General features: G+C 46.3%; 2 protein-coding genes across 5 annotated transcripts; one reads left to right on the forward strand and one right to left on the reverse strand.

The window, feature by feature from the left end:
- Window positions 1-13,476: 13,476 nt before the first annotated feature.
- On the reverse strand, window positions 13,477-24,888 carry Cklf (chemokine like factor). Its single transcript, XM_021170604.2, has 4 exons — window positions 24,706-24,888; window positions 19,388-19,546; window positions 15,307-15,402; window positions 13,477-13,651 (listed from the first exon to the last, which is right to left on the reverse strand). The coding sequence occupies exons 1-4, from the start codon at window positions 24,781-24,783 to the stop codon at window positions 13,526-13,528; spliced, it is 459 nt and encodes a 152-aa protein (XP_021026263.1). The 5' UTR covers window positions 24,784-24,888; the 3' UTR covers window positions 13,477-13,525.
- A 2,309-nt stretch (window positions 24,889-27,197) lies between these two features.
- Window positions 27,198-51,459, forward strand: Tk2 (thymidine kinase 2). 4 transcript variants are annotated; one of them, XM_085843671.1, is made up of 10 exons: window positions 27,198-27,344; window positions 28,058-28,095; window positions 34,326-34,400; window positions 36,373-36,426; window positions 38,653-38,742; window positions 39,374-39,447; window positions 46,535-46,623; window positions 47,145-47,224; window positions 48,870-48,970; window positions 49,826-51,459. In XM_085843671.1, the coding sequence occupies exons 1-10, from the start codon at window positions 27,212-27,214 to the stop codon at window positions 49,827-49,829; spliced, it is 738 nt and encodes a 245-aa protein (XP_085699797.1). In that variant the 5' UTR covers window positions 27,198-27,211; the 3' UTR covers window positions 49,830-51,459. The 4 variants fall into 4 exon arrangements, with proteins under 4 accessions (XP_085699797.1, XP_021025309.1, XP_021025311.1 ...); XM_021169650.2 differs by having other exon boundaries at window positions 48,890-48,970; XM_021169652.3 differs by lacking the exon at window positions 28,058-28,095 and having other exon boundaries at window positions 48,890-48,970.
- Window positions 51,460-52,181: the final 722 nt, after the last annotated feature.

Here is a 52,181-nt window from a genome sequence, read left to right on the forward strand (position 1 = left end):
CTATCTACCAGTAGGTATGGCTGACTTTTCTCTTAACTATAAATGTTATGAAATATAATCTGGTGGCCAGCCGGGGTACCTGGAGGACCCATGCCAAGGTGTGCAACTGAGAAATAAACACCATGAAACAGACCTGGTATAAAGGAGGATTATTTGTGGGAATGGAGGGGAAGGAAGACCTGAAGAAAGGGCAGCGGCTGGCAGAAGGGAGCAGAGAAGTGGGGACAGAAACAGAAGAAGAGAGACTGACCAGGAACACATGGGAAGAGAGAGACATGGGACGAAAGAGAAGGAGGGAGGGAGGCAGGGAGGGAGGGAGGGAGAGAGAGAGAGAGAGAGAGAGAGAGAGAGAGAGAGAGAGAGAGAGAGAGAGAGAGAGAGAGAGGAAGAAGCAGGAGGAGGAGGATAAGGAGAGAGGAAGAAGGAGGAGGAGAGAGAGAGCAAGGGAAGAAGGCAGAGGAGGAGGAAAGAGGAAGAAGGAGGAGAGAGGAAGGAGTAGGAGGAGACAGAGAGGAGGAAGAAGAAGGAGGAGGAGAAGGAGGAGAGGGCAGAGGAGAGAGGAAGGAGGAGGAGAGAGAAGAGGAGGAGGAGAAGAGAGAAAAGGAGGAGGAGAGAGGAAAAAGGAGGAGGATGAGGAAGGAGGAGGAGAGGAAGAAGGAAGAGGAGGAGGAGGAGAGAGAAAGGAGGAGGAGAGAGGAAGGAGGAGGGGAGAGAAAAGGAGGAAGATGAGGAAGGAGGAGAGAGGAAGAAGGAAGACTAGGAGAGAGGAAGAAGGAAGAGGAAGGAGAAGAGGAGGAGAAGGGAGAGAAGGAGGAGGAAGAAGAGGAGGAGGGGGAGGGGGAGGGGGAGGGGACGGGGAGAGGGAGGAGGAGGAGGAGAGATGCTGCCTCTGCTGCTCCTGACTCATACCTGTTGGCAGTGCAGGTGAGGATGCAAGTTGTTGTTAGCTTCCTCCCTGGGAAGACCCTAGAGGAATCGCCAAACTAAGACTCCTCTTTTTTTTTTTTTTTTGTTTTGTTTAATTAACATAAGGAACTAGGAAGGAGTAATGATGGGGCAAGAGTTAGGTCATCCTGTTCCCCCCCCCCCCCAATTTTTTATTAGATATTTACTTCATTCACATTTCAAATGCTATCCCAAAAGTCCCCTATACCCTCCCCTTCCTGCTTCCCTACCCACCCACTCCCACTTCTTGGCCCTGGTGTTTCCCCTGTACTGGGGCATATAAAGTTTGCAAGACCAAGGTGCCTCTCTTCCCAGTGATGGCCGACTAGACCATCTTCTGCTACATATGCAGCTAGAGACACAAGCTCTGGGAGTATTGGTTAGTTCATATTGTTGTTCCACCTATAGGGTTGTAGATCCCTTCAGCTCCTTGGGTTCTTTCTCTAGTTCCTCCATTGGGGGCCCTGTGTTCCATCCAATAGCTGACTGTGAGCATCCACTTCTGTGTTTGCCAGGCACTGGCATAGCCTCACAAGAGACAGCTATCACAGGGTTCTTTCAGCAAAATCTTGCTGGCGTATGCAATAGTGTCTGCGTTTGGTGTCTGATTATGGGATAGATCCCCGGGTGGGGCAATCTCTGGATGGTCCATCCTTTCATCTCAGCTCCAAACTTTGTCTCTGTAACTGCTTCCATGGGTGTTTTGTTCCCAATTCTAAGAAGGGGCGAAGTGTCCACACTTTGGTCTTCATTCTTGAGTTTCATGTGTTTTGCAAATTGTATCTTGGGTATTCTAAGTTTCTGGGCTAATATTCACATATTCATGTGTCTTCTTTTGTGATTGGGTTACCTCACTCAGGATGATGTCCTCCAGATCCATCCATTTGCCTAAGAATTTCATTAATTCATTGTTTTTAATAGCTCCGTTGTGTAAATGTATCATATTCTGTGTATCCATTCCTCTGTTGAGGGACATTTGGGTGCTTTCCAGCTTCTGGCTATTATAAATAAGACTGCTATGAACATAGTGGAGCATGTGTCCTTATTACAAGTTGGAACGTCTTCTGGGTATATACCCAGGAGAGGTATTGCTGGGTCTTCCTGTCATACTGTGTCAAATTTTTTGAGGAACCACCAGTCTGATTTCCAGAGTGGTTGTACCAGCTTGCAACCCCACCAGCAATGAAGGAGTGTTCCTCTTTCTCCACATCCTTGCCAGCATCTGCTGTCATTTGGATTTTTGATCTTAGCCATTCTGACTGGTGTGAGGTGGAATCTCAGGGTTGTTTTGATTTACATTTCCCTGATGATTAATGATGCTGAACATTTTTTTAGGTGCTTCTCAGCCATTTGATATTCCTCAATTGAGAATTCTTTGTTTAGCTCTGTATCCCATTTTTAAATAGGGTTATTTGATTTTCTAGAGTCCAGCTTCTTGAGTTCTTTGTATATATTGGATATCAGATTTAGGATTGGTAGAGATCCTTTCCCAATTTGTTGATGGCCTTTTCCTCTTTCTCCACATCCTTGCCAGCATCTGCTGTCATTTGAATTTTTGATCTTAGCCATTCTGACTGGTGTGAGGTGAAAAGATCTCCCATGCTCATGGATTGGCAGGATTAATATAGTAATTCGAAAGCAATCTACAGATTCAATGCAATCCCCATCAAAATTCCAACTCAATTCCTCACTGAGTTAGAAAAGGCAATTTGCAAATTCATAAGTCTTATTGACAAAGTCTTACAGAAGCTTTGCAATTTTATGAGGTTCCATTTGTAGATTCTGCATCTTACAGCTCCAGCCATTGGTGTTCTGTTCAGGAATTTTTTCCCCTGTGCCCATATCTTCAAGGCTTTTCCCCACTTTCTCCTCTATAAGTTTCAGTGTCTCTGGTTTTATGTGGAGTTCCTTGATCCACTTAGACTTGAGCTTTGTACAAGGAGATAGGAATGGATCAATTCTCATTCTTCCACATGATAACTGCCAGTTGTGCCAGCACTATTTGTTGAAAATTCTGTCTTTTTTCCACTGGATGGTTTTAGCTCCTTTGTCAAAGATCAAGTGACCATAGGTATGTGGGTTCATTTCTGGGTCTTCAATTCTATTCCACTGATCTATCTGTCTGAGGCTGTACCAGTACCATGCAGGTTTTTTTTTTTTTTTTTTTTTTTATCACAATTGCTCTGTAGTACAGCTTGATTCCCCCAGAGGTTCTCTTATTGTTGAGAATAGTTTTTGCTATCCTAGGTTTTTTGTTATTCCAGATGAATTTGCAAATTGCCCTTTCTAACTTGGTGAAGAATTGAGTTGGAATTTTGATGGGGATTGCATTGAGTCTGTAGATTGCTTTCGGCAAGATGGCAATTTTTACTATATTAATCCTGCCAATCCATGAGCATGGGAGATCTTTCCATCTCCTGATTTCTTTCTTCAGAGACTTGAAGTTCTTGTCATACAGATCTTTCACTTGCTTAGAATCATACCAAAGTATTTTATATTATTTGTGACTATTGGGAAGGGTGTTGTTTCCCTAATTTCTTTCTTAGCCTGTTTATCCTTTGTATAGAGAAAGACCAGTGATTTGCTTGAATTAATTTTAAATCCAGCTACTGCACTGAAGGTGTTTATCAGGTTTAGGAGTTCTCTGGTAGAACTTTTAGGGTCACGTACATATACTGTCTTATCATCTGCAAATAGTGATATTTTGACTTCTTTCTTTCCAATTTGTATCCCCTTGATCTCCTTTTGTTGTCGAATTGCTCTGGCTAGGACTTCAAGTACAATGTTGAATAGGTAGGGAGAAAGTGGGCAGCCTTGTCTAGCCCCTGATTTTAGTGGGATTGCTTCCAGCTTCTCACCATTTACTTTGATGTTGGCTACTGGTTTGCTGTATATTGCTTTTATTATGTTCAGGTATGGGCCTTGAATTCCTGATCTTTCCAAGACTTTCCAAGAATGGTTGTTGGATTTTGTCAAATACTTTTTCAGCATCTAACAAGATGATCATGTGGTTTTTGTCTTTGAGTTTGTTTATATAGTGGATTATGTTGATGGATTTCCATATAAACCATCCTTGCATCCCTTGGATGAAACCTACATGATCATGATGGATGATCATTTTGATGTGTTCTTGGATTCGGTTTGTGAGAATTTTATTGAGTATTTTTGCATCGATATTCATAAGGGAAATTGGTCTGAAGCTCTCTTTCTTTGTTGGGTCTTTATGTGGTTTAGGTATCAGAGTAATTGTGGTTTCATAGAATGAATTGGGTAGAGTACCTTCTGTTTCTATTTTGTGGAATAGTTTGAGGAGTGTTGGAATTAGGTCTTCTTTGAAGGTCTGATAGAACTCTGCACTAAACCCATTTGGTCCTGGGATTTTTTTTGGGGGGGGGGTTGGGAGACTATTAATGACTGCTTCTGTTTCTTTAGGAGAAATGGAACTGATTAGATCGTTTATCTGATCCTGATTTAACTTTGGTACCTGGTATCTGTCTAGAAAATTGCCTGTTTCATCCAGGTTTTCCAGTTTTGTTGAGTATAGCCTTTTGTAGTAGGATCTGATGATGTTTTGGGTTTCCTCAGGTTCTGTTGTTATGTCTCTCTTTTCATTTCTGATTTTGTTAATTAGGATACTGTCTCTGTGCCCTCCAGTTAGTCTGGCTAAGGGTTCATCTATCTTGTTGATTTTCTCAAAAACCTAGCTCCTGGGTTGGTTGATTCTTTGTATAGTTCTTTTACTTTCTGCTTGGTTGATTTCAGTCCCAAGTTTGACTATTTCCTTCCATCTACTCCTCTTGGGTGAATTTGCTTCCTTTTGTTCTAGAGGTTTTAGGTGTGCTGTCAAGCTGCTAGTGTATGCTCTCTCTAGTTTCTTTTTGGCGACACTCAGAACTATGAGTTTTCCTCTTAGGGCTGCTTTTATTGTGTCCCATAAGTTTGGATATGTTGTGGCTTCATTTTCATTAAACTCTAAATAGTCTTTAATTTCTTTCTTTATTTCTTCCTTAACCAAGTTATCATTGAGTAAAGTGTTGTTCAGCTTCCAAGTGAATGTTGGCTTTCTATTATTTATGTTTTTTTTTTTTTTTGTTTTTCGAGACAGGGTTTCTCTGTGTAGCCCTGGCTGTCCTGACACTCACTTTGTAGACCAGGCTGGCCTCGAACTCAGAAATCCGCCTGCCTCTGCCTCCCGAGTGCTGGGATTAAAGGCGTACGCCACCACGCCCGGCTATTTATGTTGTTATTGAAGATTAGCCTTAGTCCATGGTGATCTGATCGGATACGTGGGATAATTTCAGTATTTTTGTATCTGTTGAGGCCTGTTTTGTGGCTGATTATATGGACAGTTTTGGAGAAGGTACCATGAGGTGCTGAGAAGGTATATCCTTTTGTTTTAGGATAAAATGTCCTATAGATATCTGTTAAATCCTTTTGTTTCATAACTTCTGTTAGTTTCAATTTGTTTTTGCTCAGTTTCTGTTTCTAGGATCTGTCCATTGATGAGAGTGGGGTGTTGAAGTCTCCCATTATTATTGTGTGAGGTGCAATGTGTACTTTGAGCTTTATTATAGTTTCTTTAATGAATGTGGGTACCCTTGAATTTGGAGCATTGATATTCAGAATTGAGAGTTCCTCTTGGAGGATTTTACCTTTGATGAGAATGAAGTGCCCCCCCCCTCTCTTTTTTTTTTTTTTTTGATAACTTTGGGTTGGAAGTCAATTTTATTCGATATTAGAATGGCTACTCCATCTTGTTTCTTGGGTCCATTTGCTTGGAAAATTGTTTTACTCTGAGGTAATGTCTGTCTTTGTCCCTGAGGTGGGTTTCCTGAATGCACTTCTTAAAATCCTCTACCAACATCATGAGATATGATTTTAAATCTGAGTCTTGCTTTTTGGGTGTGTTGGGGTATCCAGGACTTGCTGTAGTGGGAGTGCTGGGTTCTGATTATGCTGAGTGGTCTTGGTTTCTGTCAGTAAGGTTCTTTCTTTTGCCTTTCGCCATCTGGCCATCTCTGGTGTTAGATGTTCTAGCTGTCTCTGGCTGGAGCTTGTTCCTCCTGTGATTCTGTTAGCCTCTGTCAGCACTCCTGGGAGTCCAACTCTCTCCTGAGTCTCAGTGGTCAGAGCACTCTCTTCTTGAAAGCTCACCTGTTGCAGGGAAGGTCCCCAGAGGTCTGGGTCTCAGCTCTGTCTCCTGGATGAGGATGAAGGCCCGAAGGGACCCTGTCCAAGAAGCTCTGTTGCTTCTGTGGCCCGGGTGCTCTCCTGCATGGACTGGTCTCTGAGACCCGGGATACAAGATGGCTCTCTCACCTGAATCCTGGTGGTCAAAGCCCTCTCTGGAGGCAGACTCTATTTAATGATCCTAAGATCCTGGGTGTGCTAGGGAGCCTGCACCATGGAGAGTCCTCTGGGGACTGTGGGACAGCCCGCCAAGTTAGAGCCCAAGGTGGCCTGGGGCTGATGCCCACTAGAATAAACCCCAGCTGCTGGTCGGGCAGGTTTTCTGTTGGGGTTGTGCTTTTCATTCTTTCCCTTTCTCACACTCACACTCTCACTTGGGGCCACCTTCTTCTTCTACACACTCCACACAATCTCCTCACCTTCTCTCTTCACTCACTCTCTTACCTTTCTCTTGCCCCAGTCTTTTATTGCTCCTCCAGAAGCAGGTAGAAAAAAAAAAAGACATTGTATTATCATGTGCTAAATCAAATTCAAAAGACTAAGCATTTCCTGCAGAAAATAAAGAGTTACAATTATCTCCCAAAGTTCCAAGCTTCCCTATTGCCAAGCCCGTGGCCAAAATAATAATAATCGCAAACTTATCATTATTTAAACTTTAACTTTTGGCTTACTATACTTCAGAGCTCATAGCCCCAAGGTCAGCTACATGCATTTTTTTCCGTGAAGCTCTAATGATAAATGACATGGACAAAGCTGCCAGGCGGTGGCCAGAAAGAGTCAAGTTAACCCTTAATCAACAATTCTGCTAGCTTTCTGCTTCTGCACACTGCACACAATGACTCTCTTTAAGAGTCCCAATGTTTTGACTTAGTTTTACTAATAAATAATTTTATGTATTTTATACTTCCTTATCCATACATATCTAAAGGAGACCAGGAACTGCTCTGAAATGTTGTGCAAAACTCATTTCATAACTTCAATGGTTTTTTTTTTCCTTTCTGAACTAAAGTATCTAGTGTTTGTGTTCCCTTATTCCATTTTTCCGTATCCCATGATTATGTCTCTTGTACTAATGCTGTATCATGATTCTACTAAATCTCTTTACTATCTGGTAATGAACCCTGTATGACTCTAGCAGTATGTGGCTCTGTTTCATTTTCTAATATTTCTAAACATGATTTCTTCAAACTTTTTTTGCAAGTCAAATAATCTGGAACTACCATTGTACAGTTATTACATTGTTTCTAAGATGAGAGCAGATAGCATACATTGGGCCATTAGGACTGTGCTATGCTGTGCCCCATGCCTCAATTTCTAGTTGTTTAAGAATCATTACAGCAAGGAACAGCTAGTCTCACAGAATTCACCAGAGCAGAAAGAAAAGAGAATAGGAAAGTCAGATATAATAGAGTAGTTATGCACACCAAGGCCAACTAAAAAGCAGTCACGCACAAATGAAATCTATACAGCTGTTGTCCAGGGCTAAGGTTGGGAGAAATGGGAACAACTGTTTTTTTTACAAAGAGCTGCTTGGAGCTATTGAGATATCTCCATCCTGGCCTACTGCAGGCAGTCTCTTATTTCTGATGGCAGGTCCCCTAGAGGGATGTGTCTCCTGCTTCTCAGGGTCCCAGACACCATCATCCTCTTTTACAAGGAGCTTCCATGGGCTCTGAGATGTTTCCATCCTGGCCCATTGCCAGCAATCCCTGTCATGGTATGCTATCCCAAGCACATCATGAGGATGAATAGAGACCAGGGCAGATGCCCGAGCAGACACGGTCTACCTGGTGCAAAGTTTTCCTAGAGAGGGAGATGGGGAGGGAGAGAGACAGGGAGGGGAGGGAGAGAGAGGGAGCTACAGGTAGAAGAGTGAGGCCTCCAGGGAAGAAGCCCCTTTGCTGACCAGAAGGGAAATCTCTCCCATAGGTCGGTGTGTGGAGAACTCCAGCGGTCAGGTGGCAGGAAAGAGATCCTGTTGCAGGCAGACTGGAGGTAGGGACCCAGGATCCTACCATGTGTGAATTAAATCCTCAGTGGGGAGCACAAGTATCAGGCGAGCCTATCAAGTCTTTGGGCACCAAGGTTATGAAATATGTGACCAGAGCCATGAGGTAGAGGACAGGAAGGATTAGAGAGGCTGCCTGGGATGTCCTGGGAACACAGAAAGAGGAGGAAGAGCTAGGGTAGTAAGCAGTCCTCAGCTGCTGCTGCTGCACCCGACTTGACCCTGGCTTGTCCCTGGCTTGCACATGACATGCTCACGCCTGACTCATATGGCACACCTGGCTCATCTGGTGCACCTGGAGAGGCAGATGATGACATCAGCTGTTGCTAGGTCCCACGAAGGAGCCTAGCAGAATTGCCTGTAAGCTAACCATAAATGTTCTAAAGAAATTTAGATTTACAACCATGCTAATAAATTAACTTTGCCTCCTTTCTTCTGCTTTTTTCCCTTTTATTGAAAAGAGATTTTTATTTTGTATAATACACCTGCTTATTAGTTTACCCTTCCTTTATAGCTTGCAGTCTGCCCCCCACCCCTGCCCCCAACCACTCCCTTTCTGTCTCTCATTAGAAAAGAACAGACTTCTATGATATAACAACCAAACAGGACAAAATAAAATGTAAGATGAAGCAAAAGCTTTCATATCAGAACTGGACACTGTAATCCAATGGGCTCACACATCATCTCATAATAAAATTTTAAAAATAAATAGAAAAAGAGAGGTGTGGAACTGGAGCTGGCTCAGTGGTAAACAGCACTTGGACCTCCTCACAGGGGACCTTGGTTGGGTTCTCGGCACCCATATGGTGGCTCACAGTTGACTATAACTTCATTTCCAAGAGACCTGGACCGTCTTCTGGCTTCTCAGAGGGAACCGATTTCTTATAGAGATCTGCATGCCTTTGCCTCCTACATGCTGGGATTAGAGGTGAGTGCCACCACTCCTAGCTAGTCTGTCTCCTGAGGAGAGATCACTACTACTGGTCTGTACTTGTAGAAGGAAATCCTAGTATCTGCCAGTAAATATAGAAGTAAAGAGATGTTGATTTCAACTGGAATTGTAAGGTATAATCCCAGTTTTCTTTCTGTCCAAACAGTTATCTCAGTCAGTCCCTGGGAGATGCTTGGATTTCACCTACTGGACAAAAAATTGCCATCTTTGTCATCTACTAAATTCTCAGATGTATTTGTATCTCTTTCCATGCTAGTCTCTCATTGAGTTTTAATTTTAAAATCTCTCTGTCCCTCCGTTCATTCTTCCCTCCCTCCTCTGTGTGTGTGAGATCCCTTCAGGTAGACTTAAAGGGGATTGTGAGCCATCTGTGCTGAAGCCTGATCCCAGTTTAAGCCATTTCTCCAGCTCCCAGAGTGCTTTGCAAATGGTAGGGCGGCTCACTAGTGCTCCTGTTTGAGCCACTGTTCTCATTTTTCGTTTCAGGCTGCTTATGACACCCATGTGTATCTTGGTTGTGTTCCTACATCACATCTGTGGGCATTTCATTTAAGATTTCATCTAACTTTTAATCAATAACACTAAATTGTTATTTTAGTGTGTTTTCTCCCCAGGGAAGGTTTTAAAGTTTTCTTCTTACTGGTTCTTATTTTTACTTCTTTTCTAAATATTGATCATTGCGTGAAGATAATCATTTCCTTACTTTGTATTTTGCTTGTTTTATTTTGCTTTAGAGAAAGGGTCTCACTATGTCCTGCCTGTCCTGGAGCTCACCATGCAGCGCAGGGTGGCTTTGAACTCACAAAGATCTGTCTGCCTCCGTCTCCCAAATGCTGGGATTCAAGATGTCTCTCATAGACTTGGCTTCTTACACTTGAGTTGACTATAGGAAAGCTTTTTAGTTTATTAATTTGCTTGCCACCCAGCTACGTTACTTTGTTGTATGTGATCTCCCAGTGGATTGAAGATTTGTGATTGTGCCAGTGGAAAGAAATACATCTGGCCTCCCTTCAGGTAGTCTCATTTCTTTCCTCCATTATGATGAGGAGTTCTGGAGTGACTGTCATGCTGGAAAAGCCCTCTCTCACTGGTAGATATCCCCTCTCTTCATCATGAGAAGAAGAACACTGTGATGCCTCAGCTAAAGACCTTGCTGAGGCTGAGACCAGCTGTTTAGTGTTAGAACGGCAGTGAGAACTCTTTGCTTATTTTCCAGCTCTCTCTGCCTCCTCTTTCTCCTTTCTGGGAATCAGAAACAAATGTTCATGTTTTTCATATGTTCTCAAACATAGTTTGATTTAATCTCATAATATTTTACTCATAATGTGGTGGATTAATTTAGGGGCTCTAATAGGAAAGCACCCTTGTTTTCCTCTTTGTGTTATATGTTTTAAAAATAAAGACAATTTTTTAAAAAAAATATGGTAACCTTTTTTTTTTTTCCGTTCTGGGATTCATCCTGTGATCAGAGCACTTGCTAATCATCTTAGGCCTGTATATTAATCTTTGCTTTGGTTCTGTGAGATCTCTATTGTGTTTGCTTTTTCTAAACCTGATCAAGTTTTGACATCAGTGTTTGACTATAAGATAATCACTCAGGCCGGGCAGTGGTGGATGCCTTTAATCCCAGCACTAGGGAGGCAGAGGCAGGCGGATTTCTGAGTTTGAGGCCAGCCTCGTCTACAAAGTGAGTTCCAGGACAGCCAGGGCTATACAGAGAAACCCTGTCTTGAAAAAGGGATAATCACTCAGAAGGGAATGGGGGACCTAGCTCAGTGGTAGAGTTTTCTCTGACAAATGCACGTGGATTGATTCATTCTTCAGAAAGGCAAATCATCCCCAAACACTTGCTTCTATAAAATAAAAATAAAAATAAAAAAAGGAAAGGTTTGAACGTCATCAGGATGCTATCTTATGCTTTGAAAGCCCAGATCCTAACATCAACACTGGGTCTGATTCACTATTTAAGAAATGCTTTAGGGATAGGATCCTTTTAGAGTTAAATAAGGAACTGAAACCCCTTTGTTTATGTTGGAGGAGAAGGTGCAGGAGAGGGTGCAGGTGGAGGTCAGATGATAATGGCAGGGGATGCTTCTCTCCTTCCACCCTGTGAGTTCTGGGAATTGATGTCTGATCTTTGGGCGTGGCCCTAGCAGGGTTTCCACACTTAGCCACCTTATGGCCCCTTGCTTTTCTTTTGTTTTAAACGTTGTTCCCTTTGACTGTCTCTATTTTGGGTTCAGTTTGGATCCTGAAACTTTCCTTCCCAGAAGGTTTGTGCCCCCATCCGCAGGCCCTTTCACTGTCAGGGATGCTTAGGTGCGCTCCCCCATTCTGACTCTAACTTGAATGTCTGCCTCTCTTGCCTTTGTCCTGGATTCTTGCCTCTTGTGCATTGTTTGACTAGCTCTTCTGGGTGGCAGCTCTTACTGGTTGTCCTTGCTAGTTTACGACGCTGTTATTTACTCAGTGTCTCCATACTTCCCTTTGTGAGGGGAAACCCTAGGAAGAGGAGGGCAGGGGAACCCTTTAGTACTGAGAATTGATGTGTGTGATATTGGGCGTGGTGGATCAGTATTTAGTCCCAGCACTCTGGAGGCAGATGCAGGCAGAGATCTCTGAGTTCGAGGCTAGTCTCGTAGTCTCGTCTATATAGTGAGCTCCAGGCCAGCCAGGGCTACATATGTTGGGGACAAGAAAGGACGGAACACTGTGGCAGAGGGAACTGTGGAGACTTTGCTCAAGCAGCAACTTTGTGCTCAACTCCTGAGGCCATCCACCCTCCCTCCACCCAGCCAATCAGCTGGCAGCTCCTGCTCACCATCCTCAAGACCTTCAACATCCCATTGGCTGAGCAGCAAAAATGCTTGATGCAGTCTCTGAATCAACTACCTTGTCTGTTGATGGTTGCAAGTACCTTGAATCCTTGAGTTGGTGGCACTTTCTCATGTTGGGTGTTGGGTTTTTTTGTTGTTGTTGCTTTTTTGTTTTTTTGTAATTTGTCGGCAATGTGATCTCTGTGTAGAGACTGCATGAACTTACTAGATGGTATGGTCCCTACTCAAGGTCACTGACTGGTTAGTGTTCCGGGTACTGAAAGTTTCTGGCTGGCTGGTGTCCCGGGTACTGAAGGTCCCTGGTGAGGTGGAGCAGAGGCAACATACACCTGTGAATCCGAAGGTGAGGAAGCATCCAACATTTGAGGTCATGAAGTTGAGCGTCTGGACTCACGCCTGGACCCATCCCCGCTGGACTCAAGCCTGGTGGATGCAGGATTCATGGTGGGTTCCAAGCCTGATTATGTCAGGCTGGCCCTGCGCCTCTGGTTGGTTGGGTGGCCGCAGGGTGATGGCCCGCTGGGGAACTGGCTTCAATGGCTGCTGGCAGTCTATCCTGCGTGCACCTATTTTTTGATGGCTGCTGCCTAGCCTAGCAATCTGCTGTCCTTGTTGTGGGAAAAAGGCTCCATGCCTAGCTTGAAAACTCAAGTCCCAGCAACCACATGCTGCCAGCCTACCCAGAGAAACGGGGTTCTGGGGTTATTTGTGGGTATGTGTAGTGTCTATAGGGCATGGTGCAAAATCCATGAAAGCAGAGGCCATTCCACATCCCAGTCTATGACCACTGCAGTAAAACACCCCACAAGAGATGTCCAAATGTGCCTGGGGTTAAAATGAGGCACTACTTCATCTCCTCAGTGTGGAGCCAACCCAGGAGCTGTCCATGGTGGTGCATTTCCCCTCTTGCCTCAGCCAAAGTTGTCCCTCAAAAGCCGTTCACGGGGGCAGCACCACTTCTCTATTACCCCCTCACCCCCAGCAGTTCCACAGAGATGTCATCTCAGCAAAGCCAGCTCAGGCCAGATGCAGGGGGAAGGGGGTGAAAAATGCCACCAATCTCTGAACAAGAAAACCTATCAATTCCTGAGTACCCCAAGCTCATGACTTGAATCTGTCCAGAGAAGCTCTGCCCCCTCAGAAATCCTATATAAGCACTGCCCCTTCGTCCCAATCTGTGCTGCCCACTCAGGCAGCTATCCCTGGATCCACAGCTACACACCATGGGCCTCCCAATAAATCTCTTTCATGAGATTTTCTTCTTGGTGTGACACTCTCCTTGGAGGAGCCACAAAGGAAAAGCAATGAAGAGGAGGAGAGTGGCCGAGGGTCCTGAGTTCAGCTGGGGATCTATCTCCTCCCAGGGAGCTGGACGGCCTCTGCTGAGGTGGCTCCTTGTAGAGGTATGTGGTTCCTGAATTCCTGTGTCTCAGGATGCCTTTTCATTGGGACCTCTTTCCCAAAGATCTCTAGATTGGGTCAAGTTGAAACTAGCCATGAAACTAGCCGGCACTCACATGGAAAGGAGATCTGCAGAAAATATATGGATGTATAAAGAATTAGTTTAATAACTAGTAAAAAATAAGTATAAAATTATCCTCTGTCACCTATGACATCAGTAGACTTTTCCTTATAAGAGTGACGTGGATGAAACCGAAGTTTCTGGCACATAAGGGCACAGTCGGCAATAGTACATGTTACTGTCAGGAAACCAAACACCTGCAAACAGAGACACCATCATCAGTTTCTGGCAAGTAAATTCTCAGTCATCTGCTCAATGGATTCCTTTCCTTCCCGGGTAGGGAGCTTGCTCTCTGTGCTACCATCCAACACGAGAGTGGAAAGGGACATGAGATTTTCCCCCATAGCCACTCACAGTAAAGGACAAGACAACTGCAGTGAGCAGAACTCACTGCCCCTGAGGTGGAGTGCAAGTTGCCTCTTCATCTTGATTTGCACTGGCTTGTATGCTTGTATGCATGTGTGCATATGTGGATGTGTGCACACATGAGTTCTTTAAAGTCCTACTGACCAGATTTATCTATCACACACCCCCATCCCCCATTTCTCTCTCCAGTACTCAGCTCTTGCTTTTTCTACCACCAGACTAGTCTGGGGAAAGAGCTGGTGCTGGCAGCAGCTGGAGATCAAGTCCCGGGGACCATAGTTGGGATGCAACTTTTGTAGAAGTGGAGTGATAGGAATCTCCAGAGTGAGCTTTCAAAGGCTGGGCACACATCCGTGTAGGGCAGAGGAGTCGAGACAGGCCCGAGGAAAATGACACTGAGCTGAAGGGAAAGTGAGCAAACGCACTGCAGTTCCCCTGCCGGAGAAAAGTGGCTTCCCCTCTCCTCTGGGCTGGGCAGCACTCCACTAATGGCTTTTCTAGAGCTGGCTGCACTCTCTTGACAGATCATTGCTGTTCTATGTTCTTTGGGGGAGAAAATAAAATCTCTGAAATTCAGTGTGTATTTTATAGTCAGAACTTGTCTCAAACCATATTAGCCCTATCCCCTCTGCTCAGTAGCCACACAGCCATGGGCCACTCTCCTGTGAAACGACTCCACGCTGTCATCACTTAAGCAATGAGTAAGTGGGAGAACAGAAAAGCACATGAATTGGAGTCCTGTGACTGGCTCATCTTTTAAAAGAGTAGATAGCCAGAACTGTCTTTAGAACAACTTGGGAGGTTGGTATTTCAGCATACCTCCTATCTAGAAAGCTTCCCTAGTCTCTCAGGAAGTTGCTTAGTGCCTACATGGGTTGAAGTCCAGGGTTCTGACAGTCATGGCAGAGCAAGGTCAGTTCTATGTGGCCCTTGCTAAGGGAGAACAAGAAAGTAGGAAGGAAGATGTTTCTAAGTCAGCACTCCAGATCAGAACTTAGGAAAGGCAGATGGCCAAACCTCAGGAGAAAAGCAGGTGGAGGTGGAGTGAGATCACTGTGGGCTTGCTCGTCGATCTAGGCTGACTTACTTCTCTCTAGGCAGTACTCAGAATAGCTCTTGGTTTGCAAGGCTTCCTACCATATCCCTTGCAGTAAGGGAATCTGTTATATTGCATCTGTAGAGTTATGGGAATCGTCTGTCTCACCTAACACTGCTATATGGATCCTTTCAAAAGGAGAACTATGAAATGATCATGCTTCCTTTCTTGTTTAACATCAGGTTTTTTAGAGCTAAGAGTGGTAGCCGATTTTAGCAGATTCTCTCTGTCAGCATGAAACCCTGTCTATTTATGCTAATCAGGGAATGTATTTGCTCACACAAAGTATAAAGCCAGTAGGCACTGTAGGCCAGTTCAGGATCACGTCAGATTTCCAAATTAATTTGCATTTTGATCCAGCTGGAAGAAACCTGGAGGACTTCTACTTACCCCTCCAAGGATTGTCTTTGTTGAGGTTTCTGGTATTAGAGCCAACACAGACACAATGAGCATGCATAATGCTGTTACCATTGAGTTGATAACATCCTAAGAACACAGAATGGAGAAGTCAGCTTGCTGTCAAAGACTGCGAGTACAGCTGAGAGCCTGGCAGAGCTCTGGGTAAGGAATTCCATGGGGTCTGTAGGGGATCAATTCCAACAAGTACTGCTTAAAAAGGAAAAATAAAAATATAAAAATAAAAAGCTGGGAGTAATTCCCTAAAAATATTTTTAAGCTGTTTTATTTAATTTTGCAGACATCAATGTCTTTTAGGAAAGTAAAATATTACAGTAAAATAATTCCTGTAATTGCTCTACGATCTACCTCGAGGGCCTCTTAGAAAACATGACTTTAATTATTTAAGCATTTATACATATGTTTCACTTAACATAGATACAGCTAGAGGGAGAAATCCTCTGGTTAGGAAAGATAGATAATTATGCAGAAGTTTTATAGAGAATTCCTTAGGAAGGTGGAATGCTTATTTTTTTAATAGGAAATATGATAAAAAAATTGCTGTCAAATTTGTTTCTAAGATGCCATTAATAAACATGAAGCCAGGCATGGTGGATCATAACTTTAATTCCAGCACACAGAAATTTGATGTCAGCCTGATCTACTTGGCGTCCCAGGTCAGCTAGTGCCACAAAGTGAGACCCCATTTTAAAACAAACACACAAACAAACAAACAGAAAACAAATCCTATGTCTCACCCTCAACTGAAAATAGCACACATTTAAACTGATCATTTCCAGGATAAGCCTTCTCTACATTTGTCATGCAGTAGCTTGCCAATTGTTATTTCTTCTAATCATTTCTCCAAAATGAAGCATTTTGACAAGAGCAAGTTACATTTCTTGCTTGATGTGGATTGCCCGAAATTAAATTGTCCTCAACATGCAATGGTCTATGGAGGCTTTCAATAAGCAGGCAGGGAGGAAGTAATGAAGACATAGTAGATTCCAAAAGAAAAGTAGTTAATTAAGAGGAAAGACGCTTGCTTTAAGGAAGGAAAAATATTGCAGTGGCGAATGAGACTGGATGTCTTGGGTAAACTCCCCTTGGCTGGATGCTTGGCTTCAGGGCAGCAAGCCCCACCCTAGCCAGCAGCCGCAATAGCTACAAGTTAGGCTGTAACTGGCTTGGTACAAAAGTACGATTCTAGGGAGTGCATAGAACCTCGGGGCTGGGGAGGGGGAGGATATGATATGCTTTATGTCTGAATACCTATGCTCACCACAGGAAGTTTAGAAGAGCGTGCTTGTTTCTTTTTGGGTTTTGAGCCAGGGTTTCAGGCTGTAGCCCAGGCTGGTCTGGTACTCATCCTGTAGCTCAAATGGATCCCCAGCCCCAAGGCCCCCTGCTTCAGTCTCCTGCATGCTGAGGTAGTAGGTGTGAGTCTGCACACCCAGCTTGAAACACTGTCTTTACATGGAAAACTAAAAATGCCTCCAGGCATGGTGGGATACTCTTTAACTTTGGCACTCAGGAGGCAGAGGCACACAGATCTCTGGGAGGTCCAGGGTATCCTGGTCTACATAGTGAGTTCTAGGACAGCCAGGGCTAGAGAGACCCTGTCAGAAAACAAAAATATAAAGAAATCCCCAAATTCCAAATATGCTATGCAGCAGGAAGCAACTTTAATGCCATGAAAGTGGAGATGTCATAGTCATTTTGAACCTCAAAGCCCTTCAATGCTAGCGAGAGCGCCTGATCACTCTCCTGCTTACTGGGCAGAGGCTCCAGTATTGCTACCTCCATCTGTAGAATTCCCATAGGAAATAGGAAATTAGAGCAGTGGTGGCCTCTTGGTTATAAGTTGTCTTCCCTTCATGCCTGGACTCACAGTCTTCCTAGTACTTGCTAGTCATGGCAAGCCACTCTGAAGAGAGCCTACTAGGGCCTTTCTATGATTACAGCCAGGGATGGGGGTGAGGTTTACATATTTTAGTACTTTTCTTTTTGTCTATGTGACAATTTTCACTATTCCTGTATTGTTTCAGTCGGTGACACTTGGGCTCCTTGGTTCCTTCCCTGCCTTTCTTGGCCGGTTCTCTTCACTTCCTACATTCTTTCTGAGCTCAGTACCAGCATCTCAGCTCTTGTTCTCCACCAAAGCTGGTGATGTTGTCAACATTTTCACTTGAAGATGCCACCGGGCTCTTTAGCCTATTCTCCTCCCTCAGTAGGTGGGTAAACACTCCTCCAAGGTCGGTATTTACCCTGGGGAAGCTGAGGCAGGATGAGTGAAAGTTGAAGGCCAGCCTGGGTTGCAGGGTGAGTTCATGGCCAATTTGGGCAACACAGTTGGCTCAAAGACTTTGTTTCAAAATTAACAGTAAAAAGAGGGCTGGAGATGTAGCTCAGTGTTTAACATGCAAGTGGCGGTAGAAAAACTCCCCAGTAGAGTATCCATGACAGTTGTGCAGAAAGCAGATGTTGCATCCAGTCATAAGTAGTAGGAACCTCATTAGAGAACTCCTGTCTCTCCGCCTATAGCTATAATCTTAGTCCATACCATTATCATTTTACAGCTGGATTATGACAACAGCCTAAATGATCTCTTTAAACTAAACCACTTCTAGCTTGGGCCTTCTTTTTACCTTGTAATATGTTATCATTTTGAGACAGGGTTCCCCTTCATCTCTCTGTGTAGCCAAGAATGACCTTCAACTTCTGATCTTCCTGCCTCCACCTCCTGAGATGCTGAGGATAGGTGTGTGCTCGCATGGTTGGCTTATGCTATTCAAGGGATCAAATCGAGGGATGTATTCATGTGTGGCAAGCATTCTTCCAACTGAATTACACACCTCCAGCCCGAAATGCTCATCACTTGCTTCCAATGATGGTTCCAGAAGGTTCCAGTTAAAAGCATGCTTCTGGTTTGAGAACAGCTCTGAAGTCTTCTCTCCTTAGTTAGCAGGTTGGGTATAAGCACTTCAGAATCCAAGAGGACACGACAAGTGCATTGGAGGAAGAGGGGGCAGCTTCCTGTTTAGCCAAAGAAGGGATGGAGAGTCGGGGGGCGCACAAGGCAGACCAGGGGAGACGAGGTTCTGGGATGTGACTTGGGAGAGAAGAGGTAAAAGCTAAGCTGTGTTTTGCTTTGCTTTGTTTTTTGGTTTTGTTTTTTCTAGAACTAACTTTGTAATCTCTTGCTGAAGGGCCACTTAGACCTCACCCGATAATTTCCGTTTGTCTGTTTGACAGCTGTGGTAGCCACTGGAACAGTTGATGGGGCAAGCATCCCCGATGGTGTGAGTGGGTCTCTTGACTAGTGTACCTGCTCTCGGGACTCTTTTCCTCCCGTTGAGTTGTCATGTCCAATTTCAATATGATAGTTTTTGCTTCCACTTATTATATTTATTTTGTCATGTTTGGCTGTTATCTCTTAGAAGTGTATTCTTTTTCTAATGAGAGACAGAAACGAAGTGAATCCAGAAGGAGGGGAGTTAGAGAAGAACTCGGAGCAGCAGAGGAAGGAGAAACTATAATCAGGATATATTGTATGAGAAAAGGATCTTTTTTTTTTTTTTCTTTTTTCTTTTTGGTTTTATGAGACAGGGTTTCTCTGTATAGCCCTGGCTGTCCTGGAACTCACTTTGTAGATCAGGCTGGCCTCAAACTCAGAAATCCGCCTGCCTCTGCCTCCCCAGTGCTGGGATTAAAGGCCACGCCTGGCTTATTTTTAATACAAGAAAAAAAAAGCAGAAAGAAGTGGGGGGCAAAAGTTAAAAACATGCTCTAATTTATTAACATGGTTCATGGCTCTATATCTGAATTTCTTCAGAACATTCATACTTAAGAGAATTCTTCAAACGGAAAGGTCAGCAACACCTACTGGTACATACAATAAAGAGAATTTATGTTCTGTGGGTATCCTGAATCCCTGAGAGCATTCCCCAAGCTTGGATTGATTAGCAGTGAGCAGAGATCACCTTAAAGATTTAAGAGATCCAAGTAGTTGACTAAGGTGTCTTCCTAAGGCAGGAAAGGTAGTTAAGGTTTAAGGTTGAAGTTCATTACTTACAAGCAAAGGCCAAAAGAAAGATCTCATTATCTTGTCAAGTCCACACGTGTATAAGACTAGGAAACAGAAAATAATGGTGACTTCAAACCCAGTGATGACGATATATGGTTCAGGGGCTTGTCCCACGATGAAAAAGATCATAGATGCCACAGTTACCACCTAGAAGAAGAAAACTAGGACTTAGTCATTGATCATACAATGGGTTTAGTTACTATGGGGAGGTTGGGTGCCTGTGTGGTACTGGGGATTGGATCCAGGGTCTCAGGTATCTGAGTGCTGTATCATGAGTTACACATATCCCTAGCCCCCAAATGAGGTCTAAAACCAATAAGATTTCTGTCATACATTGTAGACAGGAAAGGCATGGCTAACGTGAGTACTGAGTCCTGCTTGTGGTTTAGAGGACTAGGCGGCCTGTTCAAGTGCAGCTAATCACTGCACTGTGCTCTCAGGTCTGTCCCCTACAATTGTCTCCTCTCTCTCTCAGTCTGCCCTCCTCGGCCAGCTCATCTCTTCGTCTTCCTCTAAGACATCTAGGTTGTCTTCTGTAAAACACTCCTCCCAAAACCCTTTCCTTTCATCTCTTCCTCAGACAAATCCTATTCTGTTCTGCTTGTTTGTTGGTTTGTTTTCTGCTTCTTGCTGCTTCTCAAAAACATCTGCATCCTGGCTGCCTAGAATTCTTCATCATCTACTCTCTCATAATTCCTTAACTCTTAGTAATCTGCAATCTCCTATTGAACTTCAGTTGAATGTTGCCGTGAGGGGAAAGATAAAGGGGAGGGTGGGACTGGGAGAGGAGGAGGAGATGGATAGAAACATTGTCAGAAGAAAAAATAAACCTGTGTGCATTTTCATGTAAGTCCTCTTACTAAATACATTGCCATTAGAATTAAGGGATAGCTGAAGTCTGGAAACAACCTAAATGACACCCAGAAGTGAATGGATAAAGAGCACGTGATCAGAGCTGGGATGCAGCTCAATGATTGGTGTGAGAGGTCACTAACTTAGCACATGTGATGGCCTTTGTTAATCCCCAGAAACACATGGATGTGCACATGCATATATATATATATACCACATACATACATGTACACACCCACACACAAAAATATACATATACATATACAACAGCATGTACACACACACACACACACACATGCATACTCAAGTGCATACATGCACAAAGGGCAGGGGAACAAGTCTATCCACACAATGAAATGTTAGGAACAAAAAAATTTGCAGTATTAATATGGATATACTATTGACATATGACATCAATGACTCTCAAAATAATTATGATGGATGAAAGATGACAAGATGAGTATACATCATGCTATTTATAGAAAATTCTAGGAAATAAAAGGTCATCTGCAGTTACAGAAAAAGCTATATTTATACAAAAGAGAACTAAATTTTATAGAAAATATAGCTACAGAGAGCACATGAGTGGACCCCTGGGGCTAGAGTAGGCAGGAAGAAGGGGTTTGGGTGCCAATCATGTGCCACTTAACAAACAGATCCACTCTGGGAAATACGGTGAGTGATTTTGTCATGTAAGTTATCATAAAAATACAGATACTAAGATGGCACTGATATCACCAGGTGGCATCATTTCATGGGACTGCTGTTATATAAGCAATCAGCCCATACCTAAGAAAGTTTGCCAGGCATGGCTGTATTGATTACCCTGATTATGGTGATAATTTCACAGGTGTATATCTGTGTCCAGTTGATCCAATGACACACACACTGGACATGCAAGTATCTTTTCCATCAACTATGGTAACACAACCTGCTAAAATGTAAATTTGTTCACATCCTTCATCTATTTAAAATTCAAGTCTATATTTTCTCTATTATATAGTCCCCCTTTCACCATGTGTCTTGTATCTCAAAGTCAGCTACCATCTACTGTAGCAAAAATTCGCCTCTCAATTTTTCCATGAAAATTCCAGTGGTCACTTCCCAGGCCTCATTTACTTCTGTTCCCCCTGGTGTTTAATACAGCTGATCACAGCCTCAAGTTTCTTCACTTAGCACCCAGGACACCCTGACTCATCTTGTTCTACCTCCCTAACAACTCCTTCCCACTCTTTGCTTGTCCTCCCTGTCCTGCCTTTACGGCTCACAGACTGCTAGAGTTCACTTATCCCCTTGTATCTTCTATTTACATTTCTTTCTTCATGACCCCACTTGCCACTTGACTTTCAATATGACCATCTCTCACCCAAATCCAGCTCTATCCAGGGCTGACTCCCTCTTCAGTTGCACTACTCTCGGCTCTCACAGGTTTCTCTAATCGACTACTGCATTCAAAGCTGCCTGCTCCCCCCCCACCACACACTTGCTTCTTCTGCAGGGTTTCTGACACCAGTGTGTCGCACCTACACTTTTTCATATGTGTAGGCCCCCAAATTGCCAAATACCGGGACTAAAGGCAAGTACCACAGTGCCTGGTCAAAACACAAAAATGTTGAATGCTGTGTGTGACAGCTGACCTTTGATGGTTTAATGTGCACAAACTTTTGCTTCATGTATGAAATCACTAAAAACACTGTCTACTACCCCGCAGGTTCTTTTGGCAAGTATTCTTCTGGTTATATGTCTCGCTTCTGTGTCCTACCTTCATCCTATCACATATAGTACCCCTTTGCTTTCATGTTTGTGTCCTGGACTAAATGGAAGCATTCTATGAGGCAAGAACTTCTGTTCTGAGCCTGGCATAGAGGTGCATGCATTTACCTTGGGAGGCAGAGGCGGAGGCGGAGGCAGAGGCAGATCTCTGAGTTTGAAGCCAGCTTGATCTACAGAGTGAGTTCCAGGACAGCCAGGGTTACACAGAGAAACCTTGTCTCAACAAACAAACAAACCACAAAAAACAAGGGGCTGGAGAGATGGCTCAGTGGTTAAGAGCACTGACTGCTCTTCCAGAGGTCCTGAGTTCAATTCCCATCAGTGCTCACAACCATCTGTAATGGGATCTGATGCCCTCTTCTGGTGTGTCTGAAGACAGCTACAGTATACTCACATAAAATAACAATAACAAACAAAAACAAACAAAAAGCCAAAGCTGGACATGATAGAACACCCTAACTCTGCCTGTTATCCCTGTAATCCTACCGTTGGGGAGTTGGAGACTGTTTGCTGGTTAGCCAGCCTAACCTAATTGGCAAACCAATGAGAAACCCTGTCTCAAAAGCCAATGTGGGTGGCTCCTGAAGAGTCACATATTTTGGTGACTAAATATAAAAGTTTTATGATTCAGGGACTTCTGTCTTGGTAACTACATGGAAGAATTCTGTGAGTTAGGAGTCCACTTTTGTCTTGGTTGCTCTTTCTTCCAGCTACTAGCCCAGAGGTTGGAACACATTAGTCACATTGTGAATACAGCTTTGTGTCTCAGGTGTGCAGCACCCATGGTGGCCAGAAGAGGGCGTACCATCTCCTGGAGCTGGAGTTAAACAGTTGGCTTGGAGCTACTCAACATGGGTACCAGAATTTGAACACCTGTTCTCTGTCAGGGCAGTAGCTGTGGCACTGAGCCATTACCCAGCCTCTCACACTGAGCAGAGAAGTAATATCGGGGGCTGGAGATTTGACTCAGTGGTTAAGAGCATATATTGTTCTGGCAGAGGGCTTGGATTTGTTCTCCAGCACCCCATGGTGGTTTACAACCATCCATAACTCTGCTGCCAGGAGATCTGATGCCCTCTTTTGACTTTCGAAGGCACCAAACACTCGTGTGGTGCATATAAATACAGGCAGGCAAAACACTCTCACATAAACTGAATAGATCTAAAATAAATAAATAAAGCAAGCAAGCATCTGGGTGGTTGGGTGGTAGAGACAGATGAAATGCTTGTGAGTTTTTCAAGACCAGCCAAAGACATGCTATGCGAACCTGTTAAAACCCAAATGGGGCTGGAGAGACAGCTCAGTGGTTAAGAGCACTGACTGCTCTTCCAGAGGTCCTGAGTTCAATTTTTAGCAACCAGATGGTGGCTCACAACCATCTGTAATGGGATCTGATGCCCCCTTCTGGTGTGTCTGAAGACAGCTACAGTGTATTCACATAAATAAATCTTAAAAAACAAAAAAACAAAAAAACCCAAACAGAACAAGAAACAAGTTATATCAAACTTAAACTCCCCACCCCACCAACTATCTATCTCTTTCAATGTTCTGGAGCTAATGTAAAACTCCAGGCGGCCAGTCACCTTCTTGATTATAAGGCAAAGGTAATACTGTCTTCTCTGGCGGTCATTTAAATTTGTTGCCCCTTCAATATAATAAACTCTTCGTGTTAGGTGGAAACGTTACTCTTGGAACTTTTAACCATCTCATTTCAGCTCTCCAAAGTTTCTGAACGACTTAAATTTTCTTTGAGTTTTCTTACATTCCTTTTAATATGGTAGTTCAGTGAAAACCAGGGCTTTTAGGTATGGCTGAGGAGAAAGTTTTATAGTAGGTCTGAAGGAGGATACAGTCAGAGGTATCTGGAAGTGGTCAGATTGAATTGAGCCATGAGAGGAGAGGGCAGGGGAGAGAGGAAGAGGAAGAGAGGGGGACGGGGAGAGAGTCAAGAGGAACAGGAGAGGAGGGTGTGTGTTTGGGGTGGGGGTGGGGGACCAAGAGAGTCTGCAGAGAAGGCCAGTTTATATGGAAATGAGAAGCTGGGAGAAGGGAAATGAATCCCAGCCTCTGGGCTGGAGAGGTTTAGGGTAGGGGCGGGGTGAGAAGTTCTGGGAGGAGCTACAGGTACTGAGTGAACCCAGTCCCTGGCAGTTTGTACTTCTCTAACGAGCTAAAAAATTACCCTTTAATAATGATCTCCTTTCTCCAAAGTGCTGTCCAGAACAGACTGCAATGCCCCTGTTAGGACTGGATCCCTAATACGGGCAGTTTCCTCTTTGCTCTCGCTCTGGGTTGGATCCGCTCTAAGTTCCGTAACATCCAATGTCCGACTTACAGTAAAAGACCACCAACTTAAAAAAAAAAAAACTTAAAAAAATCTTTATGACTTTTGAGTGGTGAGACTATATAGCGCTTGGTCTGGTAGAGGTTATCACCAAGTTCGTAAAACAAGTGAAGGGCTTTCGGATAGACCCATGGGCGTATCCCTACATCATCTGAAGGAGGAAGCCACTCTACCCTATAGTTCTTCTCCGGTCGAACTGAGCCACAGAGCAATCAATGCCTTGCGTCTGGAAACCAGGTGGCCGAGCAAACGCTGCTCCAGGATTCCGAACCCAGTCTTCTCTACCCCGGAGCACTCCTGACCACCGACCGCCCTGCATTCCCGCCCTGGTCCTCACCAACCGCAGGAACTTCACAAAGCATTTCAGAGTGCAGCAGAAGGGCCGACGGTTTACGACCGGCTGTGGAGTCTCCATCTTGCCCACAGACCCAACAGTCACTCCTCTCTTTCAGGCCTTCTCGATTAATGGCTCTTTGCAGGACTCGCGCCACCAGCTCAACTGCCGGGGCTGGGCCTGCGGCACCGCGCTCAGCCAAGTCCGGGCGCGCGTGCGCACTAGCGCCCACTGGCTCCGCCTCTTTGACTCTTAAGTTCCTAACTCTTGCTGACACCTGTCTAGCCTAACCCAAGCCAGGTCCCCACCGTTGTTCGGCGCTGGAGCTTTCCTGTGGAGAAGCACTGTTGGAGTAGGCGAGAAAAACTCAAGAATGCCAGCCCAGCCTCCTCGCCAATTTGAGCATCTCAAATGCCACCTCCTTAGGATTTCCCTTGGTTACCTTGTCTAGTCATTCCTCAGCATTTTTTTTTTTTTTTTTTTTAGATCCCATCCAGATTACAAGTATATTATCCCCCAGGAAAACGTTGATTCACTGGTAGTAAGTTAGACTTAGGCAAGAGAAGTTCTGATGTTCTGTTAGTCTGATTGACCACGGATAATAAGAATGTATAGTTTTATTTAAAAATTGAAAGGCTACAAGAAAGGAATTTGGCCGTTTTCAGCACAGAAATTATTCCGAAGAGACAGACTTATCTGATATGAATATCACACAATGTGCACATGTAATAAAACATCCGATGGTATCTTGTAAATAAATAAAATTATGTATCAGTTAAAATAAAAAATATAAATTCTATAAAGCAAGGATCTGTCTGCTTCTCTGCTCGAAGGGTCCCCACGGTCTGGGGCACTCATCAATAACTATAGAATATATAGCCTGACCCTGTTAGTCTGTCCTTGTTCTCAGAACGTGCAAGCCTGTCTCTAGAGTACTTTTGCCTCCCAATGCTGCTAGTTGTCCCACAGTTTATAAAGTGCTCCAGTGTAGCCAGGACAAACCATCTTGGAGCATTTCATGATGATAGACACAGGGAGAATATGTCACTTCCATTATGTGAATCAAGTCTCATGATTTCTTTTGGAGAATAGGATAACCACCCGTCCTAGTTTGCTTCTCTGAGAGAAAACAAACACTGACCAAAAGCAACTTGGGGGAAGAAAGGGTTATTTGGCTTACAGGAGGGAAGACAAAGTAGGAACTCAAGGCTGGAACCTGAGGCAGAAGAAGCAGAAGCAGAAGAACTAAGAGTGTTTACCAGCTTCAGTTCTCTGGCTTGCTCATTCATAAAGATCTGCAGCTCACCTGCCCAGGGGCAGCATTGCCCATAGCGAGGAGGCAAAAAACAATAACAAAAACAAAACAAAACAAAACAAAACAAAAAACTCTCCATCAATTAGCAACAGGAATATGCTCCACAGACATGCGCACAGGCCAATCTGACACAGCCAGTTTCTCAATTTTCCTGAGGTGTTTTTAGTTTGTGTTGCCTTGATAAGAATTAACTAGCCCACAACCCCAGTCCATTTAGATCTCTTTGGATCCTGCCCATCTAAGATCTGTTCATTTGGCTGAATCTGATCAACAGTTACCAACAATCTCACCCCAAGACGCTCTCTCTCTCTCTCTCTCTCTCTCTCTCTCTCTCTCTCTCCCTCACACACACACACACACACACACACACACACAACTGTCGACTTTGAATTTGGAGATTTTATTTGCCTTTGCTAGGTGCCTAGCAAATAAACAGGAAGTCCTGGTAGGGTGATGGCTTTATGTTACAGATCCAAAAGAGTAAAACACAACCCTGAAAATGTCTTTCTTCTTCCTGCCCAAGATGACTGCCAGCATCTTGCCACCTGGAAGAAGTGGAAATCTTCTCTACACGCATTGTAACTGCCCATATACAGTCAAGGCGGCAACATCTGCTACCTGCTTTACAAGTGGGCCTTACATGCTTTTTTTTTCTTATCCCTTTTTTTGTTCATTCAGGGGTGATATTCGTTATGCTTTCCCGAGGGACATTAAAATCCGAACGTTGAAAATGTCAAAGACTGTGACATTTGGGAATAATGGCTTTCATGGCCTGTGTCCCTTACACTGGTTTTTGTGATGATGGGGATTAAACCTAGGAGGGCCCTTTGAAGCCCAAGGACAAGCTTGGAAAATGTCCCCAAGTTGACAAGGTCTACTTGTAGAGTATTTTCGAAGGAAAATACAGGACATCCTGAGTAGGCGGTGCGAGGTGTGGATGGAGCCGGCAACCAAGGAAGTAATCGGATATACTAAGCAGCCCCCGGCATTATTATGCCATCCATTCTCTAAATCTGCTTGGGTCAGGGCCATTCTGCGGTCTGTAAGCGGGGAAATCCTCACTTTGAATCTCTTCGGAGTAGCCTAGAAGGAGAAATACTAGCGGACCCCTTAAGAGGCGGGGCCGGACAAGGGGTGGGGCGGGGCTCCAGGACGCACCGGAAGGAAGTAGGACTTGCACATCAGCCAGGGGCTATGCTGCTGCGGTCGCTGCGTAGTTGGGCTGCCCGGTCGCTGCGTAGCGTGGGCCCGGGGAGCTCCGGGAGCCCCGGGAGCCTCGATTCCGGCGCCGGGCCGCTGTGGGCACCTCGCCGCGCCTGGCCTCCGGGTAACTAGTGCTTTTGTGCCACCTCGTAGGGGCCACACTGAACCCCGCCCCCTCACCTGCTAGTCCCCAGGAAGGGTCTGGAGACTGTGGGGCCCTAATGAACTGTCAGAATCGGCACTTGGTGGGGCCCAAACGCGGCTTCTCGGCCCATTTTTTTTTTTTTTTTAATTTTTATTTTTTTTTGTCAGATTCTTTAGGCTTGGGAGTGGCTAGTTGGGGCACGAGCTGTATTTAATCAGCTCTTAGTGGATGCAGGTGCCTGCGGACCTAGGGTGCCGGTTCAGGCTTCCGACTTTCTCCTCTTGCTGGCAGTGCGGATCTTTCTCTTCTGAAATGGAAGCCAGGTGACATAGCTTTCATTGGCCTCGGGCTGCTGCTGTCAGGTGGATTGGTAGTGTTGCCAGTCTTGGCCTAGACAGCCTGGGTCCCAACCCTTGGAATATCTCAGAGTGTAGGTTATCCCTGGATGCGCTGTGAAGATCCTAAGCACACAATCCAGGTGAAGCGGAAAGTAGAATGTACCACACATGGGCCTGGACCCAGCCTGCCACTGTACAGCGACACCTACGGACCGAACTGTAGAGGGTCCCAAGAATGGCAAACATTTTTTGTAAGCCAGGGAGCAAGCATACGCAATGACTGTGTGGTCATTTATCAGGTCAGCACAGAGCAGAGTGAATAATTGAAACATCGATTTCCTTTCCTTTTTTTAGATAAAGATAGAGAAAATGATAAGGAGAAAAAAGCAGTGGTAAGTTTCTCTTTGCATGCCTCCTCCAGCGTAATTTCTTCCGTTTTGTTTGGTTTTGTTTTTTGAAGCGGAGAACGAAAACAATGGTGCACACAGTGAAAAAACAAACCCAAGACGATATCCAGGGATACAATTACAAATCTCTCTTCCTTCTTGTGGCCCGGGTCCTCTCCCCAGATTCCATCACCGTTAGCCATTTCTTGTGTGTACAGGTGGGAGTGGGGCCTCGAGCCGCATTCAGGTAGTAAGTACTCTTGTTCAGGTGTTTGTGAACTGCCGAAGATGCTGACACTGAGCCATCTAAACGGCTTAAATTGCATCTGTTTGCTTCATTGCCGATTGCCCCGCCCAGATGTGGGGGAAAGTGTGCTTCTCACTTCCTTCTGCTGTCTAGTGGAGACCAGAGAATCCACGAGGGTCCTCAGGGTGGCCTCAGTCAGGAGGTGCTTGGTAGGCAGGCTCTGGGGGATGGGGCTGTGAGGTCAAAGGAAGTGCAGTTTGGACAGGTTTAAATGTTGCAGCAATATTTTGGTTACCACTAGCCCAAGGGTTCAGTTTCTTCCTTTGAGATCATCTCACCCCAGGCTGGCCTCAAACTTGTGACCCTTCTGCTTCAATCCCTCCTGAACACTGGGATTTCAGTTGTGTGTCACTCCCAGTGGTCAGGGCCCGTTTCTGTAAGGGAGCTGAAAGCCTGTAGCTCGAATGGCTGGGGGGAAGGCAGCTGGAGCACCTTGGTGCCTCTGGAGGGTGGAAGGTGTACCCCCTGTACTACTTCTGGGGGGGGGGAGTGGGGGTAGTCAGGAGAAAGACATATCCCTGGGAAGCAGGAGTGACAGACATCACAGGGAGAGGAGGCTTGGTTTTCAAGGCTGGAGAAATGGCTCAACAGTTAAGAGCTCTTGTTGATTTTACAGAAGATTCGGGTTTTTGTTCCTAGCACACACACAACAGCCCACAAACTGTTTAATTCCAATTCCAAAGGATCTGACCCCACCTCTGCTGGTCTTCATGGACACCAGGCATACACTGGAGCACAGACGTTCAAGCAGGCAAACCATTTATACATATAAAATACATCTAAAAAATTAGAGGAGGAAGGTGGTGGTGGCACAGGCCTTTGATCCCAGCACTCGGGAGGCAGGAGACCAGTCTGGTCTACAGAGGGATTTCTAGGACAGCCAGAGCTACACAAAGAAATCCTGTCTTAAAAAACCAAAATAAATAAATATGAATGAATGAATGAGAGAAAGAAAATATGGATGGCTAGTGACATAGAATTGTATTTGTAATTGTTGAGCTAAACTTGCCAAGTCTTGGACCTGTTCTGAATGCTGTCTGGATATGGTCTGATACACCCCTGGGTGCCCAGTAGCAGTTTGTAGAAAGTGGTAGTGTGGAGCCTGGTCTGATAGCAATTTAAGTTCATTTCTGTGTGGGAGGCGCTGGGCTGGAACCATAGGACTTGAGAACAAAGCCACTAGCATTGGGCACGGTAACTTGACAGAGGGGAGAGTAAAAAGGACACTGGTGAATCTAGAAAGCAGTTCGTGAGCCTGGGGCTTTGAGGAGGGAACTCAGGACTGTGCACAACCTTGGGAAGCTTCGATGCCCCCTGAGAGGTAGAGGAGAGGGGACTGTAGTTGTAAGAATGTAGAGAGAGCTGTAGTCTGGCTTTATAGTCTGTCCTTAGATAGTGGAGGCTTGGGAGTGTTCAGAGAAACTGGGCTAGATGCCAACGGCAGAGTCACCAAAGGACTTCACCATAAACTGTGTAATTTTTACTAGTTTATTTTAAGTTTTCGAGACAGGGTCTCACTGTCACCTTGTAGCCCTGTCTGAATTGGAAATCACAGAGATCCTCCTGCTTCCACCTCCCAAGTGCTGGCATTAGTGGGTGTGTCATGTAGCCTTTGAGGAGTAGAAATTGATTTGGCTCATGTTTCTGGAGGCTGGGAAGTTCAAGGTTGAAGGACTGATGTCTGCTGGAGGCTGTGTATGTGCTTCATCCCATGGAAGAGAAGAGAAGAGAAGAGAAGAGAAGAGAAGAGAAGAGAAGACCCACTCCACAGATCATGCCTTTTTTTTTAAATCAGGAACTCGTCCACTGATAACTGCCCTACCTCCTCAATACTACTCCTGAATGCACCTCCACAAGTCATTCTTTATGTATGACTTCTCTATTTGCATGTACACCTGCATGCCAGAAGAGGGCATCAGATCCCATTACAGATGGTTGTGAGCCACCATGTGGTTGCTGGGAATTGAACTCAGGACCTCTAGAAGAGCAGCCAGTGCTCTTAACCACTGAGCCATCTCTCTAACCCCCACAAGTCACTCTTGATAGCGGAGTTCACACAATCTCTCTTCAAGGTCTAATCTCTCAACACTGTTGTACCGGGGACTAAGTTTCCAGCTTGTGAACTTTAGGGGATGCATTCAGATCATAGCACTGCCATGCACTGTGGTCCGATTTGCCTTTCGGGGTGAGATGGTAGAGGATCGCAGCAGGAGACCCGTGGGGTAAGCTGAGAGGTACAGAGGAGTATAGAGGTCTCCCTCTAGGAGTAGGAGAAATGCTACTTGTTTGTCCTTGGTTTTCATTAAACATCCAAATTGATTGGCAGTTCTGTAGGGTTACGGGTGAACATTACTATTGTATTGCTCCTCCCCTGACAGGGTCTCAACTGTGTCCTGGCTGGCCTTGAACTCACAGAGACCACCTATACAACGAGAATGTTTAACTTCCTTTTTTTGATATATTAAATGTTACTTAAAAAGAAAGGTGTAGAGTTGGGTATGGTGGTACAGGCCTGTAATACCAGCATTGAGGAGACTGAGGTGAGAGGTTGGAGAATTTGAAGTTAGCCTGGGCAACAGCAAGACACTCACATTCTTTCCCCAACCCCTCATAAATAAAAGACTTATTTACTTTATTTATATGAGTATACTGTAACTATCTTCAGACAGAAGAGGACATCGAATCCAATTACAGATGGCAGATGGTTGTGAGCCACCATGTGGTTGCTGGGAATTGAACTCATGACCTGTGGAAGAGCAGCTAGTGCTCTTAACCGCTGAGCCATCTCTCCAGCCCACCTCTGTCTCTAAATAACTAAAAAGTGAAAATGAGAGTGGGTGGATTTCCGTCGGTAGTGTGTGTTTAGCAAGCATCAGGTAAGTTCCATTCCCAGCACCAGAGAAAGATGCTCACCCGTGTCAGTTACAGTGGCTGGAGATGGGACTCTGCTTCTGGGGGAGAGTGGGCTGAGCCTCGGCACAGACACAGAACTTTGGGCCAAGCTGCCTGCGTCCTACAGCAGCACAGCCTCCTATCTCTGTAATCTGTTACTTTCTTTGTTACCCTCACATTTACTGTGAACACTGTCGAGGCTGGGACCAGACTTTCCATATGATGTGCTAGGCTCATAGTAGGACTTCAAGCAATTGAAAGACTCAAATCTGAGAAAAGTCTAGGTGGGGAACTGTCAGAAGGCAATGGTGCTGCCTTTGCATTGAGCTTGTGGGTGATACGTATGTGATGACTTAAATTTCTATGGGCAGACAACCCTCATAAAACATTTTTAGACGTCAGGCAGAGGCTGGTGGGGATGGCTCAGTGGGTAAAATGCTTGTCGCATAAGCATGGGGACCCGAGTTTAGATCCCCAGCCCTTGCATGAAAAGCCACATGTGCCTGTCATCCCTGTGTGGGGAAGCAGAGACAGGAGAGTCCCAGGATAGCCTCAGCAGAGACAGGAGAGTCCCAGGCTAGCCCCCAAAATAAGGTTGTGCCGCAGACCCTCTGGGTCCCGTGCCTGCATAAAACAGTTCTCTAGAGAGGACGGCGGAGTGACAGACAGAAACAGACACGCAAGAGAGGTGTTGAATCTGAATGTAATTTTCTGGTCCAGCTTAGACTAATTATAATACAGCGAATATCATCAATAGTAAAACATAACAGATACGGTACATTGAAGTTTCCCAGGTGCAAAGGGAGTGACTGCAAAGTTTACGCTGGGGATCAGCATCCCTCCAGATGCAAGAGGAGTGACTTCAAAAGGACTATGTTTATCTTAGAGATTAGCACCTGCCTGGGTCGGACACTTTAGAGTTAATTGGGCTAGAGGGGTATTAACTCTTTCCTGGCCTCAGGAATAAAGTAGTGTCAAGGACTTTTAGGCCTTGTTAATTCTTATCTATGTCTGGAGAATTCCCATTTATCAGTATAGTAACTTAATTTGCTGTTGGCACGGAATATAGTCTGTAATAAGAATTTCTATCTCAGTGAGAATTCCAGTCTCTTTCTGCAGATAGCTGCTTAATTGGTTACTGAATAGGTTAAACTCCTTGTTGCTATCTGGATCTCAGAACACTGGGAGAAGGCTTTAGCTATGTTAGAATACAATCTTAAAAGGCATTACAATAAGGTAACAGAGTGCACGTGAATCCACACAACAGACTAGCGGTGAGTGGAGGATTGATATTATGATTTATAAAAATTAGGGGAGAAGAATGTCAGACTTCAGGAAGAGAGTTCCTTTTGAAACCCATTGCTTCATCGGTCAGCTTCCCAGCTTTCGCTATGTCAAACTGACTCAACCAAAGTACGTGACAAGGTTGAGAATGCTAGAGGGAGAATCCTGGAGTCTGTTTCTACATGCATACACATGAGTGCATATATGTATCCACACATGTATACTTACAAAAGAAGGATTTGGGCTGGGTGTCGTGGTGTATGCCTGTAATTACAAGTTCCAGGCCAGCTGGGTTACATAGTGAATCCTCATTAAAAAAGAAAAAAAAATTAGAAGCCTTCCTTTTCCAGGCTATTCCATTTTCCTCTTGTGTTCCGATTTAGATGTTGCTTGCTGTAGGATGAGGGGTGAGAAGAGGGTGGGATGCTGGCTGGGCACATTTGAAGTCTACACTTACCATCTCTTGAGGATTTCATGGTGTGCGGGTAGGGGGCAAGTGAACAGTCTGAACAGCAATGAGGTCCTTGTAGTGAACGAGAAAGAAATATCAGCTGCAGAGTGACGTCCAGCTTGAGCTCCTTCTGGGTGCTGTATTGGAGACCTCCAGACATGTTGTCTTCCCATGAAAGAAGATAGTCTTCAGGAAGGAGCTGCCACAAAAGGCCCAGTAGTGCCCCACAGGGCTGCTGCTTGCTCTTCACTATCTCCTTTGGGTTCATTTTTGTATTTACTCTGGGTTCTATCATATGAACTGGCAGGGACCTGGGATTGGAGGATGGCCTTGTATCTGTGGGAAGTGTCACTGTCCATTCTGGGCACTTGCTAAGTTCAGAACTGGAGGTCTTCGGTGCCAATCAATGGTATACTTGGTAGGGAGAGTTTTATATTGGCTGTGGTGAGGTGTGATAGGTGTTATGTGTGGAATGTGACAAGCACCACCTGTCATAAGAAGGAGCCTGTTGGGCCTGGGTGTAAACTTAACCCACCTGCCTGGTTTACTGCCTTGTCAAATCGCCACATATTGGTGGTAACTTCCGGCAGCAGGCTACTTGCTGTATGATAGGGTAGGCACTTTTCTGTGTGACCCAGAGGATGTGTAAGAAGGTTCTGAAGGAGCAACTTATCTTAGATTGAACTGTGTACCTGTCGTGATCTGCTGGAGCTAAAACCAAAATATCGACTGAGGGCTTCTCTGTACAAGTCAGCAGGTTGGATCCTAGACGGCATGCACGTGATTTTTAGTCTCAAAGCCATCGATAAAAGTCAGGTTAAGGAAATGGGACACTTTTATAGCTAACACACAACAGTGTGAAGGGTGGGTCTAGGGAAGGGCTCAGAACTTGACTGGGCAGACAAGTGGTGTGCAGTTTAGGTGACATAGGTGGCAGGGAGAAGGGTGTGTTGGTTTGGGCTGAGGATGTAGTCCAGTGGCAGATAGCTTGATTGGTGTGTATGAGGCTCATAGCTTGATTGGTGTGTATGAGGCTCTGGGTTTGACCCCTAGCTTATTGTTTAAAACAAGAACAAGAGGGACTGGGTCAGGTGTGGATGGATCACATGGGTTTGTCAGAGGGTTCGGCATGAGGGATGCTCTTACTGTGTGGGGGCCTTGGGGGATTCCTGAGGTAGGGTTTTAGCTTACCACTCAAAGTCCTGGCCTGAACTAAGAACCTGGCTATTCACCTGAGCCTAGTTCTGTCGTGTTCCCCGGGTGCTTTATCTCTATGCCTAATGTACATTTGTCTTCTGCCAGGTTTGTATTGAGGGCAATATTGCAAGTGGGAAGACGACATGCCTGGAGTTCTTCTCCAATACAACAGACGTCGAGGTAAGGCTCTTACAGTGGGGTTTGCAGGAACCTGAAACACCTCAGTGGAGTAAGTTACACTGGGCACAGAGACCCCTGTCCAGCAGAAGGCTGATGCTAGCTGCCAGTGAGTTCCACGCCTGATCCGGTGCCTTTAAAGCCTCGTGGAGTGAAGCAGGGGGAGCTCTGTAAGACAGCCCTGATGTTAACATGTCAACATGAAGTCAGTATTAAAGTAATGAATGGACTGTTCACATTATTGTTTGATACTCAATCCCTGGGGCCTGGAGTTCAGTTAGTGTTTACAGCTTTCTCAGTTTGGACTCTCAGATAATGCCCAAGGCATGATTTCTCAACTCTGGATTTTGTTTGACTATACCATGCTGCCAAGGCAGTATACATTCAGTCCAGTAGATCAGTAATGCACTTCAGCTCAGCCTCTTTTCAAGTGAGGAGGCCCATCTGTGGTCAAACTTCAAGGTCATCGTGGCTGCATGTGGCTTGTGGCCCCTGTATTCAGTGGTACATGTACAACACAGGTTCAGGGGGAGTGGAGAGAGGGAGCTCCCACCATTCCTGTCTGAGAAGGGAGCTTTCTGTGTGGGGGCTGCTGATGCAAACAGTATGGATCATCCTGAACAACTGCTTGCTTCTTGGGGAGCTGAGGTTTTGGAATGTGCCAGGCAGTGATAGCCTGTGTAGTTATGCAACCCCTGAGCTTCCAGGCCTCTGTCACCTTCCTTGGTAGACAGCACTTGACATGTGTTGTCACAACTTGTTGCTGGGAAAATTGAGTGTGTGACTCCATTGGGCAAGAATACTTGGGAGCTCTGGCCCGTCTCCCTCCAGGTACATCTCCTCTGCAGATTTGGTGCTGTGACCTCTCATGGCAGTTAATGTTGGCTGTCAGTGTCGGATGATGTCTCATGGATCATCAGCGACCTGCCTTGAGTGGTGACCCTCTGAACAGAACTTGAAAAGTGCTTATATCCTCACTGTAGACCTTGGGGCCAGTTAGCAACAGTAGCCACAGCAGGAGCTAAAATTATCCAAAGCACCGTGTTAAGTGTTTATGGCCTCTCTAATTGATTCCATGCTTATCTGCTTAACAACCCTCTGAGGTAAGCACTGTTATCTCTGCTGAGGTGAGGAAGCAAAGGATAACTGGCTTATAGAATTTATATGGTGTGATAGTTAATTTTAGGTGGCAGCTTGCCAGAATTAAAGACTGCAGCAGCCTCCCCCACTCAGTGTGGTTTCAGTTACCCGAGGTCAACCAGGATCTAAAGTATTAAGTAGAAACTCTGGGATGTATTTAAATGATGCATTGTTGTATGATGTACCCAAAGAGATCTCATCCCGTCCATGTAAGCCATCCTGCTGTCTAGCATAGGGAAAAAATAGCATGGCATGTGTTAGGCTTGTTGTACCTGAAGCTTCAGGCATCCACTGGGGATCTTGCAACATACCCCCAGGAACAAGGAGGCAGTCCTGTGCCTGGGGGGCTGACGAAGCATTACCTCTATACACGTTTAGAGGGTGTTTCTGGAGAAGACCAATATGTAAATTGGCAGCCTGGGACCCAAGCTGGAGACAACCTGTCATGACACAGAGGTCTTGGCCTCCATAATAGTAGAGCCAATCTTGCTAACGAATTTCATCTTGTATGTCAATTTCTGTGTTCATGCAATTGGATCTACCTCTGAGGAGAGTCCTCACCTATCAAGTAGTGTGTGTAGGGGCCAGGCCCAGCAAAGGCTGTGGAGCTTCAGGGATGCTTTCCATGTTTGTCTCCAAGCTGTGAAGAGCTTGGTTGGCTTCACCAAGCCTATTCCCCTCTAGACTGAGCCAGTTTGCAGTCAGTCACAGAAAGGACTTCCCCACCTAGAAGGAGCTGTGGCCGTTCAGAGGGTTCATCCCACCCTTGGTCTGTAGTGCTTGCCTGCCTGTATTCTAGATTTGGCATGCTGTCACACGTTTGCTCTCCTTCCAGGTGTTAATGGAGCCTGTGCTCAAGTGGAGAAATGTCCATGGCCATAACCCTCTGGTGAGTAGTTTGTCTCTTGCACAAATGCCAGCTACCCTGTGAGTGCCTAGGAGTGCGCAGCACAGCCAGTCTGTCCCCATTGTTCTAGCTCATTCAGAGGAAAGGGGAATGTCGAGCCAGGGATTTCTGAGGCCTGGGTGGGTTTGCACGAAGCCCAGGAACCTCCCGTCAGCTGTCTCTAAGGTTCCAAGTGGCTTGGCTTTCCTTGGCCCTTATTCCAGGTCAACAGGTTTCTCGATGAGCCTCTGATTTGGGTTTGGGCTTCACATTACCTAAGAATGGATCCCTGTGGTTTACTCTGAAGCTACCTATGTTCCTTGCCAAGGTGGGGCTAGAGAGCAAGGGACTGTAATGTGCATGAGCCTTCTCCCTCCTACACTCTGAAGGCTTTGTGCTGCCTGCTTGAACAAAGACTGATAGAAAGCAGATGCTACCAGAAGGGATGAAGAAAGGGACTGTGGTCCTTGGCTCCCATGCTATGGTATGGGGTGCTTAGTATTTCTCAGCTAAGAAAACTGGTCATGTAGGTTTAGCTGTGCCTCGCAGTGCTTTGGCAATACCACATGTGGAGTTCATTAGACTCAGGCCTACAGCAGACAGCACTGTGTCTGCTGGAACCCAGCTGCATTACGTAGGCTTTAGTATCCACTTGCTCACTCACTCAGGATTTATTACATACCTTCTATGTGGCCAACACTGCTCCACACTCTAGGACACTGAGCAATTTAATAAAGCCTCTGGTCTCCTGGCCCTAATATCCACTATGGAGATGAAAGAGACAGGTATTAGAATGTGGTGGTGGGTGACGAGAGCTGTGAGGAGAGCTACAGCAGGTGAAAGGATGCTAGTTAGATAAGACAGAAGCTTACAGTTTTAAAATAGGAATCGCACAGAGCTGTGACAGGAATCTCACTGTGTGCATGTGGAAGAAGATGGATTGTCAACCATCTTTTGGTAAAACAGATAACCCATTGCCCTTTATACTTTCTAGAAGCCAGAGAGAACTCAAGGCTTGATATCAAGTAAGACAAGGGTAGTTTTAGATGTCTGAGACTAAAGGAGGCACTTCACAGACCAGAAGTACAGTCTCAGAAGGTCGCATAACAAGTGTTATCCTTACCATCTCTTTATCATCATCGTCATCGTCACCATCAGCAGATATATTTCCACTCCTTTCTGCTGGTTGGAAACACAAGACTGATGCTTGTGTGACAGTTATTGGCTCACTACGCTGGCTCTGTGATGCAGAAAGTCGCCTGTTTCCTCAGTCATCCAGCTTCTGACTTTGCTGAGATTTTCTTTGACCCATAACTAGGAAAGCCTTTAGTTCTCAGTGCTGAGCACCGAGTGCAGAAGTGCAGAAAGGAAGCTGGCATCCTGTCACATGCCTGTGATCTTTCCACCCGTGAAAGATGAGGCAGGAAAACCCCAAGTTCCTGACCATTCTGGTTGTTTACTCACACACACACACACACACACACACACACACGTCTGTGTGCGTGCGCGCACGTGCATATGCACACATACACCCTAGAGAGAGAAGCAAAAGATTGCTAGAGAGCAGATGGCAGCAGGAAGTGCTTTTATCTGTAGGTGACAGAAGATTGAGGGCTGGCCTCTATCTTATCAGGGTAGGTAGGAGAATGCATCTCTATGAAGGCGACATTTGTCAGAAACCCACACGTGAGGGAGGGGGCACTGCAGGCACCTGGAGGAAAAGAGGCAGGTGCCAGGGCCCTGAGGTGGGGGCCTGCTTGGCATGCTTGCAGAACACTAAGGAAGCTTGTGTGCCTGGAAGCTGATTGGCCAGAGAAAGAAGGGTAAGAGACAAGCGGATGAAGGTGGGTTTCCAGGGCCTGTGGTTCAGATGGGGGTTTAGATTTGATTTGAACCCAATGCAAAGTCCCTAGACGGGAGATGTTAGCAAGCTCATTTTGGCTGCTGGATAGAGAACAGACCACAGGGAAACTTAAAGGCCAACTATGAGTGTCTGAGTGCCTTTTCCTCAGGCAGCACATCCTGGTCTGGCTGTTAGTGGGCTCTCTTATAGTTGTGTTCACATCTGTCTCTGTCCACCTACTCTGAGAGTCCTACAACTGTCCTGAGTACATCTCTGGCCTCAGCCCTGCCCCTGTGGTTTCCTGAAATGGCTTTCACGGATTTCTAGACCTGGGTCCTGCTTGCACTTGCCACTTGGACACAAAGTCCTTTGCTTTCCCCCTGCAGAGCCTCATGTACCATGATGCCAGCCGATGGGGCCTCACACTGCAGACGTACGTGCAGCTCACCATGCTGGACCAGCACACGCGCCCTCAGGTATGTTGAAGGTCTCACTTTCAACCTTGCAAACATCCTTCAGATTCATCTCACTAAATGTCCCTTTGGGCCTGTCAGCTGGGCAGGTCCCTCCTGCTCTCCAAAAGGGCGTTGTAGACGAAGGGAAAAATGATCCATGGAGGGTGTGAGCAACTTGCAGAAAGGTGATGTGCAGCCTCTTCCCTGTTGGCCAGAGAACTTTTCAGTTTCAGCAGGCAGTGCCTCCCCAACCCTAGCCTTTTGGGGCTCTGCTTCAGACACCCACGTTCCTGGCTCAGGGCTCCATTCACCAGACTGTGTCAGCGGGGCAGTTTTGCCAATGTGTTCCATATCCTAGTGAGTCTCCCTTCTCCTGTGAGAGGTACTGTGGGGCTGCTGGCAGCCCTGGGCCCCCACATGGCTGCCTTTACTGTCCTCTGTCCTCTAAACTTCAGGATGGCTCAGGTCAGGGTGGAGAGAGACACACAGTGAGTCTCATGGCAGATTTGGCTTCTGTTGTCCTGTTGTCCTCCCTCACAGTCTCTGTCCAGCAAAGATGGAAGGGACTCGTGAGAGGGCTGGGGCAAGTTCTTTAGGGCTTCCTGTACCTTCCTCCTCGCGTGAGAGTAAATCCCTTTTTCCATTCCTTTAGATGTCACCTGTACGGTTGATGGAAAGGTCAATTTACAGCGCAAGATACATTTTTGTAGAAAACCTGTATAGAAGGTACTGTAGCTTGTATAGCCCATCATTTATTAACTGATTTTGTGTATGTGTGTATGTGTATATATATATGTATATGTGTGTGTGTGTAGGTGTAGGTGGGTGTGGGCATGTAGGTGTGAGTGCATAGGTGTGGGTATGTAGGTGTGGGTGTGTAGGTGTGAGTACATAGGTGTGGGTATGTAGGTGTGGGTGTGTAGATGTGGGTGTGTAGGTGTGGGTGTGTAGATGTGGGTGTGTAGGTGTGGGTGTGTAGATGTGGGTGTGTAGGTATGGGTGTGTAGATGTGGGTGTGTAGGCGTGGGTATGTAGATGTGGGTGTGTACGTGTGAGTACAGAGGTGTGGGTGTGTAGGTGTGGGTGTGTAGATGTGGGTGTGTAGGTGTGGGTGTGTAGGTGTGGGTGTGTAGATGTGGGTGTGTAGGTATGGGTGTGTAGATGTGGGTGTGTAGGCGTGGGTATGTAGATGTGGGTGTGTACGTGTGAGTACAGAGGTGTGGGTGTGTAGGTGTGGGTGTGTAGATGTGGGTGTGTAGGTGTGGGTGTGTAGGTGTAAGTACAGAGGTGTGGGTGTGTAGGTGTGGGTGTGTAGGTGTGGGTATGTAGGCGTGGGTGTGTAGGTGTGAGTACATAGGTGTGGGTATGTAGGTGTGGGTGTGTAGGTGTGGGTGTGTAGGTGTGGGTGTGTATGTGTGGGTGTGTAGATGTGGGTGTGTAGATGTGGGTGTGTAGGTGTGGGTGTGTAGGTGTGGGTGTGTAGGTGTGGGTGTGTAGATGTGGGTATATAGGTGTGGGTGTGTAGGTGTGAGTACAGAGGTGTGGGTGTGTAGGCATGTGGAGGCCAAAGGACAACCTTGGGTGCTGGTTCTCAGGAAGTATCTATATTACTTTAATTATTTTTTTCTTTAGGTTTGTTTAGTTGTATGGGTATGAGTGTGCTTACATATGTATGTGTTTCAGGTGTGTTCATGGAGGACAGAAGAGGCTATTAGATTACCTGGAACTGGAGTTACAGATGGTTGTGAGCCATGCGGGTGCTAGGACCTGAACCCAGGTCCTTTGAGATAGTAGCAAATCCCTGCGCCATCTCTCCAGCCCTCCATTGTGCTTTTTGAGACAGGGTTGCTCACTTCTTAGTTATCACTTCTAGGCTAGGCTGACTGGCCAGCATACCTCAGGGATCTGCCTGTTTCTAAATCTCAGTGCTGACATCGCAAGCAGATAGCCTCATGCCCGTGCATTTACATGGGATTTGGCAGCTGAACTCAGCTCCCCATGGTAGCACAAATACTTTACCATCAGAGCTGTCTCCCCCACCCTAAACTATTGCTGGTGGAGTTAGTTGCCTAGTCACCTTACAGATACGGACTACCAACAGTATTGACGAGCTTCGGTTGCTTTATAATGTTGTGTAACAACCACCAACCCACTAGTGACAGCCACCTTCCTTTATTGCCAGGTCAGTTTGGGAGGTCAGCCAAGTGGCTCCTTTTACCTTGGCTGGGCTTAGTAAAATGCCTGGGAGTGGGCTGGACTAGAATGGACTTGACCCAGGTGATCCAGGCAACTCATTTCTCTTCCTCTCAACTGTAATCCCCTCTGGGACCAGAAGCAAGCATAGGCCTTGTCATCTCATGTGTGTGGCATAGGGCAAAAGTCCCAGTGGACACACAGCGGCATGCTTACATTTGTTGTTCCGCCCTTGCCCACATCCCATTGGTCCCATGTCCAGGGATGGCAGGCAAGAGGGCCAAGGGCGTCCATGGCACAATGCAAGCTTATGGGAAGATGGAGATTTGGGATGCGTAGAGCAGTTAGTCTGCCCCGTGCGTATGCTGTGTGTAGCTTCTGTCCTCAGTTATCTAGACAGTTGGAAGGCTTCAGGTGCCCACCCGTACTTAGGGCTCCAGTGTGGGCAGGGCCTAATGTCTGTGCTCAGGTTATTGATGATTTGGGAGGGTCTTAGAGGAAACAGGTTGCAGACTAAGGTCTGAAGTTTCAGCCTTTTCTGAGCTGTTTCCATCTTCATAGCCATGTATCTTGTCCCCATGTCCTTGTCAGTGCTCCATTCTTTTTTTTTTTAATATTTTTTTATTACGTATTTTCCTCAATTACATTTCCAATGCTATCCCAAAAGTCCCCCATACCCTCCCCCCCACTCCCCTACCCACCCATTCCCATTTTTTTTGGCCCTGGCGTTCCCCTGTACTGGGGCATATAAAGTTTGTGTGTCCAATGGGCCTTTCTTTCCAGTGATGGCCAACTAGGCCATCTTTTGATACATATGCAGCTATAGTTAAGAGCTCTGGGGTACTGGTTAGTTCATAATGTTGTTCTACCTATAGGGTTGCAGATTCCTTTAGCTCCTTGGGTACTTTCTCTAGCTCCTCCGTTGGGGGCTCTGTGATCCATCCAATAGGAATACTTCTCCTGGGCATACATCCAGAAGATGTTCCAACCGGTAAGAAGGACACATGCATGCTCCACTATGTTCATAGCAGCCTTATTTATAATAGCCAGAAGCTGGAAAGAACCCAGATGCCCCTCAACAGAGGAATGGATACAGAAAATGTGGTACATTTACACAATGGAGTACTACTCAGCTATTAAAAAGAATGAATTTATGAAATTCCTAGCCAAATGGATGGACCTGGAGGGCATCATCCTGAGTGAGGTAACACAATCACAAAGGAACTCACAGAATATGTACTCACTGATAAGTGGATATTAGCCCAAAACTTAGGATACCCAAGATATAAGATACAATTTGCTAAACGCATGAAACTCAAGAAGAAAGAAGACCAAAGTGTGGACACTGTGCCCCTTCTTAGAATTTGGGAACAAAACACCCATGGAAGGAGTTACAGAGACAAAGTTTGGAGCTGTGACGAAAGAATGGACCATCTAGAGACTGCCATATCCAGGGATCCACCCCATAATCAGCTTCCAAACACTACACTAGCAAGATTTTGCTGAAAGGACCCTGATATAGCTGTCTCTTGTGAGACTATGCCGGGGCCTAGCAAACACAGAAGTGGATGCTCACAGTCAGTGCTTGATTCTTACTACCTCTTCCTGCCCTGACTTCTTAGGCAGTCCTGACACTTGTACAGAATGTTCCTAGCTTCCCAGACCCCTCCCTCCCATCACAGCTGTCCTTATGGTTCTGCCTCAGTCCTTCTCGTGTGTGTGTGTGTGTGTGTGTGTGTGTGTGTGTGTGTGTGTGTGTGTGTGTGTCTGTGCCTAGTGCCCATGGAGGTCAGAATAAGGCAGGCATTGGATCCTCTCAGACTAAAGCTATGCACACAGCTAACTCCATTTCCTAGGTGGAAGTAGCAAACAGTTCAAGTCAAGGGATAATTATCTACATCTTGCTAGTGGGGCAAGCAAGGTGTGCGGAATAGTGAGAGGCTCCGATTTCTCTTATTCAGGTCACCCCTCAGGCACCACTGAAGCCCCGCCTCTCTCCACACTGGCTTTACTCATGCCCTCCATTACCATACTGAGCAAGTCCTCTTGTACTGAGGCCACCCAGGGCTCTCCATGTTTATCAGGCACCTTCTGGTTGAGGACTGTGATGTAAATGAGGTCCACCAGAGGGCAGCCACTACAGGGGTTCCTGCATCCCTATGCCTTAGCCCTTTTCCTGCCGGGGAGGCCCGGCCTTCTGTCCTGGGAACAAGACTGAGCTCTGAGAGTTGTCCTTGGATTGAGGGTTTATGGTGCAGGGTTTCCTCTGTGTTGCACTCAGCCTGTGGGTTCCTGAGGTTTCACACGTGGGACCTGAGGTTTTGCTGGTTGGGTTTTTACAGTTCTGTGGTAAAGAGTCCCAGGTTTCTGTCCAGGTGTAGAGTGGAGCAGCTGTCAGCCAAAGGCTTTCTGTTTTGACAGTGAAAAGGGTTTCGATCAGAGCTTCAGAGGACCAATGGGAGAAGGGAGTTTGGGGTTCTTATACGGTCACTCTCCTCGTAACTCCAGCATGCCCAGTGCACCGGGGTATCACAGGGGGTGCTATAGAAAGAGGAGATTGTCTAGAGCTTTCTGTCTCCTGTTCCCATCTCATCCTGCTCTATGAGAATTAGTCACCAAAGGTAAAAGGTGCTGAAAAAACAAAGAGGCTGATAGATCCAGGACTGTGCAAATTGCAGTTTATTAGGGACTTGGGGGCAGAAGCGTGTCTTGGGTGACAGCAAGATGGAGGATGGATCCCAGCACCCTAAAGCAGGGAGGGAAACGTATTTATTCAGGCTGGCAATTGGATAGGTACCCAGCTTTTCTTAAAAACAAAACAAAACAAAACAAAACTGTCAAGGCAAAAATGCCTTTAATCCCAGCACTCTGGAGGCAGACGCAGGTGGATCTCTGAGTTTGAAGTCACCCTGGTCTACCGAGTGAGTTCCAGGACAGCCAGGGCCACACAGAAAAACTCTGTTTTGAAAAAACACCACTAAATAAACTGTCAATGTGTTCTGTGTTAAGCAGTTTGGGCATCAGTGACCAGCATACATCACCCTTGATAGCTATCTGAATATCTTTATTTGCTCTTTAGGGCTTGAAATACACGCCAGGTTCTCATGGTGGATAAAATAGAGTTATGACAAACATGTATATGAACTGTCAACTTGTTGTTTCCCGCCTGAAAGCTCTGTAGTTCTGTAGTGCAGAACTAGCTGTAGAGGTATCCTTAGCCTGTATTTGGATGAAAATGTCTTGGTTCTTACCTGTGGAAGCTCAGCTGGGCACTGGTATGCTTCCCCACTTCCTGGGATGCCCACAGCTTGCTAATGTGCAGTGGTGGAGAGCCCTTTCATAGACAGGGGTCTAGTCATGGCTGACCTGGCAGTGCCAGGTTCATCTTTTCCCCAGGGATCCCTAGACCCTTTGCTGAGGATCTGGAGGTGGGGGCCTGGCTTTGCAATCTAATTGAAAGTCTGGGTTTCTGGAGAAGCCCACAGACATGAATTGGTGTTCTACATTTCCTCAAAGCAAAATTTCTCCGTGTTTTTGACTTTGGGATCTTGAACAAGTAACTGCCAAGGAGAGACACACCTCTTCCGGTGAGGTAGGAAGGCAGAGTGAGCACAGTCACACCACTAGCAGTCCGAGAGCTTTGTGCGGATTGCTGAAGAGGAAGGTCAGCCCTCATGCTGTCCTCAGAAACAGGAACTGAGCTGTGTGCACTGGGCTGCGATGCAGAGCTAAAGGTGGCACAGAAGCGTTATGGCTAAAGAAGCCACACAGGCAGTTGTGTAGTAAGCTCTGTGGCTGAGGAATTGAGCAAAGGTTTTACAAGACTGCTTGGTCTTCCTTTCCTAAGGTCAGGGGTAGAAGAATGGAGTGGGCGCAGCTGGGAACATGGCGTTGACTCACCTGGCACATGCGAACAATGGGCAGGTCCTCCCCACCTTCCCACCCAGAACCAGAACCAGGAGGCCAGGCCACAGAAACACAGGGATCCAGGTTAGCCCCTCAGGGAGGACAACAAATGCAGTGGAGAGCAGGTGGGACTGAGGGCAAGGCTCAGCTGGAACACAGGGCTAGAACAGGAAACAGTGTATTTAAGTATCAGGTTTCTGTCTTAATTTGTTTGAAAGAGTGTGTCATTGTGTAGCCTAGGCTAATCTGGAACATGATTGGTGTCAATCATGAGATCCTCCTGCCTCAGCCTCCTAAGTGCTAGGATTACAAGCAGGTGCCACTACAACCAGCCTTTGATTTGTTTTTTTGAGCATCAGGTACTTTCAACTGAACTAAATAGAAACATGGTACAAAGTATGGTGAACAGTAGGACTGTCCGTGGCTCAGCTAAGGAGTTGAATTGGACTCTTTGTGTTTTGGTCAGGGTTACTATTGCTTAATGAACACCATGACCCATAGCAGTTTGGGGAAGAAAGTATTTCACTCACAGTTCCATGGATCAGCTCAGCATCAAAAGCAGTTAGAACAGGCAGAAACTTAAGCAGGGCAGGAACCTGGAAGCAGGAGCTGATGCAGAGGCCATGGAGGGGTGCTGCTTACTGGCTTGCTCCCAGTGGCTTGCTCAGCCTGCTTGCTTATAGAACCCAGCATGTATGTGTGCTCATTATACACAAGTGTGGAGTCCAGATAAGGACACAGTCCCTGCTCTATTACATTTATACCTTCTTCTCTGAGACAGAGTCCTTGACTGAACCAAAGCTTGCTTTTGGTTAGACTTGCTGGTCTGGGAGCTCTATCTGTCCCAGCACTACAGGGCTGGGTTTAGAGGCACAGGGCCATGCCTGGCTTTTTTTTTTTTTTTTTTTTTCTTTCCTATGGGGACTTGAACTCAGGCACTAATGCTTGCAGAGCCGGCACTCTTATTTCCTGAGCCTTCTTCCCAGCATTGCTTTTTTAGTCTTAATATTTAAACTGTGTAATAGTGCCGCCTCACTCTTGTTCCGAGCACTGGTACTTTGCTCAAGTTTAAAAAGTAAAGAGCCAAGGAGGAAAAGTCTACAGTCTGCAGCTCAGAGAGAAGCCCTGCGAGCATTTCTGTGTATCTCTTTTCAAATGTGGACATATGTTTTTTGTGTGGTTGAGGCATATGCATACAATTTAACCTCCTGTATCCATTGAGCAGCATCAAGTACAGAGCCTTTTCCCTGTCTGCATATGACTTTCCTACATCATCCTTCAGCTACTGTGTGCTTTTGCTGCAGAGATAGATCAAGACTTCATTTCTCACAATGCTGAACAATGGTGCATGGCAAGCATCCATGAGCATTTTCACAGAGAATGAGTTCTAGAAGTGAAAATGATTGGCCGATCCACTCCCAACTTGAATGATGTCTCCACGAGTAGAGGGCAAACTAAGATGCTTTTGTCTCCTTGGAGTTCATTCCAAAGTAGTCTCCATCCGTCACTGCCATGGCCAGCTCCCATCTCCTAGTGGTGGAAGGTCAGACAGACAGATGCTCAGGGTCCTGGCAGTACCACGTGGGCATCATCTGTGGACCACACTATGCAACATGCTCTTGGTGCTGCCCTTTCAAACAAAAGCCACCCCTTAGTCCTTTGGGGGAATGACACAGCACATGGGTGAATACAAACCTTTGACCTCTGATTGCAGTGGGAAGATGCCCGAGGTTGACTATGCGATTCTGTCTGAGTGGTTTGACTGGATCGTCAGGAACATTGATGTCTCTGTTGATCTGATAGGTAAGACAGTCTCTCTCTGTCCCCTACCCTGGGCACAGCTGGGGTATACTTGGGAGGTTCCACCTTGGATTGACAGCAGGCAGGGACACTTGTCACCTGTGATGCCTTCTCTATCACAGCTCCCCAAGGCAGGCAGCATTTAGGGGGTTCTTCTGCCCATGAAGGAACTCTGGAAGTTCCTTAAACTTCCATCTTCTGGGTCATCTACTTCTAGGGGCTCCCATTTGTTCTGTTTTGATGGCTTTTCAGTATTGTGTGGGAGGGACAGAAGTTGAGTAGTGGCTAAAGCCAATGGCTTGCCAGACCCTGTCTAAGAATGGAATTCCTTTAAGCTTCATGATGATACTGTGGGGCTGAGGACAAGAAAGGGGATTGGGGCCTGAGGGTCAGGAATCCTGTTGGTCCCACAGACTGAGCAGGCTTGGTGAGGCTCCTGCACGCTCCACCCCAGCCCTGTGCTGCCCTTGTCTGCTTCCACACCAGGAGCACAGCGCTCAGTCGCTTGTGGTTTTACTTCTCAGTTTATCTGCGAACCACTCCCGAAATCTGCTACCAGAGATTAAAGATGAGGTGCCGGGAAGAGGAGAAAGTCATTCCGATGGTAAGAGACCAGAGCCACCTCTACCTCATCCTGCCAGCCCTCTCCCCTCCCCCACCATGACACTATCACGCTCATCTGGAGCAAAACCCAGGAAGTACGACTGAGGCAGCTCAGGCTTCCTCTATGGCTTTGGAGTCCTTGTGGGTCCCAGGGCCACTTTACTTCCTGTGTTTCCTGACTCAGGCCTCTGCACCTCCATGTACACACACACACACATACACACACACACACACACACACACACACTACACGTACACACTCACACACACAATACATGTACAGGCACACCCACCCACACACCCACTGTGTATATACTCATTTGTTCTGTACAGTAGCTTGTCTTCACACACGCACATGCATGCTCTCACACCCCATGGACTTAGACAAATGTGCGTTTGCATAGTAGCTTCTTTTCTCTTCAGCTGTGATGTCACTTCCCTGGCCTTCCTTACATTGCCCCTAGGCCGCCTATGGTGATAACCCTCAGAACAGTATATTGACAGAGTTTGTTCCCATTTCTCTTTACACCATAAACACTTTTAGATTTTGGTCTTATTTCTTCTGTCTTCAACATGTGTCCTGGGGCCTAGCACCTAGCAGTTGCTTAGTTAATACTGGACTGAGTGTGAGTACTTTATGTGCACAGTTGTCCTTGAAGGATAGATAGGGGCAGGCTCTTTTGGGACATCATGGTGCTCTGAATTTAAGATGAGGTGGCGCACGCCTTTAATCCCAGTACTTGGGAGGCAGAGGCAGGCAGATTTCTGAGTTTGAGGCCAGCCTGGTCTACAGAGTGAGTTCCAGGAATGGCAGGGCTACACAGAGAAACCCTGTCTCGAAAAACCAAAAAAAAAAAAAAAAAAAAAAAAAAAAAGAAAAAAGATGAGACCTGAAAGACCGGTCTGATCCGTAAAGCTCAGCCAGGTTTTGTCCTCGACTAACAAAAGACATCCCAGCCATGAAGGCCTAGGCCTTGCTCTGGGCACTTTGTTTGAAATTTCAAAGACAGGAGTGATAGAGGATGGAGCATTGTGGGCTGTGCTGTAATGAGGCTTGGCATTTAGAAATGCCATGTCTGGAATCCTTCCAAGCTGTTATCCAAGGGGTTGCCAAGGTCTTTAGGACAAGCTTGGCTCCTAGTACCAGGGGGAGTTCAGTGGTGGGTAAGAGGGCAGCAGCATGGTTTGTGGGCCAGCTTCTGGGATGGAGGGCAGAATGTTGCTGGCTGAGTGCCTGAGAGTGCGTGTGCTCAGGGCTTCCCAGAGTGGCGGTAACAATGGCGAGGGTGGGGGAGGGGGGGAGGGTGCGTCTGCCACACCGGGCTTTCCACGGGAGAAGTCCTTATGGCCTGGCAGTCTCAAGTGCTCTGCAGGGAGGGTTTAGTAAGAGGAAAGGGTTGATCAGTCCAGGAACACCTGTCATTGACCCATGGTGGACCTGGGTCTCCTAGGAGAAGTGGCAGGAAATGAGAGCAGCCAGGTTGGGAGGTGTGCGGTTAGACTTGGCTGGGGGAGGACCAGTGGGTGGTTGCGGATGCACTGACCATTTAAATCACCGGCTGGTTCCACAGGCAGGCTGTTCATGTCACTTCCTAATAGTCCTTGAGAATTCTGCCCCACCCTGTCCCTGTGAGACCCTCCCCACAGCCCTTGTGTTTCCATGGCAGGAATACCTCCATGCTATTCACCGCCTCTATGAGGAGTGGCTGGTCAACGGGAGCCTCTTCCCAGCTGCAGCCCCTGTTCTGGTAAGTCACTGTCCCTCCCAGAGAATGTCACCTGGACAGAGACTCAGAGGGACTCAGACTTGAGGAGGCTAGTTATTTTAGTAACGTGTCGGACTTAGCATCACCACAAAGAAGTGCTCAGTTACTCTGGACCTGGGTTTGCATTTGGACCTTTGGGGGTGATGGTTTCCGTTCTTTAGTGGGTGACACGGAGCCCATCGTCATAGTTAGGTGACTGGGTATCTTCTGAAGGCATCTCAGTGGTTGTCCTTAGTTGTCACACAGTGGTACCTCAGGAGCTGCTGAGGTGTAAAAGTGCCACGCTCCTGCTGCCTCCGAGCTGCAGGCCAATGTAGGAGTGCTGGTGTGTCCTACCTATCCATATGTCCTACTGTGTGTCTTGTGCCCCAGTGTGCTCTTCCTGAATTTCCTCAGGCAGGCAGGCGCTACTTGAGGCTGTCTCACATCCAGCAGGTGATCTTGGGCTTTTTTTTTTAATGCCCTTGGGCTGTAGGCCACAGAGACATCCTGGTGCTAAGAGACAGGTGATAAGGGACACGTCACTGTGGGAACTTTCAGAGTTTATTTTTTCCTTCACTGTGAAAAGCAAACCTGAGGGGGCTGGGAAAATGGCAGAGTGGCAGAGAACTTGTCTAGACCTTGGAGTCCCCAGGTTTAGCCCCCAGCAGAGCCCCAACTCCTGTCTCGGTGAAAAGAAAAGGCATTGTTGGTGGGATGTGGAAATCTGGTTGAGAGTGTCAGTTGCCCTGGAGCCAGAGTGTGTGGTTCTGACTCTCTTGGCCTCTCAGCCTCTTGCCTCCCCAGTGGGGATGGAGATGGCTAGTGCAGCCTGTGACCTGTTTGTTTTATTTCCAGGTGATTGAGGCTGACCACAACTTGGAGAAAATGTTAGAACTCTTTGAACAAAACCGGGCCCGGATATTAACTCCAGAGAACTGGAAGCATGGACCCTAGGACTGAGTGATCTACAAGACAGCACCAGTAACAACCCAGCCAGGGCCAGGTTAGCTGCTAGGAGCATTTGGAAGAATCTACTCTTAGGAGGGTCTGTTATCTAATCAGATCTATTTTCTCAATGGTCTTTTCACTGCAGTACAGATGCTTGCAGCACACATCCCTCCTGGTGCCCCTCCTGGTGGCTTCCTAACGCTGAAGCCCTGTGTTAAAATCACTGACTGTATCCCTGGGGTTGTTCTGGGTCCTCTGCATCAGGTCACCTCATGGGTGAGGGAGCATTCTTCCATCCCAGGCAAGGATTTGAAGCCCAGAGAGGTGCGGGGACTCGTCAAGCCAGATCATTGTGGAGCTGGGACCATTCAGATACCTGGTTTGGGCTGCCTCCTCCTAAGCTGTTCCCCACAGCTCTGCTGCTCTGAGCATCAGCCCCCGCCTCTGTGAGAAGAGCGGACAGTTTGTGAATTCCATCATCTTTCAGTACCGGGCCAGTTCAAGGAGACCAGACATGACTAGTTGTTGGCACGCCTCTCTTATTTGGCATGAGCCCAGGATGTCCTGGTATGAAGGTACTGTGACCTCTATCCATTCCTTTGTCACCTGGACCTTGGTGTCCACTGGGGAATCCTGGAGTGTCCTTTCTTGGTGCCAGAATCCTTGATGATGAGGTCCTTCCCAGACTCTGCCAGTTTCGTGTCATTTTGTGTCAGAAAAAAGGGGGTTATGGGACCTGGACACTTTACCCTTTGCTGAGCGAGGCCAAGGGCAGCCAGCTGAGCTTCCAAGACCCCATCACTCTCTCCTGTCCTTGTGTGAGGAGCAGTGTCCCCTTGCTCCAGAGAGAGTGACAGTGGCCTTAACTCCTTTGAAGTGTTTTTCCATCTGAGCAGATGTCATGGACCTCAGAGCATGAAGAAGTCATCTCTATTGGATCAGAAAATACCTTAGCTTTGCTTAGCCATAACTGTGCACTGAAGTTGCAGCTGTTACTTGAACCATTGTGACCAAGAAAGGCCGACCATTCCTTGGGACAGTGAGAGTGGAAAGTCATGGTTTGCCAACAAAGACATTTAAAGCCTTGCTGCTCTTGACATTCTGGAGTGGATGGAGTGCATCTGGAAAAGACTGGACACAGATGGTACAGGGGAACGATGGCTGTAGACCCTGGAGAAGCACAGCACGGGCTGGGGAGGGGGCTGCAGGGAAGCCCTGCTCCCCTGTTTAGCTGCCTGGGAGCTAGAAAGAGGGCCAAGAGTCCAGCTCTTGGTCCTTTCTGTTTGGACCAATTCTTGGACCCTTTTGGTAGTATGAAGAGTAGCATCCAGGGAGATTGTCCATCTGCACCTGCAGTCCATCAATGGATAAACCTGAGAAAGGCAGGAACTTTGAACCAGCAGTCCTGATGGGGGCGTCTTTAGTTAGAATTTGCAACTGAACAGTCTAGTACTTGCCCTTTGCTCTACCAGAACACTTGTTTTGGGGAGAAATGTGATGTTTCTCTTTCTCTCTGTTAGCCAATAAAATTCTACAGCTAAGCCCTGATGTCAATTCATTTTCATTCATTCATTCATTCATATTTTCATTAATTCTCATTCACATTCTCTCCCTCCCTCCCTCCCTCCCTCCCTCTCCCTCCCTCCTTCCCTCCCTCCCTCCCTCCCTCCCTCCCTCCCTCCCTCTCTCCCTCTCTCCCTCTTTCCTTCTCTCCCTCTCTCCCTCTCTCCGTCTCTCCCTCTCTCCCTCCTTTGAGTCAGGTTATATTTTATAGACTGGCCTGGCCTTGAACTCTCAGAAGTGTTTTTGCCTCAGTCTTTTGAGTTACAGGGATGTGGCACCATGTCTGGCTTGTGTGTTCACTTTTGAGTTGACCTTTTCTTTTCTTTTTTTTTTTTTTTTTTTTCGAGACAGGGTTTCTCTGTATAGCCCTGGCTATCCTGGAACTCACTTTGTAGACCAGGCTGGCCTCGAACTCAGAAATCTGCCTGCCTCTGCCTCCCAAGTGCTGGGATTAAAGGCGTGCGCCACCACCGCCCGGCTATTTTCTTTTTTTATTGTTATGTGTTTGGGTGTTTTGCCTGTATATAAAAGTATGCCTGGTGACCATAGAGGCCAGAAGAGGGCATTGGATCTTTTGGGACTGGAGTTGCAGTTGTGGCTTGCCATGGGGATGCTAGGACTTGAACCTAGGGTCCCTAGAAGAACACCCAGCATGCTTAACTCCTGAGCCATCTCTAGCCCCATGTGTTCATTTTTCAAA

The sequence above is a fragment of the Mus caroli genome, unplaced genomic scaffold, assembly GCF_978045245.1.
Source record: "Mus caroli unplaced genomic scaffold, Mus_caroli_1 scaffold_10, whole genome shotgun sequence".
Lineage (NCBI taxonomy): Eukaryota > Metazoa > Chordata > Mammalia > Rodentia > Muridae > Mus > Mus caroli.

Excerpts from the sequence above, each read along its gene's own strand:
- Tk2 (XM_021169650.2), top strand. The coding sequence starts at position 27,212 with ATGCTGCTGCGGTCGCTGCGTAGTTGGGCTGCCCGGTCGCTGCGTAGC. Across the intron at positions 38,743-39,373 it reads ACCAGCACACGCGCCCTCAG|ATGTCACCTGTACGGTTGAT; the intron begins GTATGTTGAAGG and ends CCATTCCTTTAG. Across the intron at positions 46,624-47,144 it reads TGTCTCTGTTGATCTGATAG|TTTATCTGCGAACCACTCCC; the intron begins GTAAGACAGTCT and ends TTTACTTCTCAG.
- Cklf (XM_021170604.2), bottom strand. The coding sequence starts at position 24,783 with ATGGAGACTCCACAGCCGGTCGTAAACCGTCGGCCCTTCTGCTGCACT. Across the intron at positions 19,547-24,705 it reads TTGTGAAGTTCCTGCGGTTG|GTGGTAACTGTGGCATCTAT; the intron begins GTGAGGACCAGG and ends TTCTTCTTCTAG. Across the intron at positions 13,652-15,306 it reads CAAAGACAATCCTTGGAGGG|GTGTTTGGTTTCCTGACAGT; the intron begins GTAAGTAGAAGT and ends CTCTGTTTGCAG.